This window comes from Arachis ipaensis, chromosome B5 (genome assembly GCF_059453495.1).
Source record: "Arachis ipaensis isolate K30076 ecotype BB chromosome B5, ASM5945349v1, whole genome shotgun sequence".
NCBI classification, from domain to species: Eukaryota; Viridiplantae; Streptophyta; class Magnoliopsida; order Fabales; family Fabaceae; genus Arachis; species Arachis ipaensis.
This window is the reverse complement of record NC_142440.1, coordinates 28,222,641-28,294,533: the sequence shown is the minus strand read 5'-3', so window position 1 is coordinate 28,294,533 and position 71,893 is coordinate 28,222,641. Positions and strand designations below refer to the sequence as shown.

General features: G+C 34.0%; 1 non-coding gene and 1 pseudogene across 1 annotated transcript; one reads left to right on the top strand and one right to left on the bottom strand.

The window, feature by feature from the left end:
- Positions 1 to 11,709: 11,709 nt before the first annotated feature.
- LOC148563695 (small nucleolar RNA R71) lies at positions 11,710 to 11,818 on the bottom strand. The gene has a single exon (XR_015884413.1). It is a non-coding gene; the product is annotated as a small nucleolar RNA R71 (small nucleolar RNA).
- A 3,479-nt stretch (positions 11,819 to 15,297) lies between these two features.
- LOC110271965 (uncharacterized) lies at positions 15,298 to 57,725 on the top strand (annotated as a pseudogene).
- Positions 57,726 to 71,893: the final 14,168 nt, after the last annotated feature.

Genomic DNA, 71,893 nt, shown 5'->3' with positions numbered 1-71,893 from the left:
TTAATTTGCTTGTTTATAGTACTATTCTTTTAGTTTGATAATACGATGAATTTGTTTATTTTTTGAAATATTATAAATATTCGAATACAAAATAGATAAAAAATTGTATTTATTAAATTTATATTTATTTTGTATGAAAATAGGTTTATTTTTGTAATAGAAAAATTAAAAAATATATATTTTACCTTACCGACGGATTTACAGACGGATTTTCTGTCTTTAATCAGAGTGCAGATGATTTTCTAAAGTTCAAATTACAGACGGAAAATCCGTCTGAAAATCCGTCTGTAATTACAGACGAAAAATCCATCTGAAAATTCGTCTGTAATTACAGACGAAAAATCCGTCGGAATGTTCGTCGCCTTCGAAAAAATGGATGCAGAATTTACAGAAGAAAAATCCGTCGGTAATTAGTAAAAATCCGTCTGTAATTTTTCGACGGAAAAAAAATCCATCGGTAAATAATTTCCGATGGGATTTTTACAGAGGGACAAAATCCATCGGTAATTTCGTCGGTAACCAAAAATCCGTCTGTAATAAAGACTAAATCCGTCTGTAAATCTGTCTGTATTAATCAATTTTCTAGTTGTGTATATAGTCATTAAATTAAAATTCATAGTGTATACATTATTATGTTAAAATTAATTCATTTTTATTATATAACTGTTTAATATATATGTATTATGTTTCCTTCATTGCATTGATTAAATTAAAAAAAATTAACATAAAAGTGTATTTAATTAAAGATGTGTATTTTAGTAATTTTTATGTCTCTCACATCAGCTCAAACAATGAGTTTCGGTCTTCTATATAACTATAATTTTTGTTGTGATAAGGATGTATGAAGTGAATGTCCATTAATATTTGGGTGGCTAATTATTTATATTTGAAACTTCAACTTTTGTACGTTGATGATTGAATTTTTGCCGGTATAGAAATTATTAAGTAATCAATCGTAGCATAGTCTAAACCGACTCAAAATCTATCACCAAACAAATCAAATCAATAACTGAGAGTATTAATCTCCCGAGTCGTTCTTCCCTAGGAATGCTACAAGGATGCAGGTTATTGGTTAAATGGTTTTTTTTATGGTTTCAAGAATGTGGCATAAAAGTGCTAACAAAGGTGAACAACAATCAATTAATCTTGAAGGCCTTGGCCAAGGTTGGACATTGGAAGTTCTATCACTATAGTTTCCTTCAATGATGATAACAATTAAGTCTTGCTCCACTTAGTCAACCTCTAATTATAGAGGAAATTCAAGTGAGAATGACTAGCTTGAGTCACAAGTCCTAGCTTCACCCTAAGGGATTCTAGCTTTAGTGCACTCCAAACCAATGGCAATTCTTAATCCTCAATCAACAATTGACATCCATTATTCAAGTGTCTCCAATGAATCAACCACTAGGCCAAGTGAGAGAATGCTACTCCATATCTAAAGTTGGTATTTTCTCAAATATTTGGAAGGCAAGAATGAAAGACATAGTAGAATGGAGAAGAGACTTAGAATCAAAGTATTTCAATACAAGAAATTAACAACAATAAGAACAATGAACAACAATGAAAATGAGATCTCCAATGCATTAATAGAATCCAAAACAACAAAATCAAATCTAAGATCTATGGGAGTTGAACAATTACAAACACTAGTTGAGATTAGAGAAGAGGATCTATAACATGAACAAAGTAAATTGAGAGTTGCAATGGATCTCACCAAAGAATGGTTGAAAATGGAGAAGAAATGAAGATGAACCCTAGAGAGAGGTTAGAGTCTCTCTCTCTAACAATGTAACTAACTAAAAAAATCTAAAAAGTGTAAAATGAGACTATGGATGTGAATGTGTGTTAATCTTCTTCAATCCTTGGTTCTTATATGCAGTTTGGCGTCAAAGTTGGTTGCTGAAACCCTCCAAAATCGCCAGGCACGTGTTGCAATAACAGAATCACGTTCAGACTACGACGCGTGCGCGCACGGTACGCGTGCGCGCCCCTGGCTGATTCCGCAATGTGCGCGCGAGCGCCTTGTGTGCGTGCGCGTGCTTGGCCGAGATCAATTCTTTGGCTTTTGTGCTTCTCTCCACTTGCATGCTTCCTTCCTTGCTCCTTTGATCCATGCCTAGCCTATTTCAACCTGAGATTACTAGCAAACACATCAAGGCATCTTATGGAATCAAGGATGAATTAAAATTATCAAATTAAAGGTTTAAAAAGCATGTTTTTACACTTAAGCACAAATACGGGAGAGATTACAAAACTATGCTAATTCATAGGCTAAATGCGAAAAAAGGTCATCAAAATACTTTAAATTCAATACAAGATAAACCCTAAAAATGGGGTTTATCATACGTCTATAAATAGAGAATCTAATATGAAGAATAATATACACAGCAAAAACAATTTTCTTTCTTTCTTTATGTTTCAACTATTTTAAATATTCTTCTCTCACTCTTCATATATTAGTAAATATATTAATTATCTCTATTATATTGAGATAGTAATTGTGGTGGATATTACTACTAGAGTTATCTAATTATATTTCTTTATTTTATATTTATTACCTCTTTCTTATTTATTTATTTATTTATTTTACAACACGTTATCAGCACGAGATTCTGATCAAATTTTAGGAAGACTCAAGTAACAAGTTTTCATTACGTCGAAGCTCTCTCATCTTAAATTTAGTGCTCTTAATATATTTGAAAATAACTATTTCTCATGAATACTAGATGTTGAAATCCATCTTGATTCAATGGTTTACCAAATCTTATATACCAGCGGAAAATACCCCAATTCGAATTGATGTTCCAGTTGGACAAGTGGCTACTGAAACAAATTCACGCCAGAAGCATGGTAAATAGGTTGGTTCCAAAGACAAAAATCCTCGAAAAAGAAAAGAGGTAAATACTATTACTGTTGAAAAAGACATAACAAAGATACCTGTAGTTGTCCAAAATTTTGATATAGTTTTGATGCCAGAAGATGTTCAGGTACCTGAAAATTGTAAAAATGACGAGATCTCGATAAATTATGTCTTTACAGGAGAGAAATGAGACCGAAATAAGACAATTATCAATGAAATATTTACATATAATGTGACATTAAATATCATGCATGAAAGTCAGAATCTTGAGCCAAGAACAGTCGAAGAATGTCAATAAAGGAATGGTTGGCTAAAATGGAAAGAAGTCATGAAGGTTAAGTTAGACTCACTTGCAAAACGTGAAGGTTTTGGACCTGTAGTCCGTACACCAGAAGATATAAAACCTATTGGATACAGATGCGTATTTGTGAGAAAACGAAATGAGAAAAATAAAGTTATACACTACAAAGCTCGACTTGTGGCACAAGGTTTTTCACAAAGGCCCGGTATAGATTATGAAGAAACATATTCCCCTGTAGTGGATGCAATAACATTGCGTTATTTGGTCAGTTTATCCGCATATCATAAACTACATATGCATTTAATGGATGTGGTAACATCCTACTTATACGACTCATTAGATCGTGATATCTATATAAAAGTCCCTGGAGGATTAAAGATATCTAAACCATCCAATGAATATTCACAAGGGTTATACTCAGTCAAATTGCAAAGATATTTATATGGTGTAAAGTAATCTGGACGAATGTGGTATAATCGTCTTACTAAGTATCTGGTCAAAAACGGATTTAAGAATGATGATATCTGCCCATGTGTTTTCATAAAGAAATCTGCATCTGAATTCATTATAATTGCTGTGTACGTTGATGATTTAAATATCATTGGAACTCCTGAAGAGATTCCAACAACTATAAAAGCTCTAAAAGAAGAGTTTGAGATGAAAGATCTTAGAAAGACTACATTTTGTCTCAGCCTGCAGATCGAGCATACAAAAAATGGGATCTTTATTCATCAAACAACATACATAGAAAATATTTTGAAGAGATTTTATAAGGATAAGTCACATCCATTAAGTGGCCCAATGATCGTAAGGTCTTTGAATGTGGAAAAGGATCAATTTCGTCCTAAAGAAGAAAATGAAGATATCCTTGATCCTGAAGTACCATATCTTAGTGCCATTGGAGTGCTAATGTATCTTGCTAATAATACACGACCCGATATATCATTTGCTGTGAATTTACTAGCAAGGTATAGTTCCTCTCCAACTAGAAGACATTGGAATGAAATTAAACAAATCTTTCGATATCTTCATGGAATGGTTGATATGGGATTGCTTTATCTCTATGGCTCCAAGTCACAACTAGTTGGGTATGCAGATGTAGGATACTTGTCTGATCCATATAAAGAGAGATCTTAAACAGGATACCTGTTCACATATGGTGGTATAGCTATATCATGGAGGTCCACAAAACAGACGATTGCAGCAACCTTCTCTAATCATGCTGAAATACTAGCGATACATGAAGCAAGTTACGAGTATTTTTGGCTCAGGAATTTGATCCAATTTATTCTATCATCATGTGGACTGATTGATCATAAGATAGTTCCAATTGTCCTATTTGAAGATAACACAGCATGCATTGCTCAACTTAAGGGTGGCTACATCAAAGGTGACAGAACAAAGCATATTTCTCTCAAATTCTTCTTCACTCATGATCTTCAAAATCAAGGAACAGTTGATGTCCAACAGATCCGCTCAAGTGACAATCTGACAGATTTATTTACAAAGTCATTTCCAAAATCCTCCTTTGAAAAATTGGTACATCAGACTGGGATGCGCCGATTTCGAGACATTAAATAATGTCGACAAGAGGGGAGGCTGTACTCTTTTTTTTTGGTCAGGTTTTTTCCCATTGGATTTTTCTTGACAAGGTTTTTAATGAGGTAGTCCCCATCAAAGGATATTGTACTCTTTTTTCTTCGCAAAAGTTATTTTTTCCATTGGATTTTTCTTTAGTAAGATTTTAACGAGGCATAATCTTAAATGGTCATCCAAGGGAGAGTATTGTGAAAAGGATGTATGAGGCGGATGCCCATTAATGTTTGGGCGGATAACTTTTTCAAGTGAAAAAGTTCAAATTATCAAAGGAAGACTGAAGTTAATTATATTTGAAACTTTGACTTTTGTACGCCTATAAATAGAGAGTCTGATATGAAGAATAATACACACAGCAAAAATAATTCTCTCTCTTTCTTTATGTTGCACTATTCTAAATACTCTTCTCTCACTTTTTATATATTAGTAAATATATTAATCATCTCTATTATATTGATATAGTAATTGTGGTGAGTATTACTACTAGAGTTATCTAATTATACTTCTTTATTTTATATTTATTACCTCTTTCTTATTTATTTATTTATTTTACAACAATTTTATATTTTAACAACAATCATGATAAATGTATATCAAAATAAGCTATTAGTATAAAATATATAAAAAAACTACAAAATATATACGAAAAATAAGCTTATATAGACACACACAAATATATTGTTCGTCAGCTGACCTGAATGAGGTAACTGAGAGAATGAGACTAAATACTCCAACATCGAATGCAAAATTGAAGATGGGGGTGACACTTGCAATGATACTCCGATGCCGGAAATAGATTCTTTCAATTTTATTTTTTCACTTGAGAGGGTAAAGTGTGATCTTTCATCATTAATTTTATAAGTGGAATCAAGGGAAAATATGAGAGATAAAGTATTGAAGAGTTAGAGATCACACTTTACTTCCTCATTTAAAAAAAAATTAAGAGGATCCATTTCCTCCAACGCTTAAGTCAGAGAGTATTCAGAGAAATGAGGTAAAATTAGGATTGTGTTCATACCTTTGGGGGAGCCTCATGCTCCCTATTTGTAATAGTTATGAGAGTTTGCTGAGGATCCCTTGATTTACGGGGTTCTCGTCATTTTCTTCCTCTCATAATTTAAAGGAGATTAAATGTAGGATCAGGGAAAATATCAGACTGAATCTTGCCTTTCTCGGGTTCAGAGGGCCTTCCATCTCCAGGCCATTAGTGATGGGCCGATTTGGTGGGCCGTGGAAAAATATCGAGACTCATGGTCTGGAACAGTGACCCCAAACATGGGGTCGCTAACTTGCGACGTCTCGTGTTTTGTATCGACCGTTATTACTTTTGAATTTGTACCATCGCTGGTGTTTGGGTTCTCGAACTTTCTGGCCTTCTAAATTGACACAATGATTGCACTGTTCGAGGTGTTGTAACTGCTACAAGTGTAGTGGGTTTTAAATGAAGGTGAAAAAAGTCCATTTTCCCCACCTTTTTGTCACCCTTTATAAGGCATTTGAAAATTCTAACTGTTATCTCTGTTATTTCTTCTCTCTGACATCCTTATTCTCTACTACACTTCTACCACCTTTTTGTTCTTCGTTCGCCACAGTGATCCCTTGCCCATCGTCATCCTTTGGTGATGGTTTCTGCTGTTACTTCTTGTCGCACCGTGCAATCGCTGCATTCTTTCACTAGTATGTTCACCTTAAGAGCATAATATACTTGATTGACCATAGGATAGCAGTGCAGTAGGGGTACCATTCCACCTTTTAGCATGTAGGTAGAGTTTAGTATTTTATCCTAGGTTGACATTACAAGAAAATCATCGAATACCATCAGATTTATTGGTAAAATTATGAAAATAATTCGTTGGCAAACTTATTACCGATAAATTTACCATAAAAAATAAGTTGATGGTAATATCCTTGCTGATAACTATTTAACGTCAAAATTTTGTAATCAATGGGAGAATTCTGGCACTGCTGTGTCCATCACCGGTGGTGGTGTTGTCGAAGTAGTGGGCTGCTAAGTGGGTGGAGGAGGTGGAGGAGTCCACTTTGGTAAAGCAGCAGGATGACTACCTAGTGGAGTAGAACAGTAGGACTCACGTAGTTAGGGTTTGGGACCATGATAAATGGATGATCCTGTGACGACCCAGGGGCAGCCGAGGTAGAAGGCGAGGATCGAGTGGTCCCATGGGAGCCAGTATCTAAAATTCGAATTTTTAGGGGAGGTTATATTAGGGGAAAAGTGTTGAGATTTTGGGCTCTTTGCTGTTATAGGACCCAACTAGCTTGAAGGAGAAGAGAAATATTGTCTCCTTGATTCTTAGGTGTGGTAAGATTCTCAACCCTAGTGGAATTTGTTGGTTTATGATATTGGGTATTGAGTTGTTATGTTTGAATGTGATAATTGTGGCTTAGGTAGTGTGTATGTGAATATTGAAGCTTGATTGAGATTTTGAAAAGCTTGGAAGAGGGCTTTGGTGTGATAAAAATCAGTTCTTGGAGTTGTTGAAGCTTGGTGAGCTTGTGAAAGAGTGATTTGGAGGTGTTCCGGGTTAAGCGAAAAAGCGGCTAAGGTCTGGTCTTGGTTTCCTTATCTAAAATGTAATGTGGTATGAAAACCTAGGCTAGAGGCTCTAAGATAGGAATTGAATGGTTGATGTTGTTGAATAGTTGAGATCTATTGTGTGGTCATATATATGATTATGAATATTGGTGTTTTGATGATATGATGCATGAGAGGTATGCATGTTTTGACATATGATTAATAATTGGTTGAGGTTGAAATGTGGGTGAGACCATGTTGAGAGTGAGGATGGTGATGATTGTATGTATTGATGGTTGATTTGAAATGGTATTGTTGGAAATTGGAATGAGAAAAATATATATGGCATGATATTGTGTTGAAATTGGACTATTTGATTGATATGGGTTAAAATGGTGGGATGTTGGTTTGTGATTTTTGATGAAAATGTTATTGTATGAGTTGAGGAGGCTTGAGGTTAGTTTTTGGTATGTTTTGGTTGATTTCAAAAAGGGTTGGAATTGGTTTGTTTTGAAAATGGCACTTTGTAGTTTTGTATGAAATATGGTTTTTGGGCATACTTTGACGGAGCATAACTTAGACTCCCGATCCCCAATTTGTGCAAAATTTTTTAGAAATAAAATTAGATCCGGGATGTTTATGCCATTCAAAGAGCGGGTGAAAAATGATTTGAAACGGAGAAGTTATGCCCATCGGAAGATTGGGGTTTGAAACTGTGAATTCTGTAGCTTTTTAACTTAGTAAAATTTTTGGCAGAACGCACTCCCATGCGTAGGCGTGGCCGATGCGCACGCGTCGTTTTCAAACATTCACTACCCACGCGTACGCATCGATGAGTGAATTCAATTGGCGCAGCCAAATTCCAGAGAGGTGTGCTTGAGTTGTGCTGGTTTTGTGCCTAGGCACAAAACGCACCCACGCGTATGCGTGGCTGATGCGTCGGCGTCACTTGGTTTCTTTCCCATCCACGTGTGTGCATGGGGAAACGCGTATGCGTCGCTGTATCTTGATGCATTCCGCGCGTGCGCATAAGCATCGCGCACACGTGACCCTGTTTTTACCCCGAAGTTGATTTTTTGAGTTTTTAAAGCCAAATTTAAGACTTCTAAGCCTTCGATCTCACCCTTTATGTCTTAAAACTTGATGATATGCCTAGCAATGAGAAGGGCTAGCAAATGTGGTAACTTGTGGATGAAGAAAGGGGATAATTAATGATGAATAATGATCAAGGATCATTGTATGAGATATGGGGGATGAATGTGGAAGTGCTTGATATTCCATGAGTCGAAGGGCTATGATTGTTAATGAATTGGCTGGTTATGGATTGTATTATGAGCCGAATGGCTGAGATATTGCCGAGTTACGGCTGAGCTATTATTGAATTATGGTTGAGTATGATTGCATAAATGCGTATTGAATGAAATGTGAATGTTGCACTTTCACTATCTGAGATACGAGTTTTTCTGGGAGAAAGCAGTGGCTAGCCACCATGTGCTTGATGAGCGGATAATTTATACCCTTTTTGGCATTGTTTTTACATAGTTTTTAGTATGTTTTAATTACTTTTTATTATATTTTTATTAGTTTTTATTCAAAAATCACTTTTCTGGACTTTACTATGAGTTTGTGTGTTTTTCTGTAATTTCAGGTATTTTCTGACTGAAATTGAGGGACCTGAGCAAAAATCTGATTCAGAGGCTGAAAAAGGACTGCAGATGCTGTTGGATTCTGACCCTGCTGCATTCGAAATTGATTTTCTAGAGCTACAGAAGCCCAATTGGCGTGCTCTCAATTGTGTTGGAAAGTAGACATCCTGGACTTTCCAGAAATATATAATAGTCTATACTTTATCCAAGATTTGATGGCCCAAACTGGCATTTAAAGTTAGCCTAAAACTTTCTGGCGTAAAATGCCAGAACTGGTACATTTTTCGGCGTTAAACGCCCATTCTAGCACCTAGGGTGGCGTTTAACGCTAGCTTTGGGCATATGAACGTGAAGGCTTGAAAGCTCAGCCCAGGCACACACCAAGTGGGTCCCAGAAGTGAATTTCTGTACTATCTGCACTTAGTTACTCATTTTCTATAAATCTAAGTTACTAGTCAAGTATAAAAACTACTTTTAGAGATTCATTTTGGACCTTTTGATATTTTTACACTTCATATTGTAACTTTGACGGCATGAGTCTCTAAACCCCATAGGTGGGGGTGAGGAGCTCTGCTGTGTTTCAATGGATTAATGCAATTACTACTGTTTTCTATTCAATCACGCTTGATTCTGTTCTAAGATACTCACTCGTACTTCAATATAGAGAATATGATGATCTGTGACACTTATCATTATCCTCAACCCATGAACGCGTGCCTAACAACCACTCCCGTTCTAATCTGAGCTCAATGTAGTCATTGGACGACAGCTTGAGTGCATATCTCTTGGGTTTCTGATCCACGGACCGAGTCCGGAGGTTAGAACCTTCGTGGTATAGGCTAAAACCAAATGGGCAGCATTCCTGGGATCCGGAAAGTCTAAACCTTGTCTGTGGTATTCCGAGTAGGATCTGGAAAGGGATGACTGTGACGAGCTTCAAACCTGCGAATGTTGGGCGCAGTGACAGTGTGCAAAAGGACAAGGGTCCTATTCCGACGCTAGCGGGAACCGTCAGATGATTAGCCGTGCGGTAGCTGTACATGGTATTTTTCATCCGAGACGAGCAATCCGACAGTTGATTAGCCGTGCAGAGATCATACCTGATATTTTTCATCCGAGAGGATCATACAGCTTGCCGTTGAAGGAAGCCATGCGTGTTTGGAGAAGAAGACAGTAGGAAAGCAGAGATTCAGATGACAAAGCATCTCCAGAACCTTAGCCTGTTTCTCATTACTGAATCACAAGTACTATTTATTTTATGTTATTTATTTTTCGTAAATATAATCACTCTTATCATTAATCTCCTGACTAAGATTTGCAAAATAACCATAGCTTGCTTCAAGCCAACAATCTCCGTGGGATCGACCCCTACTCACGTAAGGTATTACTTGGACGACCCAGTGCACTTGCTGGTTAGTTGTGCGGAATTATGAAAAGTGTAATCACAATTTTGTGCACCAAGTTTTTGGCGTCGTTGCCGGGGATTGTTCGAGTTTGGACAACTGACGGTTTATTTTGTTACTTAGATTAGGAAAAATTTATCTTTTTTTGGTTCAGAGTCACTAAAATTGAGTTTTCTATTAATGTTTTTGGTCAAAATTTTAAAATCCTTATTTTCTTTTTCTAAATTATTTTCGAAAATTAAAAAAAAAACTAATAACTTCATAATTTAGTCTTCTATTTGAGTTTAGTTTTATGTTTTAAGTTTGGTGTCAATTGCATGATTTTATTTTTCTTTCAATTTTTCGAATTATATGTTCTTAGTTCTTTCTTAATCTTCAAGTTGTTCTTGTTTATTTTCCTTGTTTGATCTTTAGTTTTTCTTATTTTGTGTCTTTTCTTGTTTTTCTTGTGCATTTTCGAATTATTAGTGTCCAAAATATAAAAATTTTTAAGTTTGGTGTCCTTTGTATTTCTATTTTCTTAAAAAATTTTAAAATTTATTCTTGGCGTTCATCTTGACATTCAAAGTCTTCCTGTTTGCTTTCTTAGTTTTGATCTAAAAATTCTAAGTTTGGTGTCATTTTATTGTTTTTTTCTTTTCTCATTAAATTCAAAAATTCAAAAAAATATCTCTTCCTTTATTTGCTCATTATTTTCGAATTCCTTAGGTTGACTTAGTCAAAATTTTTAAAATTTGGTAGTTTCTTGTTAGGCAAGTTAAAATTTCAATTTTAAAAATTTATCTTCTTAAATCTTTTTCAAAACAAATTCTCTTTCAAATTTCCTTTATTATTTTTTCGAAAATCCTTTATAAAATTTTTCAAAATCTTGTTCTTTTTCACAATTTTTGAATTACTTGTACTACTTTATTATTTTGATTGAAAAATTTTAAGTTTAGTGTTTCCTTGTTGAGAAAGTTTCAATCTTCAAGTTTTAAAATCATATTCAAAATTTTTTCAAATCTTTTTAATTAATTAGCCATTTTAGTATTCGAATTTTTTATTTATTTTAATCTATTCTATTTTATTTTATTTTATTTCAAAATTTAAAATTTAAACCTCAGTTAGTCTCTCTCCTGCAGCAGAACTGCAAATTCCATGGACTTTCAATGGAAGATCCACATCAGTTCTTAGCTGAGTTCTTACAGATCTGTGATACTGTAAAGACTAATAGAGTTAATCCAGAAGTCTACAAGCTTATACTCTTTTTCTTTGCTGCAAGAGACAGATCTAAGATATGGTTGGATTCCCAACCAATAGAGATCCTAGACTCTTGGGAAAAGCTGGTTAATACTTTTCTAGCTAAATTCTTTTCCCCTCAAAGGATGAGCAAAATTAGAGTGGAAATTCAAACTTTCAGACGAAGAGAAGGTGAATCCCTCTATGAAGCTTGGGAAAGATACAAGCAATTGATCAAGAGATGTCCTCCTGACATGCTCTCAGAATGGTCCATCATAGGCGTGTTCTGTGATGGTCTATCTGAGATGTCTAAAATTTCATTGGACAGCTCTGCAAGTGGATCACTCCACTTGAAGAAAACACCTGCAGAAGCAAGAGAACTCATTGAGATGGTTGCAAACAACCAATTCATGTATACTTCTAAAAGGAATCTTGTAAACCATGGAATCCTTCAGAAGAAAGGAGTTCATGAAGTTGATACTCTGAATGCCTCAGAAGAGGATCTTGACCCAACAGGTCAATATGATCTCACAGCATCTAATTGGAATGCAAACTGCAATTGGCAGTACTCAGGAAGCTTCTTCTGAAATAGAAGCTTATGATCCTGATCAACCCACCATGGAGGAGGTGAATTACATGGAAGAACCCTATGGAAACACCTACAATCCTTCATGGAGGAACCATCCTAACCTCTCATGGAAGGATCAGCAGAAACCTCAGCAAGGTTTCAACAACAATCAAGGTGGTAGGAACCAGAATAGGTTCAATAACAGACCACCATTTTCATCTTCTCAAGGGAACATGGAAACCTCTAAGCAGAGCCTTTCTGACTTAGTTACTCTGGTTTCCAACCTCTCTAAGACCACTCATAGTTTCATGAATGAAACAAGGTCCTGTATTAGAAATTTGGAGGTGCAAGTTGGTCAACTGAGTAAGAGGATCCCTGAGACTCCTCCTGACACTCTTCCAAGTAACACTGAGGTGAATCCAAGAGAAGAGTTCAAGGCCATAATCATTGAGGTAGAGGCTGAATCTGAGGAGAATGGGAAGGCATTGAACGCTAGTGAAGAAGGTTTCACTGGGCGTTCAACTCCCATCCTGGCAGCAGAGCTGGCGTTGAACGCCAGCCAGTGAGGAACCCCTCACTGGGCATTCAATGCCCAACCTGGCAGGCATTCTGGCGCTGAACGCTAGTAAGGAACCCCTTACTGGGCGTTCAACACCCAAACATGCAGCCATTCTGGCGCTGAACGCCAGTGAGGAACCCCTCACTGGGTGTTCAACGCCCGTACACCCAGGGAAGCTGGCGTTGAATGCCAGCAAGGACATCCCTGCTGGGCGTTCAACATCCAAAAGCATAGAGGGACTGGCATTTAACGCCAGTAAGGGTGGACAGCAAAGGCGTTCAACGCCTAAAGAGCTATCAGAGCTGGCGTTGAACTCCAGTCAAAGCACACCCTTTGAGTGCTTAAATCCCACTCAAAAACCCTCTATCTCAGAACCAAAGGAAACCATAAAAACCATTGAGGTTACTTTACTTGCACTTCTGCAATGTATGAGTTCTGATGATGACTCATCCTCAGATGAGGATGAAGACACTAGGGAAGAGCAAGTTGTTCGGTATCTAGGAGCTCTCATAAAGCTGAATGCCAAGTTATTTGGTACAAAGCCTTTGGAGGAAGAACCTCCACTGCTTACCAAAGAACTCCATGCTTTGGTTCAGTAGAGGCTACCTCAGAAGCTTCCAGATCCTGGACACTTTCTGATTCCTTGCACCATAGGCACCATGACCTTGGAGAAGGCTCTGTGTGACCTAGGGTCAAGCATAATCCTCATGCCACTCTATGTAATGGAGAAGCTAGGAATCCTTGAGGTGCAAGCTGCAAATATCTCATTAGAGATGGCAGACAAGACAATGAAAAAGCCATATATGGCTTAGTAGAGGATATCTTGGTAAAAGTTGAAAACCACTACATCCTTGCAAACTTCATAGTCTTGGATATTGGAGAGGATGAGGACGACTCTGTCATCCTTGTAAGACCTTTCCTAGCCACTGCCAATGCTATCATTGATGTGGCCAAGGGAGAATTAACTCTACAACTAGGGGAGGACCACATCTTGTTCAAGATGCCTCATCCCAATTCTCCCTCAAATAAAGGAGAGATAATTGTGGAACACCTAATGTTCCAACCCTCTCTTTCTGTGTAGAGCTTTACAAAGCCCCCAGACACCAATTCTAAGTTTGGTGTTGGCCAGCCACCAATAAGCTCTAAGCACAAAGGTACTAAGAAGAAAGTACCTAAAGGCTGGAGGGACAAGAAAGTTCTAACTGAAGACCTCTCACCTGGCATGAGAGTTGTCTTCACTAAGAAGTCAGCCTTACCACATACAGTGAGTCGTATCCTGTCTCTAGAGCATGTGGAGCTCATTCATGAGAGGACATGAAGAAAGTTCACTGTAAGGGGTGAAAATCTGAGCCCATACTCACCTCCGTAAGGAGCTAACCGTCAAGCTAATGACGTTAAAGAAGCGCTTGTTGGGAGGCAACCCAACTTTAATTAATTATTTATTTCATGTTATTTTGTTTTGTTTTTTTTTAGGGTCATGATCATATGCAGCAATCAGAACAAGGACAGAATTTCACAGTAGTGAAAAAAGAACACCCTGGATGGAGTGTTATTAAAAGTTGAACACCAGCCAGGGAGCATACCCTGGGCGTTCAACGCCCCAAATGGGCAGCATTGCTGGCGTTAAACGCCAGCCTGCAGGGAGTAGCCCCTGGGCGTTCAAACGCCAGTGCAGAGAAGCAGGGAATCTGGATTCCCTAGCCTCTCAGGATCCGTGGGTCCCACAACATCTTTCACTTACCCCACTCCTATAAATACCCTCCTTCATAACCCTTCATACACACACCTTTCATACACCACAAAACACCACAAGGTCGAGCCCTCTCTCTCCCTCCATCTCCTTCTATTTTATCCTTTTTCTACTCCATTCTTATCTTCTCTTTATTTTTGCTCGAGGACGAGCAAAGTTTTAAGTTTGGTATGGGAAAAGCATAGCTTTTTTTCTTTCTATTACCATTCATGACACCCAAGGTTGGAGAATCCTCTAGAAAGAGAAAAGAAAAGGCAGTAGCCACCTCCTCTTAATCTTGGAAGATAGAGAGATTCATCACCATAGCCCACCAAAATCACGTATATGAAGTAGTGGCAGAGAAGAAAGTGATCCCTGAGGTCCATTTCATGCTCAAGAAGGATGAGTATCCGGAAATCCGAAGAGAGGTCCTGAGAAGAGGTTGGGAAGTCCTAACCAATCCCATTCAGGATGTTGGGATTCTTATGGTGCAAGAATTCTATGCTAATGCATGGGTTACTGAAAACCATGACACTAGTGTGAACCCAAATCCAAGGAATTGGATCACTATGGTCCGAGGAAAAATCTTAGATTTCAGCCCAGAAAGTGTGAGGTTAGCGTTCTACTTGCCTCTAATGCAAGGAGATCCTCATCCTTACACTAGGAGAGTCAACTTTGATCAGAGATTAGATGAAGTGCTCTCAGACATCTGTGTCGAAGGATCACAGTGAAAAGGGGATTCCCAAGGCAAGCCCATTCAACTAAGAAGGGTTGACCTAAAGCCTATAGCTAGAGAATGGTTGGAATTCATCCAACATTCCATTATTCCTACTAGTAACCGGTCAGAAGTAACTGTTGACAGAGCCATCATGATCCACTGCATCATGATTGGAAGTGAGGTGCAAGTACATGAGGTGGCTCCTCAAGAACTGTACAAGATATCTGAGAAGCCTTCAACCAATGCAAGGTTGGCATTCCCACACCTCATCTGTCATCTATGTAATTCAAATGGAATTGTCATAGAAGAAGATATCTCCGTTGGGGAGGATAAGCACATCACTAAGAAGATGATGGAGCAAACTAGAGAGCATGCACCAGAGCCCATGCAGCCACCTCAGTATGAGATTCTTGAGATGTCTCAAGGGATGTATTTTCCTTCTCAAAGCTATTGGGATCAATGGCAGACTTCTCTTGGAGAATTGAACACTAACATAGAGCAATTGAGGGTTGAGCATCAAGAGCATTCTACCACCCTCAATGAAATAAGAGAAGATCAAAGAGCCATAAGGGAAGAACAAAAGGCTATGAGGGAAGAACAACAAAGGCAAAGGAATGACATTGAAAAGATCAAGCATCACATTGGATCCTCAAGGAGGAGTACTATTCGCCACCATTAAAGGTGGATTCGTTCTCTTTTACTTCCTTTCCTATTTTATTTTTCTGTTTTCTGTTATGTTTTGTCTGTTCTCTTGTTCTAGTTGCATGATCATTTGCATTGATGTTTTAAAGTTGTAAAATATTCCATATATCTCTCACCTTGCTTAAAAGAAAATTTTATTTGAAAAGAATTGAGAGAACATGAATTTCAAATTTAAAATAAGAATAGTTTAATTATGTTGATATGGTGGCATTGCTTTTGTTTTCTGAATGTATGAAATAAACAATGCATATTTGAAGTTGAAATTTTAGAATGTTGGCTCTTGAAAGAATGATAAAAAAGGAAAAGTATTATTGGTAATCTGAAAAATCTGATTCTTGAAGCAAGAAAAAGCAGCAAAAAGAAAAAGAAAAAGCTTGCATTAAAAAAAAAGTGGCAAAAAAAAGGGGGAAAAATAAAAAGCAAGCAGAAAAAGTCAAAAGCTCTTTAAAGCAAAAGGTAAGAGCAGAAAGCCAATAACCCTTTAAACCAAAAGGCAAAGGTAAAAGGATCCAATGCTTTGAGCATCAGTGGATAGGAGGGCCTAAAGGAATAAAATCCTGGCCTAAGTGACTCAATCAAGTTGTCCCTAACCATGTGCTTGTGGCGTGAAGGTGTCAAGTGAAAAGTTTGAGACTGAGCGGTTAAAGTCGTGGTCCATAGCAAAAAGAGTGTGCTTAAGAACTCTGGACACCTCTATCTAGGGATTCTAGCAAAGCTGAATCACAATCTGAAAAGGTTCACCCAGTTAAAGTGTCTGTGGCATGAATTTATCTGGTGGTAATACTGGAAAACAAAGTGCTTAGGGTCATGGCCAAGACTCTGAAAGCTGTGTTCAAGAATAAAAAAGAACTGAACTAGGAGAGTCAATAATATCATCTGGATTCTAAGTTTCTAAAGATGCCAACCATTCTAAGTTTCAATGGATAGTGAGAAGCCAAAACTATTCAGAAGCAAAAAGCTACTAAGTCCCGCTCATTTGATTGTAACTGAGCTTCATTGAAAACTATGAAATTTATTTGTATCTTAATTTTCTTTTTTTATCCTACTGTGTTTTTAGTTGCTTGGGGACAAGCAACAGTTTAAGTTTGGTGTTGTGATGAGCAGCTATTTTATACGCTTTTTGGCATCATTTTCATATAGTTTTTAGTATGTTTTGTTTAGTTTTTATTAATTTTTTTAGGTTTTAGTGTTAAATTCACATTTTTGGATTCTACTATGAGTTTTTGTGTTTTTGTGCAATTTCAGATAATTTCTGGCTGAAATTGAGGAGCTGGAGCAGAAGTCTGATTCAGAGACAGAGAAAGCACTATAGATGCTGTCCAGATCTGACCTCCTTGCACTCGGAAGAGCTTTTCTAGAGCTATAGAAGTCTAAATGGAGCATTCTTAATAGCTATGGAAAGCCTACTTCTATATCTTTTCAGCAATGGATAATAGTCTACACTTTACTTCGGATTAGAAGACCCAAAACTGGCGTCTAACGAGCTTCTTGCCCCCTTCCAGGCGTCCAGTGCCCAAAGAGTAGAGCCCAGTGTCCAAACGCCCATAGAGGACCCCCTAGCTAGCGTTCAACGCCCTAGGAGCCTCATAGTACATGGATCTCACCAAATCTCAGCCCAAACACTCACCAAGTAGGTCCCAGAAGTGAATTTTAACACTAGATAGACTGTTTTACACTTACTAGTCATCTGTTTAGTATTTAAGACTTATTTTACATCTCTCGTAGGGGAGATGCCTATCATTTACCATTATTTGGAGTTTTACATTGTATTTTTCTTTCAGTATGAGTTTCTAAACCTCCAAGGTTGAGAGGAGGAGCCTTGCTGAGTCCTATGAATTAATAAAAGTATTACTGTTTTTTCTTTGATCGGTGTTTGATTAATTCTAAGATGTATATTCGTTCTTCATCAATAGGAATGTGTTGAACTGGCATAAGGTTATCACATTCTACATGGGTTCAGAGTGCGTCTTTCATTGGACAATGATGAACCACCAGCTTGATTATATATCTCTCAGACGGCTAATCCACGACTTCGTTGGGGACTTCTTGAGACATCCATTCAGCCGATTTACGGGAAGATTAGGGTCTCTGTGGTAGAGGCTAGAACCAAAGGTGCAGCATTCCTCTGATCCAGAATATTCAACCTTGTCTATGGCGCTTTGAGCAGGATCATTAAGGAGAATGGACTGTACGAGCTTCACCCTCAAGCAGAGATGGATCCGCACTAACCCTGGGGTTCAGATCCGGAGGAGTATTGGCGGCTGCTCAAACTAGCGTCAATCACATACAGCCTGCCATTGAAGAGATCACTCACAAGCAAAGAAGACAGTACTACCAGAGTTAATTCAAAAAGACAAAGCAACTCCAATCCTCAACTATATTCCTATTACTGCTTCCAATAATTCTAACACAATTCCGTATCCAACAATCTTCTGATTTTGCCTGACTAAGACCTGTAAGATAACCATTGGTTGCTTCAGACCAACAATCCTCGTGGAATCGACCCTGACTCGCTCAGGTATTACTTGGACGACCCAGTGCACTTGCTGATACAGCTGTACGAAAGTGTGGGATTCGTGCACCACTAGGGCTTATTGCCATCGTCGTTCTGCCATCGTCGTTCTGCCATCGTCGGGCTACTGTACCGCCACCGAGGAGTTCAAAGGGATGTCTCGCTGCCATCGTGCTCTGTCGCCGCGCTGCCATCGACTAGAACTCGCCGTTGAGCTGCTGCACCGTCTCCCAGCCATTGTGTCACCGCTCATCTCTTCTTTGCTGTCGCTGCTCATCACCATCGTCGTATCCTCTGTCACCAGGTAAGCATTCTCTGTTCTATATCCTCCCTTTCTCGCTTATTCTCTAACTCACTCTCACTTTTTCGTTCGAAGGTGTGTATAGTTTTGATAGTAGTTAATTGAGATAGAGAAGGTATGTATCAATTTTCAATTGGTTCTGTGAATTTTTGGGGGGGGGGTTTGGGTTCTAATTTTAGGTTTTCAATTAGTTTAGTATCTTAAGGAAAAATTAGTGAAAAGAACAGGTTTCACACTGAAATATTCTGATTTATGCCTTGGTTCATACGCATTCCTTGAACATAGTGGTTGCTTTCAATTTCTAGCTTCAAGCTATATTCCTCTTTGATGCTTTTTTTGGTTATGTTTTCTTTGCTTTGAGTGTTTTATATGGATAGCGAACATTGGGTATCTTTTTTATAAATTATTTTCTAATTTGTAATATAATATAATAGATGAAATGAGAGGTAAGATTGTTATGGTTGTGATAATCCGCTGCTGATTGTAAAGAGGATTATATAACTACAAGTATGCCAAATGAAGAATTTAAATATTAGTTTGACGTGTTAAATAAGAATACTTACAGAATATTCTCGTTGATTTTTCTTGTGTACTAGGTTCTCCAGCAAGATAAAGCAATGGAGAAAAAGAAAAAGAAAGAGTCATGGTTTCTTCTTACAAGGTACACAATTTAAAAAATTTTGCATTCATTTGGAACCCTCTTATGTATTAGTTTTAAATAGAAAGGCCTTTTGATTGGATTGGATTGGATCAAAAAATGAATGGAAGACCTATCACAAAACTATGAATATTCTCATAGTTCTGTATGCTAATAGAATCGACATGATATTCCTGCTTTTTGGATTGCATTCACAAGTTTTAATTCATTTATCTTTATGAAAATCTAAATTCATAATGGTAAAATTTCTCATCATATAATTAGTTCTTCTTATATGATGTTAGCTGTCATTTATAGATTGGTTTGCACTATTTTACAGTTGAAAAAAATTATTTTCATGTATTTTTTTATCCAAAGCCTTGTGTTTTCTTTCTCATTTGTTCTCCCATTTGATAGGTTGATGCTGAAAGAACCTGTCATCAAAATGCCCTTGTCATTCTAGAAAAACTATATATTGAAGTTAGCCCTTGTAGCTTGAACTATAAAAATGAGAGTCAAGATTCAAGAACTATGTATGAAGAAAGATTTTATACTTTTACCAGAACTTACCATTATATATATAGTTTTACTGTCTTTTTATTTAGTAGCTTTTGGGAATGGATGCATGAGTAGATATTACAAAATATGGTATGACGGTATGACCATCTTTTCCTTACTCCTTGTATTGCTAAGCACTAGAGAGATTGTAACTGAAACTGAGTAAAAGAAAGTACTGATCAGGTTAATGATCTCTGTTCCTATAGTTATAATATTGGCTACTGAATTGGATAGCTTAATTCTGTACAAATAGTTTTGTCAATTGTATCGTCTTTCTGAACCTGGATTAGTTTTTTGAATAGTAACTTCTACGGATTTTGGTTTGCATATGGCTGGAAAGCATTTGTTGCTGGCTCAACTCATCAGGTAGTGTTGCAGTTATTATTCCTGTTGAAGATTTTTCTGCTCAACTTATCAGGTAAAAAGTTTTAGAACTTGTTCATGGCTCCTACATGCACATGGCTCCTACTTTCCTCTAACTGACATTAAGTTCTCAATATTCATAGATTTTATGCTACTGAGGTCGTGGTTGCATTGGAGTATCTTCATTGTCAAGGTAGGTTATTAGGCATTCATATGGCCTGACAATTTTAATTATTATCTTCATTGTCAAGGTATTGCATGAAAGCTTGCCACCCTAACTTGAGTGGTAATGATTTCGAAAAATTTCTGCATGTTTACTATGGTAAGAAAAAGAGTTGTGTGTTGACTTTGTTTTTGGTTTCTAATCTTAATTTTGCAATGTTTATAGTGCTAAAAAAAGATGAGACACTTTTCTACTATATGTAAGAATGTAAAAAATGAAAAATCTTGTGCCATCAAATTTTGTCACAAGTGCCTTTTAAACAGGTTAGTTTCAGTTTGAAAAAATTATTCCATTTATAATTAGTTAAAAGTGTACAAAGCAGAAAGGTAGAGTAATAAATATCTTTTGTTGTGTTAAATTAGATATGGAGACTAGAGAGAAAGGAGAAGAAGTGATGCAACAAGAAGAATAGATTTGTATGTTGATATTGAATGAGAAGTGAATCAAGACATGTTGATAAATACATCTTTCAAGGATTAGTGTAAGGACCAAGTTTCTTATGTAATGTGTATCACTTTTTCTTTTCTTTTTTTATATGAAATGTCCATAGAGTTTATATAAGGTCCCACATCGATTGGGGAGGGGAATAAAGCATGCCTTATAAGGATGTGGATACCTCTCCCTAACATGACGCGTTTTGACGAGTGAGTGTGCGGGGTTTCGGCTATCATCCCTATCGTCAAAGGCAAAACTGTGAGGCCTTGTGTGGCAAAGCGGACAATATCATACTAGCGGGTGGTCTGGGCTGTTATAGATGGTATCAGAGCCGGAGCTCGGATCGATGTGACAGCGAGGGCGCTGAGCTCCCTTAGGGGGTGGATTGTAAGGTCCCACATCGATTGTGGAGGGGAATGAAACATGCCTTATAAGGGTGTGGATACCTCTCCCTAGCATGACGCGTTTTGACGAGTGAGTGTGGGAGGGAGGGTTTCGGTTATCATCCCTATCGTCAAAGACAAAACCGTGAGGCCTTGTGTGCCAAAGCGGACAATATCGTGCTAGCGGGTGGTCTGGGCTGTTACAGATAGTATCAGAGCCGGAGCTCGGATCGATGTGATAGCGAGGGCGTTGGGCTCCCTTAGGGGGTGGATTATAAGGTCCCACATCGGTTGGGGAGGGGAACGATGCATGCCTTATAAGGGTGTGGATACCTCTCCCTAGCATGACGCGTTTTGACGAGTGGGTGTAGGGGGTTTCGGCTATCATCCCTATTGTCAAAGGCAAAACCGTGAGGCCTTATGTGCCAAAGCGGACAATATCATGCTAGCGAGTGGTCTGGGCTGTTATAGTTTAAGTGTTATAAGTATTATTTTTTTCTTTTCTCATAGTATGATCTCATTTTATTTGCATCACAAAGCAAACTTGTACAATGATTATTGATTAATGAAAGAGGCCATGAAGATTTCTTTTTATGAATTTGTGAATTTAATAAAATATTTCATGTTGTAGTAATTAATTTTAGTGATAATATATTTTAATGAATTTTATGAAATATATTTTGTTGAAAGATCATTTTTATTATTTTAAAAAATTATTTATTATTATTATGTATTTATTTTTATTTTATAATATTTAACTCATTTAATTAAAAATACAGAATTATATATGTAATTATATTACTAAATATTATGTTGTACAAAAAATTATTAATATATATATAAAACGATGAGGGACTTAAGGCTACACTTATATAGAGTAGCTATGGTGTACAATGTGGCTACGTTTTAACGGTGATGCAGTAGTAAAGATAAGTGTAGCCTATTCTGCTAAATATGGAAGCTGAAAAGCGTAGCCTTTGTTCTTGAACAGGATCACTTGAAAAACGCACCCTATTCCCAAATGCCAAAAGTATAGCCTTAGGTACAAAAAAGCGTAGCCTTTGAAAATACGCAACGGCCAAATAAGTATCCCCCACTAAAGCGTCTCCATAGTCCAATTTTTTTTTTCAATTTTGGCCACACTTTTCAAGTGTACTTAAATGGGTGTTTTTCTTGTATTGTCTTCATCTTTTTATTTCTCGTAATTTTTCTTAGGAGGAAAAAATCAAACAAAGAAAAAAAAATACATAATATTGCAAATTCAATAGAAAGAAGAGGAGGGAAAAAATGCAACAATAACAACAGTAATGAAAAAACGACGATGATGATGAAACACGCGAAAAAAAAAAGAAAAAATGTAAAGAAAAAGGAGAAGAAGAAAAAAGAGGAGGAGGAGGAGGAGGAGGAGGAGGAGGAGGAGGAGGAGGAGGAGGAGGAGGAGGAACACGAGATATAAAGAGGAACAAAGTAATTTTCACGCGCGCTTTATGTAAGTAAATTTTGTTGAGTTAGAGTTAACTTGTATGACTTATATACCAAAAAGACTTGTATATATAACCATACTCTTTTAATTTTAAGTCTTTTGAGAACTAAAATTTTTTGAGAACTAATTTAAATCTTTATTCTATATTAATTAAATTGGTTCAACTAGGTATCCTTTAAATATGGTACAATTTTCAGCCTTTTCTTACAGTGATTCAAAAAAAAAAATAAATAAAACTAACACATCTAAAAATTGTAAATAGATTTAGTGTCTTTAAGAATTAAATTTATATTTAAAATTCAAATTAAATCAAACTAACATTTAAAATTTAAATCTTAAATTTCTGTTTTAAATTTAATATATTTAATATAATAATATTTTATAATTTAAATACACATCTAAAATTTAAATTACTCAAAATTTAAAATTTAACTTTTAAAATTCTAAAGGTTTTTTATTTTTTAGAATGGATTAACTCTGACGGGTGCAAGGAAATTATGATTAAGTTCTATTTAGTAGTATGTTAATGATCGAAAGATGTTATTTTTGTTGCATAGCTTTCATAGTCAATTAGCTTGCTGGGTTGGTTGCATGGGCTGGTTACACTGAAATTAAAAGAAATACATCTATTTGTTGAGATGAGAATAAAGATAAAAACTTGTACAAGTAATTAGCGTGGATTATTACGATTCAGGACGTGTACTTAATTAGTTTGAGTAAAAAAGTAAAAAGTAAAAAGTAATCTAGAGTTTACAAGAGAAGATGTAGCTGATATAGTCATAAAAAATTGTGTTTTTATTTTTCAATTATAACACATCTAATAGTATGATATTATATACAAAATATTCTTAAAACACATCTAAAATGATAAAAATCTAGTTTTTAGATATAAACGTTTTCAAAATCGTTAAATTCTAGTTTTTAAATAAAAATGTACATAATACAATTAATCTTTTGATTTTTGATTCGATAAAATGCATCTAATATTTATTATTTAAATTATTGGTTGGATTTTTTCGTTACTTTTCAATGATAACACATCTAATAGTATGATATTATATACAAAATATTTTAAAACACATCTAAAATCGTAAAAATCTATCAGATGTGTTATAATCGAAAAATAACAACACAATTTTAAATTAATTGTTGATTATAATAATTTTGAAAACTAATAAGTATCGAAAAAAATTCAACTAATAATTTAAATAATAAATATTATATTCATTTGATCGAATAAAAAATTAAAAGATTAATTGTATTATTAACGTTTAAATTTAAATATTTAAAGTTAGCCTGATTTTGGATGTGTTTTAAAAATATTTTGAATAAAATATCATACTATCATATGTATTATAATTGATAAATAACAACAAAATTTTTATGACCATATCAACTACATCTTCTCTCTTAAACTCCAGATTTTTTTTTTGCTTCTTTGTTCAAATTACTTACGTGAAAAGTACTTTATTTGTAACAACTTTATTAATAAAATTAAATAAGATCAACTTTGTTCCAATTAAATTAGCAGAGTGTTTTTATGTTTAAATTAAAATATAATTAAAAATATTGAATATGATATTTCTCAACAAATTACATAAATACATGTGTGAAAAATAATGATACCTTTCACCACTGCAAAATAAGAGAGTACTTCAGCTGGAAGGTGGTAATAGTCTTCACGAATAAAGACAAGATGGAGAATTCAGCTGGCAGCATCCTTTTTGGTTTGGGATTTACTAATGCGTGTGAATGTCCCGTAGAATAAGGAATTTAAAAAACTGTATCTGTTACGTGAAGTTACGAAAGTAAAGCAAAGTCATAGTAACTATCAATGAAGTGGGTGGATTTTAAAATTTAAATTTAAATTAAAATCTAATTATAGATATGTATCTATAAAATAGGAATATGTTACACTAAAAAAATAATTAAATATTATTTAAATCTGATTAAAGGCTGATTAATATTGTACGAATAGTATTTTCCTAATTAAATAATATATCCATGTTTTCTTGATCGATCAACAACTTGATTAACAACTACATTAACATATGGGTAATTTACTTAAACATAAACTAACTGAAATAAGAAACTACGTACTAGATTATTCTATAAAAGGACAACATTTTTATCCTCAAATATTTTATATTACTCGTTGTCATCTAGAGGTTTCAATAAAAATATATAAAACTCGAAGAAAAACAACAATTTATGCTTAAATAAAAGAGTAAATCGTTGTTGAATTACAGGTTCGCTTTTTACGCATAAAACAAAGTCACAAACCACGATTTATAATTAATCATTGAAGCATTAATAAAATTATATCCCATGCCAAGATTTATGTTGTAAGGACATGAAACTCTTATATATATACATACAACGATTTAATCATTAATGGAATAAAACCACGTGGACTTAATCGCAAAATAGCATTTCCTTGATTTTGTTTCATGAAAAAAAAATAATAAGTTGATTAGTTAACCTCATATAAATATTTATACTATATGAAAAAAAAAATCAGACTTTGATGCAATTTTTTGTAAGTATTATTAAAAAAAATCTTTTTAATTTAATGTGAATGATCAAATTTAAAAAAAAAAATCTAAAAATCAAATTTTATTCTAATTTTTTTTATACCTTTTAAATATTTATTAGTTATTTTTTATGTATGTTTAAATTATTCAAGAACTGTTTGTCAATAATATTTTTTAAAGACTTTTTTGTTGCTAAATCTTTTAGATATCAAATGAATAGTTATCTCATAAATATAATTACCAAAATAATACGTATACTTACTAATAATCTAATTATTGCTTCATATTTATGTCAAGTAATTGTATTATTGACTTTTTTTATTATTAATAAATATTATATTTTATATAAATAACAAATTTTTTTTTATAAAAGACTTATTTATTATGACAATATTTGAATAAATATTAAAAAAGTACATAAAAAATTTGGAATAAAATTTAAGTTTTAGATTTTTTATTTTTTTAAAAAATTGATCATTTACAATAATTTTTTTAAAATTTACTTAATATAAAATTACCAAATTTTAAAATTAAAAAGATTTTATTTTTTAATAATGCTTATAAAAAATAGCATCAAAATCTGATTTATTTTTTTAATGGTATAAATGATTCCGTGGACTTAATTAATGAACTTGTTTTTTCTTTTTCATTAAACAAAATCAAGGAAATGCTATTTGCTATCAAGGAACTTTTTATTTTCGAATTTTATATATTTTTATTGAAACTTCTAGAATAACAATGATTTATATAAAATGTTTAAGGACAAAAATATTATCTTTTTACAATTAAAATAATCTAATAATTTTTTATTTATTTAATTTATTTAAGTAAATTACCCTAAAACATATACATAACTTAAAAGATAAAACGACAACAAAAAATGTATGTAAAGGATATACTAGAAATGATGTATATCAAAATATGTATATTTTCCCTCTTTTCGTTTTATAGATGCTGATTATTAAAGTTGTTAATATATAGCGGTTTCCCAACTTTTGATATATACTTGATTTATTAAACATTTTTATGGTAATATTAAATAAATTCTGTCACATATACATAATTTGAGTTTTATTGTTAGATGCGCTCACAGTTATGCTGATATTTAGTAGATATTTATGTTTCCATGACTTTTTGAATAGTAAATATTAAATCAAATTTTACAATGGATTACATATTTGAATGTCTACAATATTTTTTGCACGAGATTTATACAAATTAAATTAACGACTAAAAAAAGAAGTAATGAGTATAGAAAATCGAATATATTTATTGAGGTAAGATAATTTTAAAAGTTCAGGGTTAGTATCTGTGGATGATAATGAAAAATAATTTTTCACTTTTAACTAATTAACTTAAATTTAAGGATTTCTTGTTACATAAAAAAATAATTTAGGAATTAATCTATCAAATGGTTATTTAAATAGTGAACAAGAAAAAACTGGCCAACGAACTATAGTTCAAATAGTATAGTCTTTTCATATTTATTGAGGTCGCATGTTCGAATAATCATACTATTACTCTCATAATTTATTTAAAAGTTCAATTTTTATAAATTCTTAAGCTCTAAACTTATCCATTTTTTTTTATCGATTTATTGACAACTAATTTTTGACCGATTTGATAGTTGATTTCGATTAATCTAATCGAATTGATCGGTTTAATATGATTCTCAGAACCATGTTAATAATGGATGAGAGAGTTTTATAAATAATAATAATCATAATTGATGAGAGAAAACATTGCTATTTTTTAATTTCTAGTCATCAACAAGACAAAAACCTAAGCACTTTAGTATAAAGTGGTGTTCCCCCTTTGATGTGTATTCGACAAATTCATGCATGCACGAATGGAAAAAGATTCATCAATTTCCTTTTTCCTTTTTCATTCACTTTTCCCATCCAGATGATGATGATTTTTAATTTAACTAATGTCTGTTTGCTTCCTCGCACGTTGGCCTCACATGGAAAGAGATGGGCACAAGACGGAGGAATAGTAGTAGTAAACTTTGATTATTGGAACACAGAATTATTGGTTATGAACAAAAATAAAAATAAAAATAAAATAAAATTATAAAAGGTTACGTTGTGCTAGCAACAATTTGTAGAGAGGATGAGAAAATTGACACTACATTGTTGTGGTGGTCACCTTGTCTCCCACATAATTTTGGTTTAATCAAATCAGAAAATAGGAGTGCCTTAGATTTTGGGGACATTTATAAGATCATAATGGGATAATTATATGCATTAAGAAGAACATTTCTTGTTTGGGTGTCAATTTTTTGTCAAACGGGGGTGACAACTTTTGTCTTTTCTTTATTCTCACTTTTCTATGGGATTTGACTTGAGGAATAATATGCAAAATAAATAGCATTGTACTAATATAATAATAATGCACATGCATGATCAAAATTATTTACTAAAACAAAATAAAGTACATCATAAATATCAAGTGATGCGAGGCCTAATTACCACTTGAATAATAATATCATCGTAAAAATAAAATAAGAATGAGACGTGTATATATATATATATATATATGTGTGTGTGTGTGTGTGTGAGAAAATAAAATTTTTATATGAGAATGTGAAAATGTATTTATTATAGTTATTAGATTAATTTAAATGATTAAAATTAAACCTACTCATATATAGTATATAAATAATGTATTTATTATAGTCATTAAATTCATGTATGAATGTATTTATAGCCTTATATTTATAGCTATGGTTTTTAATTTCTATTAAAATATAACTAATAAATAAATTTAAATAATCATATTTTTTATCCAAATAAAATTAAAAGTATTTTTGAAAATAGAATGTATTTTTTTAAAAATTTATACAAATACGAAATAGAACTTCTTAAAAAACATTTTCTTAAAAAATAAAAAATAAATATTTTTTAAAACTAAGCGAAAGTAATCCTATATTATATTGTTGATAATTTTTAAAAAATAATTTAGTAATCTATGATTTATTGGGAGAAATAATTTTTTTAATTATTATTTTAAGAATTTTTTTAATATATGAAGAAGTTACAGTACTATATGAAAGTTAGTTTTTAAATATAATATTAAAAAAATAAAATATTTTGGTGCATAAATAAAATAATTTATTTTTATTAATAAAAGAAGTTAAAATTAATTAAATTTCCGACGGCCTAATTTATCAACCATAGTAAAATTAATTAAATAATGCTACCAACAAAGTATTAGATTATTCCTGCTGAATTATTTTTTCCCACCATGGAGATAAAAGTCACGTGAAGATTTTCTAGAACAAAAGATAAAAATATGGCTTTTGTTTAGTTAAAAATTATAATTATTTTAATTTATTTATTAGTTATATTTTAATAAAATTAAAAATAATAATTATAAATATAATGATTATAAATACATTCATATATAAATTTTATAACTATAATAAATACATTATTTATATACTATTTATTAAATTTAATCTTAATTATTTGAATTAATTCAATAACTATAAATATAATTTTACATTTTTATATAAAAATTTCATTCTTACAAAATACATCCCATATATATATATATATATATATATATATATATATATATACGGCAGAGCCTGCAGGTTCTAGTAACCATGACAATTGAATTAGTCCTTTGTTAAGGAAATTAATTAAAAATTGATAGCTACATGCCTACTACACAGTAACATCGAGATATTCTGTGCATGTCTATGATATATAACATAAAAAGAATTTACATCGTCGGTTGATTAAATTTATGCTTTAAATGGTTGTTTAAATAATAAATGTGAAGAGGAGTAATAGGGGACAGCAGAATTTGTAATATTTAACCATCAATTAGTTATCATTAATATTTTTAATGGTATAAGATGAAATCTAATGGTATAAGATTAATCATTTTTTCTTTGATGGTTAAGTGTTGGCCAAATTTCAATAAAAGTGTTGCCTCCTAAACTTTCTCTTAAAAATTTTTATTGTTCTCCTAGCACTCCCCTTATTTTTATTAGCGTTAAGTATTATTTTTGTCTTTAAAATTTGAGGCCAAACTCAAAATCGTCCTCGATTTTTTTTGTTATTAAAATTATCCTCAATGTTACAAAATATTATAAAATCGTTCTTTTGAACATAATAATTTTTGAAATGACACAAATATCACTTTCCTATTATTACTAATTACCCCAGTCTCACCCATCCATTACCCCCACCCCTTTTCACTGCACCTAAAACAGACAAACTGAAACGAACAAAAAGAACAAAAGAAGAAGAAAAAAGAAAAGGAAAAGAAGAAGAGGGAGACGACGGCGGAGAAGAGAGCGGCCTTCTACGGCGGGGAGACGTCAGCAGTTGCTTCGTCAAGAGGATGGCAACAAGTCGGAGTCAGACGCTTGGATTGCACGGGGCTCCTTTCTCTGTGTTCCTCCCTTCGCTGAAGGTGCTGCACGTTGTGAATAGGGTTCTGTTTGGGTGCCATGAGTATATAGTGATGCTTTTCGCTGTCTTGTTCTTGAGAAATTGGTGTTGGAATCAACCTACAGCGACGCATGTGGAGGATCCGTTTGTGTCCAGGGAAGTTCGATTTGAATTTGAATCATTTGGTGAAGGCTAGGATTGGGTTCTCTTGGTACAAGACCTACACTAAGTTCATGTTCTTGATAATCAATTTCCTCTCTGATGTTTGATGCCTTTCAATTTTGTTCTCGACGGTTGAGGTATGGTATTTTTTGTTTCTGAACTTGGATTTCTTCAATTCACTCTATTGAAGTTTGATTATTTTAGAATGGTAAAGTAAAGTTTTATGTGATGTGTAGGGCTTGAGGGTGACTGTTGAAAAATCACCTTAATTTAAAATTTTTATGAATTTATTGTGATTGTTGTTGTTAAATTGTTGCACAAAAAAAAACAGTTCAGGTGAAAAAAATGGTCGGGAGTAGTAGGTGGACGGTAGTGATTTAGAATGATAAATTGAAAATAAAGAGAAAGAAGATGTGCTGGTTATAGTGGAAGTGGTGATGATTATGGTGATTGTAGTGATGAGGATAAAGAAAGAAAGAAAAAGATGTACAGCAATGATGATGATGATAGAGGTTAGTGGTGAGAGTAGGGAGGATTTTTCTATTTTTTTAAAAATAAAATTGTCAAAAAAATATTGTTTATGAACAAAAGAACGATGTTATAACATTTTGTAATGTTAAAGATAATTTTAATAATAAAAAAAAATCGGAGACGATTTTAATTTCGGTCTCAGACTTTAAAAACGAAAAAATTACTTAACTTTTTTATTAATATGGCAATGTGATCTCATTGATATAGAATCTTATTAGCAGGCACAAATATATCTCATATGATGTCTTTGGTACGGTGTTAGAGACAAAAAGGTTTTCCATTGAAATACATTATATCATATATGCAGACATATCAAGTAGTGACATCCAGATCAAACACCCAGGCCATGATATAATCGACCCACACAAATATATATACATATTTTTTGTGACATAGATAGATTCATATATATATATATATATATTAGAAATCCAGTTTTTTAAAAATATACAATAAAATATGTACAGTAAATGAAATATATATCAACGAGGTTAATTAATGAGCGAAAGAAATAGATAGATGATTAGATGTAGACGTAGTTGTATTTTGGCTACGCGATAAATATAATTTTCTTTCAAAAAAATTACAACTTGTTTTGAATAAAAATGACTAAATACTAAATAAGTTTATTTATAGTTATATCTTAAAATTTAGTCTTTAACAACTGATTTGACAACCTCTTCATTTTTTTTTGAGTTTTTTATGCTCTTTTTTTTTTACTGATATTTTCAATTTTTTTTATTTCATTCTGCCCATCAGCCCATGTTTTCAATGCATATTTTGCTGAAAATTGATATTTTTAATCTTTTTACTTTTATTTAATATATCTAAGTATATTCAGTTTGTCAATACATATGCTATTGATCATTATTGTTTTTGATTGATTTTACTCATTATCCATAGCATTCATTTAAGTTTAACACTATCATCCCCAATTTTGTGAAAGGCTTGTTGCTCCTGATTGAATTAGGCCGAGTTCTCCTCAAAATCTTCTTCCACCATCAAAAGCACTCTCCTTGCTGACTTCTGCATGCCTTTTTTCATCGGTTGTGAATTTGTGCTATTATTCCACGGTCTTCCACTTTATCTTTTTCTTTCAGGTCTTTCTGGGTGCACTGAACTCTTTTATTAATCTCCTTACAATTTCTTCTTCCTTAACCTTTCATTACATCCCCTTCTCACTGCTTCTAATTTCCTCTTTCTTTTTCTTTCTTTTTTTTTCTTTCCTTATTACTTTTTTAAACTCACTTTTTAAATTTCGATTTTTAATCGTTTTTTTAGTCGTTTATTATGTTTGATTGTTTTAGACATTTTTGTTTTAGAAAAAAAAAGAATTTTTCTTCTTTTTCCTTTTGGTTTAGTATTAAAATCATGGAAAGTTGGAATAAAATAGGAGCATGATCGAAGCAATATGGTGTGACAAAGTCAATTTTAAAGATTGGCTCAACAGTTGCTGATATCTAAAGGACTAAGAAATTAGAGAAAATTTGTGTTTAAATTCACTGTTTATGCTATAGTTTATATTTGTTAATTAAATCAAATCAAATTAATTTTTTGAGAATTGTTTTGGTGGGTGTTTCTTCATGCAAGTTTCTAGTTGATTCTAAAATATAATAAAATTCGACAATAGATGAGAATCCAAAGATTTTTCGTAGGATAATAATTTCAAATAGAGATGATGTAAAATCATACGAACGCACTAGGCAATCCTAAACTCCGACAAACAAGATCCAAACCTAGAGTTATACTAATCCAAAATGGGTAAACATACTACATACTTTTCTATGTCAATGATCCATGATCTCAAATTCTCTCCTATGCTCCCCTCAGCCCTTTTCTTTTTAAATTTAATACCACAGAATTTTGGTATTGAGTTTAGTAAATATTCAGTAGGAACAAACACAAGTAATAGGGTGCTATCTATTTATTCTCAGTTTTTCACAAACTTTCAATCAGCACATTCACATCAAGAACAACTCTCAACATCACCATCGCCAACATAAAAGATCTCTCAGTTGTTTAAACACATACAAAACAATAAAAAGAATACACAAAAAGAGAGAGTAGATAAAGTAATTAGTTCAAATAGCATATAGATACAATTATTCAACAAAGCAAGCCAAAAACAAGATGCACACCCAATCAATACACACAAATGCATATGATGCATGCTTATCCTACTGGCCATGAGCTCATGTGTCAGTTATAATGCCAAAACCTGACACATTCGATAGCTAATCCGGACATTTTCTCTCTGTTGCGCACTAATATCTCAGCACACTGGCTAGTTATTAGAGGGAATATGTGCCATGTCACCATTAGAGGGAATATGTGCCCTGTCACCATTAGAGAGACTATGTGCCCTGTCACCATGCAACCAGAGAGAACCACGAACAAGCAGGAATAACCACCGTCCTTGTCCTGACCTGACTTAGTTCAGTGTGCAAGCGGGATTCACCACCGTCCTTGCCAGTACAATGAATCAGATCGCAATATGTATTATCAATGTCTTTTAATCAGTTTTTGAAATCATTAGGTTCACTAACCACATTCTCATTCATTTTACCAATTCTTCCATCTTGTGAGCGAGATAACACCACCGTCTTCACAGGGAGCGGGACGAACTATAAGAACCAAAAGTTATTAACCGTTTAATTAAAATAAAATAATAATTTAATTGTCTGAAATAGGTTCGAAAATTTAGAAATACTAATTAGAAAATTTAAAGGTGAGATTTGAATTCAGTATATTTTTTCGAGTGGAAAAATGTAATTTTCTATGAAAAATTACGTAAAATGCGTACCGGTAAATTAGCCAGCAGTACTGGCTTAATTCTGTCTGATACTGCGAGAGAGAAAATAAAACCTTAGAAAAACTTAAAAAAAAATATTTAAAGTTAAAAATCGGGTGCTAATTCTAAAGATTTTGGCCCAAAGTTGGGCCGAAAGAACCAAAAATACTAAACGGTTGGACCGGATTCAAGTTGGACCCAAGCCCAACATATATAAGAGTGTAAATGAAGGTCATTCAGCCTCGTAACAAACCAAACATAGCAGCTGGGAATTGGGAGTAAAGGGAGAAGAGAAGAGGGATTACAATATTTATTTCCTTCTTCATTTACTTGTAACTTGAGCTACAGTGCTCCGATTTACGTGCCATTTGTGGCCACGCGTAGCTCTCGCCGAGTCTGTCATTTCTACTAAAACAAAGTGGTAATGAACTCACACTTGCTTGCCTAGTTCTCATCCCTAACAGTTTCAAAATTTTGGGTATAGTTATTGAATAGATTTTGTGATTTTGGTTATTTAGGGGTGATCTAGCATTGGATTATTGTTGAATTTTGCCTCGAATACCATCAGATAAGGTAAATTACTTCAAAATCCTTGTGGTTTGGTATATTTGTGAGTCCTAGATATTAATTATGGCAAATTGAATATGTATAGCTTGAATTTGATGATTTTTGGAGTTGATTTGGCTGCTTGGAGCATTGGAATTAAGTTTGGAGACTTGTTTGGACTTGGAAACTTGTTTAAAAGTCAATTTTGGTATTTGGTGCGAATTGGCCAAGGTATAATTTCGATTTGTTTAGTTAATATGTAATGTTTTGTAAAATTTAGGCTAGTAGACCTTAGGATAGGATTGAATTGATATTGGTTGTTGATGATTGATGATAAAAAATGATGTTATTGATAATTAATAATAAAAATTAATTTTTGTTGATAAATGATACGGATTAAGGGTTTTGACAATGATAAAATTGATGAATAATGACTTGTGATAGTTTGGATTGGTAATTGTTGAGAGTGATGGTGTACGAGTGGAAATTGTAGAGGTAGTTGTTGATTTTGGAACTAAATGGTTAAGGGTTGTAGGGTTGAACAGTGATATCATTGTAATTGGTAATGTGTAAGAAAGTGTAGGATTGGAATTTATTATGTATGGATTTGGTTTGGTTAGCTAGAGAACTTTGCAAGTTTTGATAAAACCTTATTTTTAATGAACTTTGACAAGACATAACTTGTGCTTCGGACCCTCAATTTTGATGAAACTTATATTAAATGAAATTTGGGTCCAAGAACTTTAAGACGTTTGAAAAATGGATGGAAAATATTTTAAAATAAAAAGTTATGCGCGTTTGAAATTTGATACAAAAATATGAAATCTGCAAGTTTTAAAAATTTTCTAAGATTTTCAAGGCATGCGTACGCGGACAGTGCATGCGACACGGGAATTGGCTGCTGCCAAGCACTCTCGCATACACGACACTGGCATGCGTACGTGATAATGTCATTTTTACAAGCATGCGTACGCGACTTGTAACATGCGACGCGGAAACCCCTTGCTGTTTCTAAGTGTTCACGTACGCGGACATAGCTTGTGTACGCGACTTGGGCAATTTGACACCCATGTGTAAGCGAGAGGGAGGATGCATACGCATGACCCCCTTTTGCTAAAAACTTTTTTTTTGACATTTTAAGGGTTCTTCTAGCTTTCTAAACTTCTCTAATCTCTATTTAAGACTCTTAACTTGTGATTAGGCTTTAAGACTAGTGAGGATGGGTTAGGTAACTTAATTTAGATATTTTTTGTTAATGATTTTAGAAGACGAAGATTTAGGCTTGGAAAGTTCTCTGGATGGAATGACTTGAGTGAATTGGCAGAGAGTTGAAATGATAATATATTAAGAACTGATGATGATTTTGGAACTTGGAAATGAATGACTTTGGTTGATGAGATTAATGAGTTAAGTATTAATGGACTTGTGCTATATGAGCACTGATCACTAAGATTTATTATATACTATTTATATACTGAGATTAATGAGTCGCTATGCGCCTAGCAAGGACGGTAGTTAATCTCATTTGTCGAGGTTGCGGCGCTAGCGTAAGGACGGTGGTTAATCCTGCTTACGTTGAGATGTGAGGTCTGAGGCAGAATATCCCGCTCGCATCCTTTCGAGTTGCAAGAGTGGACTGGACACTATATCCCTGGGGTAACAATTATTCGTGACCGAAAGGCGACATCCTAAAGGGATGTGTTGGGTTGACAATTGAACCGACAAGTGATATTACGGCCAATAGGATAGGCATTCATCATATGCATCTTCTATGTGTTTGTTTGCTTTGCGTACTTGCATTTAGTGCCTAAATGTATAACATGCTTACTTACTTCTTGAATTAGCTACTGTATATGTATATTACCTGTGTTTTACTTACTTGCATTACTTGTGTTTTCTGCTGGGATTGAGGAGGCTCGGTAGGCAGTGACGATGGGATCGCATGGATGATAGGTTGGTAAAGGCTGTGGAACAGCGGTATTTTTATTAGACTTAGAAATCCTTTAAGATAGATAACCCTTTTATGGTTTAAGTTTTTATTATAAGTTGAATATCTTTATATCGGTATGAAATTTTAGGATTGCCTTTGGCACCCCGAAATCTTATATCTTATCTATTGGGCACTGTTACCATACTAAGAACCTCCGGTTCTCATACCATATGTAGTTTTTGTTTTTCAGATGTAGGTTGCAACCCATCTCGGTGAGTTTGCGGGATAGTGACAGAGCGGAGGATCTCTTTTATCTTTGTATTTTGGTTATTTTGATGTAGTATCTCTCTTACTTTTGTATAGTATACTTGTTGCCTTAGAGGCTTACTTTGAGAGACAGAATATTGCTGTTTTATTTCAAAAACTCTGTTGTATTCTGTTTGAGCTAGCTAGCCGGTCTAAACTCCGCAGGCTGTGTCTAGTTCTCTTTTATATATATATATATATATATATATATATATATATATATATATATATATATATATATATATATATATGTCTACTCTTGTTTATCTTGTATCTATGATCCTTTTCTTACCTTTACGCATTTAGTTTTCTCGTGTGAACGTTTCACGCTTTTGTATCTCTGTTTTCTAAGTCCTTGAGCTTTATTCCTTCATCGGCATTATGGTATTATTACTTCCTTCCATATATATTATTGTATGAGCTTTAGAACTGTCGTGGTGCTCTGTTATCCTTTGCTTTATGGCTAGAGGTAAGGTTTAGAGTGATAGGATATTACACAAACTACCATCCCCGCAACCAAGTCATCCAATTTAACAAGCATTTATTTGGGAATATCTTAAATCAATGCCTTCAATATGCTCTCACTTATTCTAGAGCCTAAAACTGGTTAGCAAATTTTAAATAGGAGTTACAGAGGTGAAAAATCATAGTGAATAGACAAAAATAGTTAAAATTGACATTTTCTAAAAAATAGGACAGTCGTGGATATGCATGCCTCGTGTGTAGTCCCCTTTTAGCTCGTACGCGCGGAACACGCACAAAAACATTCAATTTTGTAACTTAGGTTTTGTGTACGCATGACTTGAATTTTGTGCATGTGCACGGTATGCGCACGGAACTCTTTCAGTTCTGTAACACCTCTCATGCGTACGCATAGGCTGCGCGGACGCATGACCTCATTTTCTGCAATTTTTGCAGAATTCAATTTTTAATCATAAACTTCAAACGTGCATATCTTTTTCGTTAAAAATTATTTTTCATCCGTTCTTCAAATGTCATAAACTAAACAGACCCAATTTTTATTTAAGATAAGTTTCACAAAATTTAAAGATCCAACAACCAAGTTATGACCCGTCAAAGTTGGTTAAAAATCTATTTTTACACAAAATTCTGCATATTCATAATTAACCATTTCTTCAAATCTTTCCTTTTGAAACCAAAAATCCTTTTTCTCTATTTCAGTGCCAACACTCAATCATATTCAATCTATTCAACACCCTTTCATTCATTACTCATCAATCTCAACAATTATCCAAATCAAACACCTTTCACATATTAAATACCAAATTCAATATTACCATGACAACCACAAATCGCACCAAATTCACTTATTCCACTCCATCACCTTTACCTGAACTTACCCGATCACAGCCTCCGTCCCAAATTTTCACTAATATAAATCCCTCATCCATTCCCACAATTAATTCTGATCTAATAACATCAACGGTATCATTATGCATCACAATTTCAAGCAACATACAATATACTCATCATATCTTCATAAATTTAACTAAACAATCACAATTCAACCACATCAACATTTGATCATGCATACACATACATATATCCATTTAAATAATTACAACAATAACCAAATTTTATTCAATCTTATGCTAGAGACAGTTAACCTAGGCATTCACATAATCTTACATAATGCCAACTCAAAACCAAAACTCGTATCTTATTGACGGTGCTTTTCTCCAACACTTGGATTTTCGCTCTGGATAGACCCAAGCCTCCATCGACACCACCAAGCCTCCATTGAGTGCTCCAAAAGCAAGTCCAACTCCAATTCCACAACAACTCAAATCAAGCAATCCAACTTGCACCAAAATCACCGAGCAACTCTACCCAAAATTAATTAAACCAACATTACATACTTTTCAAGCTAGGGTTTTATACATAATTAGGAAAAATAAATTGATTAGGCTTTCCTACCTTAACCTACTAAATTTAGTGACGAAAATCACCAAGAACACAAGTTAGAGAACTCCGATAACATTAAAATCACTAAAAATCCTCAATAACCAAGATCAAAACGTAAAATTAGCTTTGAATGAGAAAATAGAGCTGAAATTTCAATTTGCTTACCAAATTAATCGGATAGAATTGAAGAAGAGGAGATAAGTTTCGTGTGGCCGCAAACGGTGCGGCGATCGGAGTTCCATAGAAAAAGTTATCGTGGATTGAAGGTGTATGGAGCTAGAGTTTCTTCTCCCTTTTCTCTCTTCTCTCTCAACGTGCTTCCTCAAAGAAGGGGGAGAATATATAAGTGCTGAATTCACTAAGTTATGAGCTTATATATGTGTGAGCTTGGGCCTAACATGGATCCGTTTCGTGATTTTTATCCGTTGGTCTAACCTAGGGTCAAAATCTTTAAGATAAGCGTTCGGATTTTTATTCTAAATCTTTTTCTTGTCATATCAACAGTTTTAAGTTCCTCACACGCAGTACCGGATAGATTTAAGTTGGCACCACTAATCCTAACGCCGGTATACATTTCTTCGCAATAATTATATATACTATTTATCTTTTTTCAACCTTATAGTAATAACACCGTAAAGACCTTAGAAACATATAATAGAACAGCGACTAAAAGAGTTTTTGGAGTAGAGACACTTACTGTACCAAGAAGGAACCATGAACAGAGCAGTCGCAGTTCCAACGACGAACTCCGGCGGCATCAACACTGCTCCTAGCAACCATGCATGGCGGCAACAAGCACGGCAGCAGTAGCAATGGAACTCCTGTTGCTGCAGAAGTAAAATGGAATTGTAGTTGTGGCTGCCACTATTGCAGGCCAGGAGAAAGAAAGAAGGGTTCTGATGCATTTTATAGCTTTTGGATTTCGACTATTTGACGTAGGGTTTGTTCTTAAAATCGTTTTTATTATCAAGGATATTGTTACAAGTCGATATGGATATGAAAAATATATTTTTATGATTATGTGAGCCTTATGGATTGAATGGATTGAACTGGATTGCTTTGGATGAACATAATTGTTTGCCTGATTGATTTATTAACTGTTTGAGAAGGCTGAGTATTCTGGTTTGTTGGTTGTTGTTGAAGTGGTCGTTTGATGGTTGTATTGGTGTCTTGATTGTGTTGGAGTCACTGAGAATTTCGGATTTACTTGATTGATTGAGTTGGCGTTGTGGCAGTTAATGAAAGCTGAATTTGAAATCTGATTTATATGTTTATATCGAAAAACGGTTTTATGTTGGAAAATCTAATTTATATGTTCATATCAAGAAACAGTTTTATGATGGAAAAATCTAATTTATATGATTGTATCAAGAAATGGTTTTATATTGGAAATCTCATTAATATGTTTATATCGAGGAATGGTTTGGTTTTGAAATTGTTGAGAAGGGTTGGGAATTGTGGTTTGGATAGAACTCTTGAAAGGTGGTAAAGTCCGAGTTTTACGGGAGGTGCTGCCAAAATTTTTATAAGTTTGAAATGAATTAAATTATAAGAAAAAATGAGATTGGTGGTTGCCTCCTAAAGTTTAGAAGACCTTGGCACCTTGCCGTGAAATTTAATTTAGTAAATCTTGATTTAAGGTAGTTTAAGCAGAATTTTGAATAATAAGAATTTAACTTATTTTGTTTTGATTTTGATTAAAGAATCACATTTAAGAAGTTTTAATGAGTTTGATTTAGTGAAAATAATGTTGAACGGAAATTCACAGATGTTTATGAGTATATGAATATATGGTAACAAGATAAAAGAAAAGAGAGGTAGTCTAAGAAAGGATGTTTATGATATTGCAGGGTTGAGCTATGACTACGGACAGAATGAACAACAAAGATAAGATGCCACCTTCAATTTAATTTTTGCAAAGGAGAATTCGAAACTTGAAATTCTACTTGGAGTTTGGTGAGTTGCACGTTCTTTCTCTGTTTATCTTTTTTTTTTTGTGTTTTACACTTAATAATTAGTATTAATCCTTTTATGCGTATAGTAAGGCTGTTGAAGTTATTGTCAAACATCTATCTGAAAGTTACTGAAATTCATCATGTATCATCACAACAATGAAGAAATTCCAGGACATATGTGGAGGGCCTGATGAAGCTAGCATCTGCAATCTTGAGGTATTTGTCAGGATGTGGAACAACAAAGTATCTTAAAGTCCATAAGAAAGAATTTGTAGAGGTACGAAAACTTGGATATCTTATTATTCTATCTTAGACATGTTTTTCTTTAACTAAGTTATTGACATTTTTGATAAGCTAATGGAAGCTATTCTAAGTTTTGGCTTGTTTTCCTGGGTATTATTAATACCGATTTACTTTTTATGGTTGAAACTCTTGTTTTATTTCAAGTTTGTATTTAACAAGGTGTAAAAATTTCTTCTTCGACTTTCACATTATCTAGCATATCTAATTTAGACTATGATATATTGTACTTGATCTGGACAACTGAGAAGCTTCAGCAGCAACTAGACGTGATTGACGGACGTTATGAGTCGTAAGTTTTTGTTTACAAGTCTTTATTATACTTGTATGTAACCTTAGGGGTGTGTGTGGTTGGAGAAATTATAAATAATTTTTAGGAATTTTAAGATGGAAATATCATATTCCCATGTTTGGTTCAAAGTTTGAAAAGCTATTTCTAAGCAAGTTTGATTCCAGGGAATCAGAATACCATCATTTCAATTTCCATCTTTCCTTTGGGTATCTTTAATTCCCATGGAAATAGAATCTTTGTAACAAAGTAATACTTGAACCACACACACCCTAAGATGCTTCTAAGTATACCAATCAAAATTGGAGTAAATAAAAGAAAATCTTCATATATTTTTGCCTTTCTTATTCCAAAGTCAATTATTGCTATGTTATCTTAGTGGATATACAAAGTAACATTCTCGCTGTAAAGGATATGATAAATTATCTTCATATGATTATCAGGTTATACTTTTGTGGTACTTTCACTTGACCTGATAACCAAATCACATATAAAGTTTCAATCAACTCAAATTGATTTACTAAAAAATAATTTAAAAATATTTATGCACAAGACAAAAGGTGTTTACAAAATTACAATAAAAATTCAACAACACTCTTGGTTTTCATAATACACATTGTCTTTTCAGTTTATAGATGTTGTGCATGAATATTTGCTCAAGATTAATTAGTTATCTCACATAATGTGCAACAATCCGAATTTTTAAAACTTCTCTTATAAATTATTTATGATTTATTTTATTAAATTGAACTATTTATTTAAAAATTATTTTATTAGATATAATTAAATCAATTTTATAATTATTGAAGCTTAAATTGACTAGGATTATTATATATAATTTTATGTGATATTTTACATAATTAAAACTAGAATTTCAGTAATTTATGAATGGTAAATATTACATAATTTAAATTAAGTGATTGATATTTTGTTAAACATCATATTTTAAATTGTTGATTATGAATAATTTATGACTTATTCTATTGGAGCTTTCATTTTTAAAATTTATTTTGTTAAAGGTATTTAAATTAATTTTTTTATACCTTGAGTTTATATTAATTAAGATTATTATATAATTTTGTTATAATAAGATATTTTACATAATTAATTTTATGATAACTAGAGGTTAATTAAATTAATTAGAATTTTTATATTATTTTTTTATTATAACGAACTATTTTGAGAAAAGATAAAATTATTATTATTATTATTATTATTATTATTATTATTATTATTATTATTATTATTATTATTATTATTATTATATTCTATTTTTATCCGCTTTAATTAAAATAAGGATTTGTTTAATAATATTATTATTGAGTTCAAAATCTGCCGATCGATATGAGTAAATATCGATACTTTTCGGTGAACTTAGTTTTGCTAATGTTTTATCATATATCTTTTATCATTATGTTACTAATGTCATTTATATTAGTAATTTATATATATTTATCCTATATATATATATATATATATATATATATATATTTATTATTACTTGTGTTTTAATATATCCGGCTTTTATAGTTATCCGTTTAAAATATTTATAACTTGAATATTTAACTCAATAGCTTATATGCTTGCATTGACACCTGTAAGGTTCCATATCGGTTGGGGAGGGGAACAACGCATGCCTTATAAGGGTGTGGATACCTCTCCCTAGCATGACGCGTTTTGACGAGTGAGTGTGGGGGAGGGGGTTTCGGCTATCATCCCTATCGTCAAAGGCAAAACCGTGAGGCCTTGTGTGCCAAAGCAAACAATATCGTGCTAGCGGGTGGTCTGTGCTATTACAGTTGGTATCAGAGCCGGAGTCCGGATCGATGTGCCAGCAAGGGCGCTGGGCTCCCTTAGGGGAGTGGATTGTAAGGTCCCATATCGGTTGGGGAGGGAAACGAAGCATGCTTTATAAGGGTGTGGATACCTCTCCCTAGCATAACGCGTTTTGACGAGTGAGTGTGGGGGGGCTTCGGCTATCATCCCTATCGTCAAAGACAAAACCGTGAGGCCTTGTGTGCCAAAGCGGACAATATCATGCTAACGGGTGGTCTAGGCTGTTACAACACCCAACTCCTTACGTGTCACAAAACTATTCAAAATCATCATTTGTCACTTAATCATCAGTTAATCTCATCATTCTCTCTTCATCACCGAAGAGAAAAAGAAAAGAAAGAACCAAAGAGAGAAAGAGAACGTGAAACCATGGCCAACCTCCTTTTGAGTTCAATTTTTTTAGTTCTGTAACTCCGATAAAAATATTTAATCTGATTAAAGTGTTCGTATCTTTCTCCTCTTCACGTTGACGTCACTATTGTTCGGAAGAAATCAACAGTGGCATTGCTGATCTTTCATGCATGGTTCGGCCAAGTGAGAACCTTGGAGATGGAGTAACTGATTTTTACGTTTTTTTTCTTCGATTTCTCATTCATAAATCTTTCTTGGTATTTGGTTTGGTGGCTGCCATACAAAGGTAAGGTTTGGTAATTTTGTGATAATTAAATGTGTTTTTGATGTGTGATTGTTGATTGGATGATTAATTATTAAATCTGTCGGTAAATTATCGATGGAAAAAAATCTGTTGGTAAATAATTTTCGACGAGGCTTTTACAGAAGGGCAAAATCTGTCGGTAACCAAAAATTTGTCTGTAATAAAGATCAAATCTGTTTGTAAATCTGTCTGTATATAGCAATTTTCTAGTTGTGATTGTGGCTTGAAATTAAATGATTTTGTGTTTGAATTCGATGAAATATTGTTGATTTAGTGTTTTATGTTCGGTTTTGATGAAGTTGCCAAAATGGATCTATTGTGGATATTTTTGGGCTATTTTTTAAGTTTGGAACATTGATAAATTTTATGTGGTTTGGTTGTTGTAAGATTAAATTAAGAGCTGCAAAAAATTTGGTAACCGAAAAGCTCAAAAACAGATTTAAAATCAAGTATATATTTTGAAAGATCACAAAAAAAGATTTCGGTTTTGAAAGAGTGTTTGTCACCAACACAAATATTATTTTTGATAAAAAATAGTAATTATATAAGTTTTGAGGGTATTTATATAGTAATTAAAAATAGTAATTATATAGTAATTGATAAACCGTTATTTTACGGTTGATTTTGTATTGAATTGAGTGGATTTTATCCATTATTCTCACACTTATACATATAAATCGCATGTTTTACATTTTCCTTCCTGATTTTGTGCTATGATTGAAAACATACTTCTTTGGCCTTAAATTTGCTAATTTTAATCCTCTCTTATTACCATTTGATGCCGTGATATGTATGTTAAGTGTTTTCAGGGTTTATAGGGCAGGAATGGCTTAGAGGATGGAAAGGAAGCATGCAAAAATGGAAGGAACACAAGAAATTGTTGTTTTGAGAAGCTGACAGCGACGCGTATGCATAGACGACGCATGCGTACGTGTGACTGGTGCAGCAGCCAAATGACGCGCACGCATGGATGACGCGTACGCATAACTAGGAATTCTTTCAGCGAGGTGTACGCATAGCCGACGTGTACGCGTGACAAAGCGTCACGTGCTGCAGATATCAGAATTCGCTGGGGGCGATTTCTGGGCTGCTTTGGACCCAGTTTCAGGCTCGAAAATACTAATTAGAGGCCGCAGAGTGGAGCTAGAAAGGGGAAATCAATCATTCATACATTCATACACAATTTTAGGTTTAGATGTAGAATTCTAGAGAGAGAGGCTCTCTCCTTTCTCTAGGTTTAGGGTTCTTAGGTTTAGCTCTTCTCAAATTCAGATTTCTACTTTACTTTAATTTAGTTTCTCTTCTACTTTTATTTGTTCTAGCACCTTAGTTATCTATTTCTCTTGTTGATTACTTTATGTTGCCAATTTATTTTATGAGTTCATGTGTTACTCTCAATTTTAATTAATGCAATTTATGTTTCACGTTCCTTATTGTTCAATTGCCTTGTTATTGTTGTTTTCTTGCTTTGGTTAGTTTTAGATTTTGCTATGTCTTGTTAGCTTTCTCTGTTTTATTTTATGCCTTCCAAATATTTGATAAAATGTTTGGTTGGATTTTAAATTAGATTTTTATGTTCTTAACTTGGATTGATCAATTAGAGACTCTTGAGTTATCAAAATTCTTTTGTCGATTGATGATTGAGACTTGCTGGTTGGCTTAGGCTTCACTAAATCTAGTCTTTGATTAGGACTTGTGAACTTAAGTTGATTTTGCTCACTTGACTTTCCTTCATTGTTAGAGATTAACTAAGTGAAAGCAAAAGGTAATTACTATTACAATTGATGATGAGGATAGGAATTCCAATTCTCAATCCTTACTAGGACTTTTCTTAGTTGTTATTTTATTTCCTTGTTATTTACGTTACTTGTCTCTTATCACAAAAACCCCAAAAATACTTTTCCATAACCAATTATAAGTACACTTCTCTGTAATTCCTTGAGAGATGACCCGATGTTTAATACTTTAGTTAATTTTATTGGGTTTGCTTAAGTGACAAACAATTTAAATATTGATTGAGGTTTAATTGTCGATTTAGAACTATACTTGCAACCCGAAAATTTTTGTGAAAATTTTTACCGATATTTTACCTCCGTCAGTAATTAAAAATAGTAATTATATAAGTTTTAGGGGTATTTTGAGTAAAAAGTAAAAGTTCCAGATAAATCGAATATTTAATAAGAATTCAGGGTTATTTCTAGAAATATAAAGTTAAATTAGTAATTTTATAAATATGAAGTTAAATTATAAATTTTATAAAATATTGGGTTAAAAATTAAAATATTTAAAAAGTTTTAGATTTAAAACGGAATTTTCTAAAAATTAAGAATAAAGTCCTAAGAACTAGATTTTGATATCAAAATAAAAATATTAATATTAATACTCTTTTATTATTATTATTATTATTATTATTATTATTATTATTATTTATTTATTTATTTATTTTTTTGAAGATATTATTTTATAAGAAAAGAGAGCTAAAACAGTTATAATTCCTAAAAATTTTAGAAAGACAAAGTTAAGTTAAGAATCTTATGATTCTTCTTTCATAAGACATTTAGGAAAAGGCGAGAAAAGAGTATGAAAATAATTTGAGATATTGAAAGCAAGAAAGTAAAAGAATAGAAGAAAGAAAAGTAAATGATTAAAAGGGATCTTTGCCACAGGAGAGCAGAGAGTAAAGACTAAAAAAATCTAACGAATCTTTGCCACAGAAGAGTAGAGCACAAAAAATGTATTAATTAAAGGGATATCTGCCACATGAGAGTAGATTTCTGCCATAGGAGAGCAGACAATAAAGATAAAAAGATTCTAAAGACTGTCTGCCACATGAGAGCAGATGAAATATGATTGTTGTTTGGACCTTAGTGCCAAATGTATAGTGGAGACGTACCACACATTATGAACTGTTTTCCAGATATAAGCATATTGCGACAGATTTAAAAGTCACATTGTGTGCGGCCTGGCCGTAAGACTTATATGCACACTGTATGCATCTAGAAAGTCATATCTGGGACTTGTACCTGGATAATGTCGGGAGCGGGTAGGCAACCGACACACGAGCTTATGGCTTGTGTAGGGCTAGAAATGCATCATACTTGTTTGTGCATATTTCTCTATGATGTGTTTTTTGTGTATATGTGTAGGTGCTTTGTATGTACTTTATGATTGTTTGACTTATGTGTTCTTTATTTTTTAAGTTGAATGTATTCTGTTGATTGTTGTTGCTGGCTGAGTAGTATATTAAAATAAATTTAACTAACTACCCCGACCTACTAAGGACTTTCCAGTTCTTACCCCCTCTTTCCGACCCTTTCAACTACATGTGTGAAAGCTTATTGTGGAGCTGTGGAAGCATAGAAGAGTTTGTTCAAGAGTCAAGTTATTGTTAGGATTTATTTTTCCCTCGCCTTGTTAGTTGGAGTTTTATTAAGACGGTAGGTTTTGATAATTATTTTTGTATGTATTATTATAATGTATTATTAATATTAAGTATGTGAATTTGTATTATTTGTTCTTGATGGAAAAGTTTTAAACTTTTAGTAAAATTGTCGATGGATTAACACGTAAAGGCTTAATATTAAATAGATAATAAAGAAATTAGGTTAGTAATATCTTACTTTTAGTACGATCATAGCATACTGAAAGTTGGGTCGTTACAAGATGGTATCAGAGCTGTTCGTTCCTGATAGAGCCTTCGGAATTGATTGACTATGCTTCACTGCATACTCTGAGTGTCTGTCATGTAGTAGGACTTGTGCTAATGACAAGAGTTTGAGTTTCAAATGTATGATTGTCTATTAATTAATATTGTTTGTCGATTATTGCATCTCTCATGGTATTAGATCTGGCCAACTTGATACTGATGATTTGTATACACGGAAACACTAATAGGTTATCATAGATGAAATAGAAGTAATAGGTAATGTAAATCACTGATTTGGAAAATTAGAAATTAAGTTTTAGAAATTAGTTCCGTTTTGACGTATAATCTTTATTCGTGCCAATATGACTTGGTGTCATCTCTTCCTTGATTACTTGCAGTGGAATTCTTTGTTTCAAAATTTTTTGTTGGAATATATTTCAAAAATTTTCCAACCATACTTATCGTTCATGCATATTCTTGCTTGGTTATGTTCTTAGTTGTTTCTTGAATCCTTTGGAACATTTAGTTTTGTCATTGTTTATAAATTTTCTACTCCTTGATTTGATCTTGGGATTTGTTCTGACGCAACAAGCGATTCTTGAATCTTTGGAAACATTGCCGTTGATTTTGGTTGTCTATAATTGTGAACCTTTTGTCCCTTTGATTCAACATAAATTTGTTTCGACTTATTATGCTACCTTTTTTTATTGCTCCTATCCAAGTTTCTTGCCTCATATTTCTTTCTTAAGGTACGATTTAACTCTTTTTCTGATGGATTTCGTATTTTGTGCACTCTTGTTTGATTTTGATTCTACTCATCCTTTCGAATTCTTGTAACTATTATCTGTGATGTTTGACCTTTTCTTTCTAAATTTTGAATTCCTTTGTTCAAATTTGATTTTATTTGTTAAAATTCTAAGTTCTCGGATTCTAAGTTTTAATTTACATTAAATCTATCATACAACTTCTCCACCACACTACACTTTTTCATTCATTTTCACACGATATGATTTTTCTCATGTTTGAAAACTGAACAGTCAAATCTTTATGTTTTTCTTTGACTTGTTTAAAAATATCAATTTTTGAAGACGAAAATTTTTGTAAGGTAGGTAGATTATAACAACCCATATTTTTAAAACTTCACTTATAAATTAGTTATGACATATTTTATTAAATTGTACTATTTATTTGGAAACTATTTTATTAGATATAATCAAATTGATTTTATGATTATTGAAGTTTAAATTGACTAGGATTATTATATATAGTTTTATTAAATGTGATATTTTGCATAATTAAAACAAGAATTTCGATAATTTTTAAAAGGTAAAAATTATATGATTTAAATTAAGTGATCAATATTTTGCTAAACATCATATTTTGAATTGTTAATTATGAATAATTTATGGCTTATTTTATTGGAGCTTTCATTTTTAGAAATTATTTTGTTAAAGGTATTTAAATTAATTTTTATGATACTTTGAGTTTATATTAATAAAGATTATTATATAATTTTATTACAATAAGATATCTTACATAGTTAATTTTATGATAATTAGAGATTAAATTAATTAGAATTTTTATATAATTTTTTATTATAATGAGATATTTTGATAAAAGATAAAATTATTATTATTATTATTATTATTATTATTATTATTATTATTATTATATTGATATTTTATTTTTACCTGCTTTAATTAAAATAAGAATTTGTTTAATAATATCATTATTGAGTTCAAAATCTGCTGGTATGAATAAATATCGATATTTATCGATAAACTTAGCTTTACTAATTAATGCTTTATCGTATATCTTTTATCATTATGTTACTAATGTCATTTATATTAGTAACTCATATATATTTATCCCTATATATATTATTACTTGTTTTTTAATATATCCAACTTTTATAGTTATCTGTTTAAGATATTTATAACTTGAATCGCTAACTCAGCAGCTTATATACTTGACCCCTAATCACCTACGTGTCAACAAACCATTCAAAATCATCATTTGTCACTAATATAAATAGTAATTATATATGTTTTGTGGATATTTTGAGTAAAAAGTAAAAATTTCGGATAAACAAGATATTTTATAAGAGTTCAGGGTTATTTCTAAAAATTTGAAGTTAAATTAGTAATTTATAAAATATGGTGTTAAAAAGTAAAATATTTAAAAAGCTTAATATTTAAAACGAAATTTTCTAAAAATTAAGAATAAAGCCATACAAACTAGTTTTTTTATATCAAAATAAAAACATTAATATTAATACTCTTTTTATTATTATTATTATTATTATTATTATTATTATTATTATTATTATTATTATTATTATTATTATTCGTTTTATTAAAGATATTATTTTATAAGAAAAAAAAGGTAAATCAGTTATAATTTCCAAAAATTTTAGAAAGACAAAGTTAAATTAAGAATCTTATAATTCTCCTTTCATAAGATATTTAGAGAAAGGCAAGAGAAGAATGTGAAAATAATTTGAGATATTAAAAGCAAAAAAGTAAAAGAATGAAGAAAGAAAAGCAAATGATTTAAAGGGATATCTGCCACAGGAGAGGAGAGAGTAAAGACTAAAAGAGAGCAGAGCACAGAAAAAAAGAATATATTAACTAAAGAAATATCTGCCACATGAGAGCTGATCTCTGCCACAAGAGAGCAGAGGCCAAAGATAAAAAGACTCTAAAAGACTGTCTACCACATGAGAGCAGATAAAATGTGATTGTTGTTTGGGTCTTAGTACAAAATTTATAGTGGAGACACCCACACATTGTGAACTATTTTTCAGATGTAAGCATATTATAATACATTTAAAAGTCACATTGTTTGAAGCTTGGCTGTAAGACTTATATGCACACTGTATGCATCTAGAAAATTGTATCTAGGACTTGTACTCGGGTAATGTCGGGAGCGAGTAGACAACCGACACGTGAGCTCATGGCTTGCGTAGGGCTAGACATATATCATACTTGTTTGCGCATATTTTTCTGTGATTTGTTTTTTGGTATATGTGTAGGTGCTTTGTATATACTTTATGATTATTTGACTTCTGTATTCTTTATTTGTTAAGTTGAATGTATTATATTGATTGTTGTTGCTAGCTGAGTATATAATAAAATGAATTTAACTTACTACCCCGACCCTACTAAGAACTCCCCAATTCTTACTCCTCTTTTCAACTCTTTCAGCTACAGGTGTGAAGGCTTATTGTGAAGCTGTGGAAACATAGAAAGAGTTTGTTCAAGAGTCGAGTTGTTGTTAGGATTTATTTTTCCCTCGCCTTGTTAGTTGGAGTTTTATTCAGAGGGTTGGTCTTAGTAATTGATTTTGTATATATTATTATAATGAATTATTAATATTAAGTATGTGAATATGTGTTATTTGTTCTTGACGGAAAAGTTTTAACTTTTTAGTAAAACAATCGATAGATTAATGCATAAAGACTCAATATAAAATAGATAATAAAAGAATTAGATTAGTAACGCCTTACTTTTGGTACGATCATGACGTATTGAAAGTTGAGTCGTTACAGATTGATTCTTTTAGGCCAAGAAAGTCAGCATTGGCTTCTTTACATTCGGGGAACAAAAAACTTGTCCCTTAGATATACAAGAGAGCTTAAGCTGGCCACTCAGAGGGGAGATAAGTGTTCATCACTTTTGAGCAAAATAGAGAAAGTACTTCGTGTTATTGCAGATGCCGAGTCTACCAAAAAGGTACAACTTCAAATATTCTTTTGGAGTAATCAGTTTATACTAGATTCTAAAGATTGTATTCAGCTGTTGATGCATCATTTGCTACCAGATATTTGAAGCTATGCATATTGGGGCCAATGTAATTAAAGAAAATAAGATTAGTGTGGAAGAGGTTGATCTCTGTTTTACGAGATCTCCAAGAGAGCATTGATTCACAAAAGAAAGTGAAAAATATGCTAGGTATATTTTTCATATCTTCTGTAGCAATCATTTAAATTGTGCCTTTCAATTTTCTTTAATGATGAGTTTTGTAATAGATATAGAACCCAAGGATTTTCAAGATTTTTGTAATGTTAAGTCCAATGTCTATTTTTTAACATTCGTGTTTTTATTGGTTGTTACTTTGTGCCAACTGCAGAACAAACTCCATCTTACACGAATATCGAAGATGAAGATATCCAAGACGAATTGGAGAAGCTAGAGTTGGCTATTGAGAAGGAGGCTCTAGTGTAACACCCTTACTACCAGAATGTTATGCTTCTGATTGCGTCACTTTAGTAGCGAGAAAACTATAACAACATCCATATATTTGATAATATAATAGGAGCCTTTAATTCGAAACCGAACAGACTTTTCTTTGAAAAATCAGAAATTCTTTTTATTTCTTTTCACCAACAAACATACTTACAAACCAATCACAACACTGCATATATACATACATACATACATACATATATACACGCACACCTAATAATAAGAGTCTTTATACAAGTAATTTGCAAACAGTGCATATCATTATAAATCTCGGCTCCTATCCCTCTTTATAAAAATATAATAATAATGGAGAAGGAAAACTAATAGCTAAACTAATACAACCATATTGCATAACTAAAAGTACAATAAGCTCTTTATAAGCCTCTTCGTTCGTTTTCTGAAAAGATAAAGTTGTAGGGGGTGAGAACCTAACCACATGATTTCATGAGAGGAGTTGCAAAATTGTCATAAAAGGAGATATATATATATATAAAATCAAAGTTTGTTCACAGCAGTGATTTATGTTTGCCTTATGAATCCTTTTCTCTTATTCAAATTATTTTATTCTCAATCCCGTTCAATTCTTATTCATTAATTTACCAAATCTCAATCTCTATTTCAAAATCATACGAATATTCTTTTAAAACCAAAATCATCGATCACGTCACCACAAGTCAATATTTATATCAGTTTCCACCGACTTACCAATTCACGGCCTCTGACCCAAAACATAACCAAATCACGGCCTCTGACCCAACATATAATCAAATCACGGCCTATGACTCAAAATATAATTAGATAATAGCCTTCGCCTCAACATATAATCAATTAACACTCAAACCACCGTAATTCTAAGTTCAAACACAACTAAGAGCAATTACGCCAAGTTTGGCAATTAGCAGATAAACAGAAGTATTCATATAGGCAAACCAAATACAATATGCACACCCAAACAATGTCACATAGATACATATTATGCATGCTTGTCCTATTGACCATGAGCTCACATGTCGGTTATTATGCCAAACCCGACACAAAATCTACTTGGCGTCTCATGGATCAGTCTCTCGATGCACATCCCCAGGAGGAAAAATCAATAAGTCATGATACCAGTATCTCAACAGAGAGTGTCATCTCAACTTCTTCTGGAGGTACAAATCATGCCAAGAAAACAGAGAATACCGTCTCATTTCAATAAAGAGTGCCATCTCACCTTTCATCCGAGAGAATGTGGGTGATATGCATCGACGTCCTCGTACCACACTACATCCATGGAGTGGATCACATCACATCGCATCCACGGAGTGGATCACATCACACCGCATCCACAGAGTGCGTTAAAATGATTATCAATTCAACACACAAATGGGATAATACCCAGACCTTACCAATCCAGACATTTAGGCCACAATCAATCAAACTTAAATTCACAATCAAAATCGAACCATAAGTCTTTAAACTCATATTCATCACGATTCAAAATCATACTTGGCCCATTCACTTTCAAAAATAAAACGTATTCAGTTCACATCTCGCCAAGAATCACTTCCATATCTCATTTAATCTAAAATTCACGGTCCGGTTTGCAAACCATTTAGAAACTCAATTCATCGAATTTTTCTACACTCATTTCAGAGTTTAAAAATCAATTATCAAACATCATATGGTTTTACAGGGATCACAAGCTTGTCGAGAAAGCTAAACGGTTAAAAACAGAGTTTTTTCAAGAAAATAGGATGTCTGCTACAAAATTTCTAGGTTTCAGTTTTAAAGCCCAGTTTTCAAACCTTCATAACTTTGTTTCAAAAATTCATTTTTCGTCCATTCTTCGAACATCATAAACTCGTTATACTCAGTTTTAATTTAAATCAAGTTTCACAAATTTTTGAGATTTGAGGACCAAGTTATGATCTATCAAATTTAGTCAAAAATCACTTTTTACCCAAAAGCTCAGCATATTCAAAATGAACCTTTTTCCAAATTCATTCTTTTAAAAACAAGTTAAATATTCATTTCATCCTTTCCAAAATCCCATTTTTCATACATCATACCATTCAAAACACTTTTTTTCTAAAAAGAACATTTTTCTTCAAAACCAATGCCACCTTCCATAACATCTTCCGAAACCTCTAAAGCAACTTCACTTAAAACCATTTTCTTTTTTATAAAACTCCTTTTCATTCAACCAAAATCATCAAACTAACTTCAAAACCATTTTAAATTTAAGCCTCTTTCAAAAGACTCAAAAATAATTTATTCTTAAATCAATCACTTAATTAAGTCCAAACTAATAAAAATTTCATCAGCACTTCCCCTAAAACTCGGACTTTATTACCCTTCAAGGGTTCCATCCAAACCACTTTTCTCAATCCTTTTGAACAGTTTCAAAACCAAACAATTTCTCAATATAAACGTATAGATCAGATTTCTAATACAAAATCATTTCTCCATATATATATATATATATATCAGATTTCCAACAGAAAACCATTTCTCAATATAATATATAAATTAAATTTCCATCATAAAACCATTTCTCAATATAAATATATAAATCAAATTTCCATCACAAAACCATTTCTCAATATAAATATATAAATCAGATTATCAAACTTTCGTTAACTATCACAACGCCAACTCAATTAATCAAGAATTCAATCAAGTAAACAATCATATTCATCCAAAATAACTCGGTCAATCCATAATACTCACATAATCACCAAAAATGTATTACACACATCAATATCAATCTACAACAATTCCATAATATAAAATATATTTTAAAAAAAAAAGTCCCTACCTTAAATAGTCGAAACCCATAAAACCAAACACATCTAAGAACTTCTTTTCTCTTGGCCTGAAATCAGCGGCATCAAATCTGACTATTTTCTGCAACAGCAACAGCCACAAACACACCATACAACAACAGTAACTCAATTCTGAGATATTAACATCGTGTAAAACTCAATAATATATAATGAAACAACGACTATAGAGGTTCAGAATAAGGAACAACTTACTGTAATTACGAATAAGTGAAAGAATGGAGTAGCGGTAGCTCCAGCGACAACGCAGCAGCTTGGTGTTGCATGCAACAACCATTAAAATCAGCATGCAAGAACTAAAACTCGACCCTACATTACCAACACCTCAGAATTTCTAACAGATTATAACAGAATACTTATTTTAAGGGTTCCGAAACGAAAACGCTTACTGTAACTGAAGAGGAATAGCTGAACCGAACAGTAGTAGCTTTGGGGAGGTTCCAGCGACAACAGAGCCATACTCGATACCCAGAAACTTTGCCAGTGGCAGTGACAGAGGAACGATTTCTTTCCCACTGTGTTCTCCTCCATGGCAGACCGAATGGCAGCGGCGAAGGAAGCTCCGGCAGTGACGGCAATGTGGCTGGCCATGGTTCTCCCTCTCTCCTCGCGCGTCTTCTCTCTCCTTGCACGTCTTCTCTCTCCTGGCGAACCTCCATTGGTGGTGTTGATGGAACGGCGATGGCAGCCATGGAAGCTCGGCGACGAAGCTGGCAGTGACGGGAGGCACGAACGGCAGTGACGGTGGTGGCGATGCCCACCGGCGTCGTCTTCCTCTTTCCCCTTTCTTCCTCGGTTCCCCCCTTATCTCTTTCCTTTTCTTTCTTTTTTTCTTTTTTTCTTTTTCTTTTTCTTTTTCTTTTCTGACGCAGGGGGTTGACAGCTAGAGTTTGGTGAGGTGAGGGTGTGTTGTGTTAGATTTTAGGGTAGTGTAAATTAGAGTTTGTTTTGGTAACTTTGGTAAAGTAAGTATTTCAATAAAAATTAAGGGGTAGAGTAATAATTTAAAACCAAATTAAATACAAACTAATTATCTTTGAAATGCTATTTAATTATCAACTTGTAAATTATTTTTAAATAAATATTAATTCAATAAAAATTGGAGATAATTAAATTAATTTTTTTTATTCATAAAATAAAGTTAAAAGTCTAAATATTCAAATAAAACATATAAAATTCTCATAATTTAATTTCTAAAAATCAGGGGTCTTACATCTAATTCCTGCAGTCGAAAAGGCATTTGGCACCATAGAAGAAGGAAGAGCAACTACAAAAGTGATAAATTCACATTTTATAATTATTTTTGGCTTGAAAATAGTGGATTTTATTAACTTACTTTGCATTTATTCTTTGAAATTATATGTTTTTGTGAATCTCTTCCCAATTGTGTTTAATTGTAAAAAACATGTTTTTTATGCTTAGAATTGCCAATTTTAATTCACTTTTCTTCCATTTGATGCCTTGATATGTTTGTTTGAGTGATTTAAGATTTTGAAGGCAACGATGGCTTGAAGAAGTGAAAAAAAAAATATGCAAAGTGGAAGAATTCAAGAAATGAAGGATTTGCAAAGTTGTCAATCCTGACATTTTCGTACTAAATTGATCACAACTTGATATAGAGGTCCAAATAAAACGATTCCAGTGGCACTAGAAAGATAACATCTAGGGCTTCAAAATGATATCCATATGTCTATAGTGGACATTAAGTTGAGTGTGCATACGCACACACGCGTCTGAGCACGTGTCTCATTTAATGCAGCACATGATCTACAATTTCTAGCCCATTTTGGACCAAATCCAACTCATTTCTGATGATATTGAACCAAGGATTGAAGAGGGATGAATCAAGTAGTGATAGTTTAGGTTTTTATTATGTTTTAGGACAATTCTAGAGAGAGATTTCTTAGTTTCATTCCTCCTTAGATTTAGGCTTTAATCTTGTTTTAGTTTATTTTTGGTTTAATTACTCTGTTCGTCCCTATAGTTTCACAAATTTTCAATTAGGTCCCTATACTTTTTTTTCTTTTAATTGATTTACTGTACCAATTTTTTTTAATTAGGTCCCTCTTAGCAGTAATTGGCTTAATTTTATAGGGACCCAACTGAAAAAAAAATTGGTGGAGGGATCCAAATAAAAGAAAAAAAAAGTGTAGGGACCCAATTAAAAAAAATTAGTGCAAGAACTCAATTAAAAGGAAAAAAAGTATAGTGACCTAATTAAAAATTTTGTAAAACTATAGGGATCAACAGAGTAATTAAACCTTTACTTTTTTTTTTATATTTCCTTATTCTATCCTCTTAATTCACTTAGCTTTTCTTGTTAATTTTTCTATTTTGCTACTCTTTAGTTTCATGAACTCTTGAGAATTTTGGTTTTCTATTAATATAATTTTGATGTTTTTCATGTTATTGATGCTTATTTGAGTTATCTTTATTGTTTTTCTGAGTTTGATAGTTATAACTTTTATAATTTATGCAATTTAAGATGTTTTGTTTATATGCCCTCAAAGTGTTTGATAAAATATCCTTTTTAGTTATTGAGTAGTTTTTCACACTCTTGTCTTGAGATTGAGGACTTAGGTGACCTTGAGTCATTGATGTCCAATATTGATTGGTTATTTAGGGTTGTTGGTTGATTTTGTTTCCACTAACACTAGTCTTTTATTAAGCTAATTAGTGAGTTGACTAGGATTTGTAGATTAAGATTAATTATATCTATTTGACTTACCCTTGATGTTAGGGTTGACTAAATAGGATTTACTCTTCATAATTTTCATGTTTGTGGTCAATGACTAGGATAGGAAACCTTGACTCTCAACCCTTGCCAAGACCCTTTATAGTATTTGATTTTTCTTTATTTTATTAGTTAATTGTCACTTACTTTCTTGCTATTTAATTTTATTAGGGACCTGTGGATCTGCTGGGGCTCCTCATGCTGGGGCGCTGCCTGCTCGGGTTCTGCCTGCTCAGCCTTTGCTCGTGCATCCTCCTCATGCTCATCCGCCTCCTCCTCAGATGGCTCTGATGGTGTGTCAGGCTCGGAGGGGATGTCAGGGTGTCCCGATCTGATCATCAGCTTTAAATGCTCATAGCATCGCTTACTGCGACGCTCAGTCCGCTCATATCGCTGCTGGTTGTGATGCTCCATCTGATCTAGGCGCTCAAATAGGCAGTGCACAAGGTGGTAAATGGGCTGGGAGGCAGGTGAGGGTGCTGTGGGTGTGGGTGGTGCGGCAGGTGCTAAAGGGGCATCAGAGGATGTGGCTGCATCAGTGGAGGTAGTGAGAGAGGGCGGTCTGTAGCCCAGAGCCACGAACTTCCTGCCATATGGGATGATCTTCCTGTAGTCTGCGGCTGGTGGCTTCTCATCCTTAGGCTCCTAGGGTACCTCAGCTCGGCGGCCCAACTGGGTAATCAAATATGGGAAAGGTAGAGTGCCTCGAACATGGACTTTAGCCATGGAGTGACGGATGAATCGAGGAAGGTACAGGTCCTTGCCTTCTATCACGCACCAGATAAGAGTAATCATGGCAGCTGGCACCTCAGTCTCGCGAGTGCTCGGCATCACATAGTTGCTCAGAATTTGTTGCCATAGCCGAGCCTCATCATTAAGATAAATAATTTTTATGTCTTTTGGGTGCACTGTTGACTTACCCATAACCCATGGGATAGTAGGGTCAATAGCTATGGTGCGCTTCATTGCTTCCCAATCAAAACGCATAAACCTCATATCTTTCTCAGCCTTCTGGTAACCATCTGGTTCATTTGACTTAGGCTGAAAATGGAGGATATCTTCAATTACCTCCTCAGTAACTAAAACTTGTTTTCCTCTGAGCTGGACTGCATCCAGGGTCGTTTTAAAATAGTTGCAGTAAAATTTCCTGACCCAAGATGCATTAACCTCAGTCAAATTCCTCTCCAGAAAGAACAGCCTCTCTATTTTATCTGTTCTGTAGTGTACTGTTGTAATTCAGCTGGAATTCTGAGGGTCTTTTCTAGATATAGGTTCCTTGCAGTTGCAAAGATCGGATACTTCAGTTCACAATATTAATTTGCAAACTTGACTGGATCAGTTGCAGGCACTAACTGATCAGCTTTTTCCTGCGGAGTAAAGTTCTTCTCACGCCCGGAATCATCATGTAGTATATCTAAAATAGTGGTAGATGATTCTCCTCTTTTTCTTTTGCATGTGCCTGCTTTAGCTTTTTCTTTTCCTTTTGGATCTGACATCCTGAAAAGTAGAGGTTCCAGGATACAATTTATTAAACTAAAGTAGGAAAACAGGAAGGCAAATAGTATTCAAGTAATATAAGCATAGATGATTAAAAGAGGAATGAAAGCCAATGCATGAAGTGAGTCAGAATTATATAGGATGTTGGACTGAATGCAAGGTACAGTTCAAAGAAATTAATTCACAACCAAAAACTATGAGATGCAGAATGCTTGTTTGTCAAGAAATAATAATAAACATGCCATGAAAGTGGTTAATAGTCAGTTAAGTTATAAGCCAAAGAAGTAGGTTAGAATTAGTGGCATGGTAATGTAGTTCCTAGAAGTGCAAAAGGTTTAGAAACAAGCATGATCACATTCAAGCATACAATGCAGATTATTAATGATAAATCGTGTGATAAAAGAAGCACAAAAATGAATAAAATCATCAATAATGCGATTTAACTAAGAAGGGAACCAGAAAGAATAGGAATGCTAGCCCATTCGTCCATAAATTGGCTTGGTTGAAACCCATTAGTGCAGAATTCAAAAGTACCAAAGCCAATTCATGAATGGGATTTGAGTGAAACAATTTGCAAAAAAATCGGGCAGCATTCCGGCAGTTAAAGGAACGTTCCTGAAAAAACAAATAGTGGAATCAACAGCCAGATGAATGTTGTGAGTGGCAGATAGCATGAAGAACAAGAAATCAATGAATCAAGAAGCATAAAGCAAGGCGAAGCAGTTGGCGCATAAAGCATATAGCATAAAGCATATAGCAAGAAGCAATGATTCTTAAATGTAGCCAGCTTTCTCTTATGGTAAATCCAGCAATTGATAATGAGCAAAGAATATGCATTCAAAGAATTAATGGTCACTGATAAAATAGCAATGAAAGGTCAATTGTAATTCATATTTGAATTTCATTAAAATCATATATTAAGAATCTAAAATTAAGGAACCAAGTTAGCGCAGGTAAGATCACAACAGCATCAACAAATCAAGTCAGGCTCATATAAACCGCAACATTTGTCAATTATCATGAAGAACAAGGTGATTCACATGATGCAGGTAACATTAAGCAGAACAAAGTAGCTGGTTAATCCCTAAACGCAACCAATTCCTTGGTATGAGTAGGAGAAGTCTCAAGTTCAAAAGTGTCAAGTTCAATAAAACTAAATTTTTCAAAAATTTTGGCAGCATGCCGGCTATAAATTGGACGTTCCCCAGCAACAGAAATTCAGTTCATATGACATTAAAGTAGTACATAAAAGAGTAGCAAATAGCAAGTCATATGAGTTCAGAAAAGAAACAAATTCAATTTGTAGCAAGAAATGCCATTTAGGTGGAATAATGTCAAAACAGCATTTAAACAGTAATGAACAGCATATTAGCAGCATCAACAGCACAGCAATTTCAAAATTGCAAAACAGATAAAGCAAGCAGCAAGAACGGCGCAATTATCAGACCTAAATCCACTAACCATATCCTAACTACCTAACCACCTAAAATCCACTACGAACAGGCATCTCTAACTATCCTAATTCTAACAAAATGTAACTAAGCTAATTAATCTAACTTAACAGAAGTAGAATTTGAGTTTGCAGAGATAGAGGCAGTGAAACCTGGGAGGTGTTGTGACTCTAGAATTGGGAAAAGAAGAAAGAGGGTTGGTATCGTCGGAAGTGGTAACGGCGCGGCGGCTCTACGGCGGCGCAAGGAGGTGCGGTGGTGGCGGACTTGGGGTTGGCAATGGGGCAGGGGTGAGAAGAGGAAGAGAAGGGAGAGAAGAAAAGGAAGTAGGGGGAGGGGGTGATGGTGGTGGCGTGGTCGTCGACGGTGGCGGCGGGGGCTGGTTCGGTCGCGGCGGAGGCAGGGGAGGGATGAGGGAGGAAGAAGTAGGAGAAGAAGAGAAGAGGGAGGGGTGAGGGTGGAGAGCGGTGGCAGTGGTGGTGGGCGGCGCTCTGGGTGCGGCGGTGGTGGTGAGCTCGGCTGTTATGGAGGAAGGGGGAAGGGAGAGTGGAGAGGGAACGTTGGGGAAGGAGGGGGAAAAAAGTGACGTTGGGGCTAGGGTTTCCGCATCAGTGGGGGGTTAGTGAATTCAAATCCACGCGTACGCGTGGATCATGCGTGCGCGTGGATGAGGTAAAATTGAAACGACGCGAAAGCGTCATTGACGCGAACGCGTGAAGAGGGGTAGGTGAAGATGACGCGTACGCGTGAAGCACGCGTATGCGTCGACCAGAATCGTGCTAAACGCACGATTCCAGCGTCGTTTTGGCGCAACTCTCTGTTTCAATTTGGGGGGGGGGCAAAAATTTTTCAGGCGACGCGTGCGCGTCGCCCACGCTTACGCGTGGTGTGAGTAAATGAAAATGACGCGTACGCGTCATTGACGCGCACACGTGGGCCAATTTGTGCCTAACGCACACCAGCCGCACGATTCCAGCCCAACTTTATGGGCGTTGGATATTGACGCTGATTGGGATACGACGCCCACGCGTGGCCTATGCGCACGCGTGGTGTGAGCTGCTTTTTTTTTATCGAATATGCAGAATGCAAGATGCAGATGCTGATGCGGATGTTTTGAATGATTCTAGGGAAAATAAAATAATAAAAAAATAAACTAAAAACAAATAGAACAAAATAAAATTAAGATTGAAAAGGAATGATCATACCACGGTGGGTTGTCTCTCACCTAGCACTTTTAGTTAAAGTCCTTAAGTTGGACATTTGATGAGCTTCTTGTTATGGTAGCTTGTGCTTGAACTCATCCAGAAATCTCCACCAACGTTTGCAATTCCAATAGCCTCCGGGGTCCCAAACTAGGCACGTAAAGCCTTCGAGCAAGTTATAGCAGGTTTTCAGGCTCCATGGGTGTTGATTATCAGAATGAATTCCAGGATCCCAAACTTTACTTTTGTACCCATCTTCACTTTTATCTACATTATTCCAACCGGGCGGTACACAATCTGAATCTCCACTGAGATACCCAAACTTCTTCCGAAACCCATCCAATCGAGCTCTATACCAATCCCTGCACTTCCACTTGGAGTGTGGAACCGTATTGAACTTTGGGTGCCAACTCCTATTACTAACCATCTCCCTCTTACTCTTAAAGCCACAAAGATCTCTAAGCTGGCCATCGGTTTCAAGCAAACCATATTCAAGTGGAAAGGTAAAGATAAAGGCTAATGATTTTACCCACTTGAAGTTTGTATTGGGTGGTAATGGCCTTGGGAGAGGTATTTCCAGTGGTCTTTCAAGCTCCACTCCCTTGTACTCTTCTGTGAATAATTCCACTTCCTTACAAACCTCTTCAACTGCAACCACGTCTTGATCAAAGTCTTTGATTTCTTCCTCATCACTCAAGTCATAAGTTGGAGGTTGAGAAAAATCTACCTCTACATCATCTTCATATTCACTTGAGGAAGATTCTTCAATCTCAAAAAATTCAATTGCGGATGCAAGTTCATCACTAGGAGAGCTTGCTTCATGATGATCATTACCAAGGAAACTTGCTTCCTGATCTGTTCCGTCCAGTTCTTCATAAGATACACACCTTGGGGGTTGTGCACTATCTTCCTTAGCATCAATTGCAAATTTCTGGGCAGAATTCTCCACAACTCTTGATTCCCATGGAGGTTCAGCGTCTCCTAAGTCTTCAACCAATTCTTCTTCCTTGATAATTTCAGCTTCCTCTACTTGTTCCAGTACAAAGTCATGCTCCGTACTGTCAACCGGAGCTTCTAGTGTCTCCTTCATGCTACGTTCTTTATTAGATTCTCTACATGAAGCCATGGGAGTCCCTTGAGTGCCCAAACGTCGGAAAGCTAATTGATTTATCGCTTGCTCTAGTTGATGAAGGGTTGCATGAAATTGATCTACTGTTTCCTTGAGGCGAGCCTGTGATTCTTGGGTCGATGGATATGGACATGGTGCATATGGAAGTGGTGGTTCTTGGGAGTAATTGAATTGGAATTGGGGTGGATAAGGGTTAGGGTCATATGGAGGCGAATGGTTGTAGGTGGCTTGTGAATATGGTGGTTCGAAGCTATGTTGAGGAGGTGGTTCATTGGCATATGATGGGGCTTGTTGGTAACTACAAGGAGGTCCACCATATCTATCATCTTGGTACGCACCTCGGAATGGCTCTTGACCATAGTAATTTGGTGGAGGTAGTTTGTCATGAAGGGGTCCACCATAACTATTGTCTTGGCATGCATTGTAGAATGGTCGTTGTCCATGGTATCTTGGAAGGTGTTGTTGTCGAAAGGGTTGATCAGATCCTCGGGGCTCCTTCCATCTTTGATTGTTTTGACCTTGATGCATGTTTCTATTATAGCTTCCATTCCTTACAACAACGTTGGAACCAAACTTAAAGCCAGAGGGGTGAGAACTCATAGTAGCTAATAAAAGTATAAATTAAAAACAAAAACAAAAATAAAATAACAAGCAACAGAAAATATTTACAATAACCAATAATAAGGCACACAATTGTAATTCCCCGGCAACGGCGCCATTTTGATGATCGGATTTAATGTCAGTAAAGAATTTTCACAATAAATTCCCGTTGTAGGTATAGTTTCTAAACCAACAGAGAATCCTTTCGTACAAAAGTTTTAGTTGTCACTTAAGCAAATCCAATAAAATTTATAACCGAAGTATTTAAACCTCGGGTCGTCTCTCAAGGAATTGCAGGGAGGTGTGATTTATTACTGGTTATGGAAGATTATCTTTTTTTGGGGTTTTTAAATAGCGAACAGGAAAAATAATCTGGCAAGAAAGTAAATTAATTATCATGAAAACTATTGCAAGGTATAAGAACTGGAAATCCCATCCTAGTTATCCTTATCAGGTGTGATGAGAATTGTTTATTGCTCCCACTTAGTTAACCCTTACTAAATAAAGAAAAGTCAAGTGGACTAATCAATTTGATTCCTCAAGTCCTAGTCAACTCCTATGGAAAGACTAGCTTTAGAGGGATCCAAATCAATCAGCAAATTCTAATTTTCAATCAACAGCTGAGTTTGATAACTCAAGTGTCACCAATTACTCAACCAAAGCAAAGGGAAAAAATCTAAATTATTTATATCATAAATAGAAGAAAGCAATCATAAATCTGAAATACCTCGAATTGTATTAAATAGAAAATCAAATTAAACATAGGAATCCATAAACCAATTTGGCAACATAAGTAATCAATAAGAAAAAATAGATAAAGTAGAATACTAAGACAATTAAAAATAGAAAAGAAACTAAATTAAGAAATATTGAACCTGGAATTGAAAATGAATGAACCATAAACTAAGAGAAATCCTAAATCCTAAAACCTAAGAGAGAGGAGAGAGTCTCTCTCTCTAGAAAACTACATATAAAACCTAAAATTGTCAATGTGAATGAATGATTGATCCAATCAATGAATTGATTTCCTCATTCTCCAGCCTCTATTCTGTGTTTCTGGGCTTGGATTTGGGCCGAAAAAGGGCCCAGAAATCGCTAGGGGCGAATTCTGCAACTTTCTGCACGTGGCATCTGTCACGCGTACGCGTAGGTTACGCGTGCGCGTCATTTGGAAGTTTTTCTTGTCACGCGTACGCGTCAGTCACGCGTACGCGTCGCTCGTGCTTTGCGCTAGGCACGCGTCCGCGTCGTCCATGCGCGCGCGTCGTTGCCATTTCCTTCAAAACTTCATTTTGCGCGTTCCTTCTACTTTTGCATGTTTCCTTTCTGTCCTCTAAGCCATTCCTGCCCTATAAAGCCTGAAAATACTCAACACACAGATCACGACATCAAATGGTAATAAAGGATAATTAAAATTAACAGTTTTAAGGTCTAGGAAACATGTTTTCACATATATCACAGAATAAGGAAGGAATTGTAAAACCATACAATTTATATGAATAAGTGGATGAAAAATTGATAAAAACACTCAATTAAACCCAAGATAAATCATAAAATAGTGGTTTATCAAGCAAGGTATCGCTAAGGAGGGATCAGAGGGTGACAGAGAATCAAAAAATTAGAAATGGAGGCTGTGTAAACTGTGTAGTCTTAAAGTGAAAATTATGGTGTTATGCACTTGTGGTTCACTGCTTCGTGTATGTCAAAAGTACCCATATTTTGGGGGACTTCACACATGGCTTTATAACTTATAAGTAGTTAATTTTTTATTTACATGTGTTGACTAGATTCATTTTCGGATAGTTGTACAGTAGTTGTGCATAAATCTTGAATTATATATGTCTCTAAACAAAATAAAACACTTAATTTGTTTTGTATGGCATGCCATTTATTATTCAAAAAGAAACTCGTGTATTTGGAGAAGGTCCAATATTATAAATAAATGCATAAAAAAAAAATATAATATTTCTTGCTTTTTTTTTCTTTATGGGGTTTTCGTTATTATTATGCTCTAAGTTTGTTGCTCTCTATTTTCCTGTGTAGCATATAGTGATAGTATGGCTTTTGATGAAGCTCTGTTTGTGTCTCTTTGATGATGGTGATTATCTATTGAATTAGTATTATTGAGTTTTTCCTTTCATTCCGTTGATACAATTTCTTCCCATTCTATTCATTTTTTCGATACATGGTTTTGACTATGTTTCCTTGACTTGAATAATTTCCATTCAACTTTCTTTGTCATTTTGATTCCTATTTTTTCTTTTCTTTAACATATTGAATGACATGTTGAATAACACTTTAGTGTATTGTCAATGCATGTGTTTTTGACTATTTTTTTCTGAGCCCAATGAATTGATTCATTGAATTTGAGGTTGTATTATCCAAAAGTGCAATTGTGTTCTCCTAATTTTGTTGGGTCTTATTATTCTGATTTGATTACTTAGTTTTCGTTACACTGAAAAATAAATACAAAATTTATTTTTTTTGTATTTTTTTCCTTTTATTCATTTTTTGTTTTATTTAGTAGTGTCATGGTTTTATTGTTTTTTTTCCTTTAACTTGATATGTAAGTTTGTGTATTGTATTTTTTATAGTTATCATAACCGAACCGACAATCAACTCGATCAGACTACTGGATCATTGGGTCACAGTGGATCACAGATTGAACCGGTTAATTCGGTTATAATTAAATAATTATATAAAATTTAATTTCTTTTATAATAAATTTTTTGTACTAAATTAACTTATTTTAATATTTTAATAATTTATTAGTTAATTATATTAATTAAATATATGTTGAAAAAGAGTTAATATTAATAAATATTATATAATTATTAATAAAAAAATGGTATGATTAATAAAAATATTTTTGTTTATCTTTTTTAATTTAGAGATATTTAACAACGTTTAATGTTTTTTAATAATGATGTAAAATTATAAAATAATTAATTTAAGTGAGTAAATATAAAATAAAAAAATCAATTAAATTAAGTATAAAAATTACTCATTAGAATAAAAAGATAAAAGGATATGAAAATTTTAAATTCTGCATAATAAGATGAAGTTATTAATTAAGATATGTCTAATAAGTTATAATATATTTATAAAAAGGCCTCCATAATGTAAAAGAGCATTTTACCCTGGTGGTTGGAAAGGTCTTTTGTGTTTCAGCAGTCCCAGGTTTGAATCCCCCAATTTTTTGTAATCGGTACGTGATGACGTCATTTTGCGAGTTGACCGATCCAGTTTGGTCCGCAATTTATACCGAATTTGACCGGTTCATTTGTTTGTATGGTTTAAAGGTTAGCCTAGACTGGTTAATGGTCCGGTTCACTAAATTTTTTGTCGAATCAGTCGGTTCGTTCCGGATTTGATAACTATGGTATTTTTTCTATTTATCTTTTTTTGCTTTTTTCTTTTGGTGTTTTACACTTAATATTATTATAAATCCTTTGAATTTGAGGTTGTATTATCCAAAAGTACAATTGTGCTCTCCTAATTTTGTTGGATTTTATTATTTTGGTTTGATTACTTAGTTTTTGTTAAATTTTTTTTTATTTCTCTTTGTTGTTCGTTATGGTTTACTATTAAACTTTGTTTTCTTTTTATGTTGTTGGGTTCTATTTGTATCTGATTATTTAGTTTCCTTTATATTTGTTTGTGGTTCTTCTTTGTCAATTTAGGTCTCTTTATATTTGCATCATCATCTTCTTATTCTCTTTCATCGTTTTACCAATAACGGAATCTTTGCTGGCTATCTCGATCACGTTCTTTATCACCTTCAGAGTTCATAGGAAGAATCCCTCGGCGCTTCTGGAGCCTTCGCTGGATTCTGCGTTATGGTGCTTCACATTTTTGTAGGAAGCAGGTTCGTTGTTATTACTACAGTTATGATGATTTTGATTTCTTGGTTGTGGTGCAACAAAAGATTGAATCACACTTCGCGCTTTTGCTTTGATCTCAATCTCTCTCAATTTCAATATCAATCTCGCTCTTGATCGATCTCGATTTTGCTTGATTCTCGATCTCGATCTCGATCTTGATCTTGCTCGATTCTAGATCTCGCTTTTACTCGATCTGGATCTCGCTTTTACTCGATCTGGATCTCGCTCGATTCTTGATCTTGCTCTTGCTTAAACTTCACTTCGCGCTAAGTGAACCGGCACTCCTTTGCTTCTAGAAGCTGGGTACGTTCTCCTTTTATTGCAGAAATAAATGCTTTCATTGCTCCTTTTCTCATTTTGCGTGTGCCTTGTGAATAGTGAATTGTTATAGAAAGAAGACCAACGACTTTTCTGGGACTTTATTGAGGTTTGTCTTAATGCTGATGAGGATGCAGGTGGTTCTCATTCGGTGAAAGATTGTCTTAAGAATATTCTAGAACATGGGCGCCCTCTTTTGAGGGAACCCTTGGCTTCATTCTTTGATTTCTCTCTTATGCTGAGATTAGCATCCCCTAGAGTAGGAATCCCTCTCTTTGTTTTCTCTTAGTGACGATGATAGTTTCTCGGAAAAACTGATGTGTGATATATGTTGTGGATATTCTATTAGTCTTATTTATATTTTTGTTGTTGATTAATTCCTGTCTGGCTTGCTATTCAATAAATGTTTTAAAAAAAATTTCTCCAAAATTATGCTCATGTTCTTTAACGACGAGTCAAGCTCATATATTATTTAATAAAGGGTTAGAGTTGTAAGGACATATGTAGTAACACCTTGCTTTTAGTACGCTCATGAGATGCTAGAAGTTGGGTCGTTACAGAGTACAAGGAAAAACCGATCTCTCAAACCGGCTCCAGAAGGGAGCACAAAACGAGAACCCCAGATTGACATCACGAGAGGTGTAGAAATTGTAGTCGATCCCGAGATTCTGATAGGAGGGCCATGGAGAAAGACACCAGAGAGATTCCGAGCAAATGCAACATGAATGCGTGGTAATGGGAGCAACCCCATTCACCGAGAAAGTCTTGAGAGTAAGGTTACCAAAAGGGTTTGACAAGCCAATCGACATCAAGTACAATGGCCTTTGAGGCCATGATGAACCTGGAAGGAGCGGTCGATGTTGTCCAACACCGAGCCTTTCCGGTAACCCTAGCCAGCTCGGCTATCAAGTGGTTCAACACGCTCCTGAGCGACTCGATATCATGCTTCGGTAACATCTCCTAGATTAGTGAGAATGAATTGGGTTGATTCAAAATTAGTATTTTGTTAGTGAGTTTAGAAGACGGAGACTTAGTTTGGGAAGTACTATGGATGGAATTGTTGAATGAATTTGGAGGAGTACTATATTGATGCTGAATTTGAGAACTTGTGAATTAAGGATGGTTAAAGTGAACTTGGAACTTGGAAAAGATTAATGAACTTATGCTATGAGCAGTGATCAATGAGAATTTCTATTATATACTGTTATGTATTGAGATTGATGAGTCGCTATGCGCCTGACAAAGACGGTGGTTAATCCCGCTTGTCGAGATCGCAGCGCCAGCGTAAGAACGTTGGTTAGTCCCGCTTACGTTGAGATGTGAGGTTTGAGGCAGAGTATCCTGCTCGCATCCTTTCAAGTTGCAAGAGTGGGCCGAGCACTATATTCCTGGATAATGGGCCGAGCACTATATCCCTGGGGTACCAATTATTCGTGACAGAATAGCAACATCCCATGGGGATGTGTCAGATTGACAGTTGAACCAACAAGTGATATCACGACCAATAGGATAGGCATTCATCATGTGCATCTTCTGTGTATTTGCTTGCTTTGCCTATCTGCATATTTTGCCTAAGTGTATAACATGTTTACTTGCTTCCTGAATTACTTGCTATATATGCATATTACCTGTGGTTTACTTGTTTGCAGTTATTTGTGTTTTCTACTGCGATTGGGGAGGCTCGGTAGGCAGTGGCACTGGGATCGTATGGAGGATAGGCTAGTGAAGACTGTGGGACAGCGGTGTTTACAGTTAGTTAGAAAACCCTTAGGATTTAGATAACCCTTTATGGTTTTTACTTAAATGTTTCTAAGTTTGAATCTAATGCTCGATGTCAAGTTCTAGAATTGCCTTTGGCGTCCTAAAACCTTATATCTTATATATTGCTCACTGTTACCATACTGAGAACCTCCGGTTCTCATACCATATGTGTTGTTATTTTTCAGATGCAAGTCGCAACCCACCTCGGTGAGTTTGCGGGATGGTGACAGAGCGGAGGATTCGCTTTTATCCTTGAATTTTGGATTATTTTGATGTAGATTCTCTCACTTTTGTTATTATACTTTGTTGCCTTAGAGGCTTACTTTGAGAGTTAGGATGTTGCTATTTTATTTTAAAAACTCTGTTTTGTCTGTATTAACTAGTCGGTCTAAACTCTACGGGCTGCGGCTAGTATTCTTTTGGATATTATACCTATATCTTTATCTTGTATATCCTATCCGTTGCGTTTGGTTATCGTGTGTCAATGTTTCACGCTTTTGTATCTCTGTTTGAGCTTTATTTCTTTATCGGGCTTCTAGTATTATTATTTCCTTCTATGTATATTATTGTACGAGCTTTAAAACTATCGTGGCCCTTTGTTATCCTTTGCTTTACAGCATGAGTTAAGGCTTAGTGTAATAGGGTGTTACATTTAGTGGTATCAGAGCGGTTCATCCTCGTAAGCCTGAAGGATGGACCGATTGTTCTTCATTGCATACTCTGGGTCGTTTTTCTTTCGTGCTATTTAAGTAATCTGCTTGATATGTATAGCATGCTTGTTTGTGAGTGCCTTTTTGAGATAATTGAAGCACTAAGCTTGAGATATTGAGGCTAATCACCTTGATATCAATCATTTGGTGTAGACAGGACCTTGAACGGCAACTCGCGGACGAGGTCAACCGCGTGTATGGAGAGATAATGAGGATGACCAACCGGCCGATAACCATGTCGAGTTCATGGAGGCGATGAGAAATTTAGCTAACTCGATGCAAGCGAGTGCGGCTGTGATGGCTCAAGAAAGGTTTTGAAAACCGGACCGGATCGGTCGGTCTGACCGGTTTAACTGCGAACCGGTGACTTTAACGGTTTGGTTCAACATAAAAAACCGCCAGAATCAAAACCGTTTTTAAACCACTAAACCAGCTGAGAACCGGTCGGTTGGACCGAACCAGGACCCAGCCGGTTTTCTTATTTTGCCCAAAAACGCCAAAACGCAGCCGTTTAGCATTCAGTGAAACACCCCCAACCTACCAACCCTAACTCCCTCCAACTCTTTAACAGCGCAGCACACACTCCCTCTCTCGTCCCTCCGATCACCCTCGAACTGGCCATTCCTCTCAACACTGGCGAGCTCAATCCCTCCCTTTCGTTCAGCCGCCAGACTGCTCCTGACGCCATCGCCGGTTGGAGCTTCGAAGCTCAGTCGGTCTTTCACTTAGCTAACGTATCAGACTCTCAGTAGTGGAAGCACAGTCGTCGGGGCTCGCCTCCTTCCTCCGTCGCGCAGCTCTGTTCCTCCGTCACAAGCTCTGTTCCTACCTCTGTCGCCAGTTCTGTTCATGCCTCCGTCGCCAGCTCTGTTCTTCTAGGCATTTTACTATTTTTTTAACAATAATTGTTGAATAATCTCTGAACTTGTTATGGCCTTATTGGTTGAATAATTTTTAATTAATCTATGAATTCCTAGGTTGAATAATAGGTTGAATAATGGTTGAATATTGTTAATTAATAATTTTGAATTTGTGATTTACTGATTTTTCATTTTTCTTCTTCAATTATTGTTGTCTGTGGTTTACTATTGATAATTTATAGTTCTATTATCTTTAATTTCTATTTTGAATTTTAGTTTTTACAGTGATTGACTGATTTTGTTTGATTCTGTTATGGTTATGCTTTTGTCTTTCGTTGTTAATTTTTTTTGGTTGTATACCTGTTGCTGTCCTGAGAGTTGAGAACATGAGATTATTGAGTTGTTGTATTTGGATATTTGGATACTGTAAAGTGCATTTGTGCATATTCCAGATGAATTAGAAGAGAAGCTGGTAAATAAGGTTTTAAAATGTGAAATCATGTGTTGTTGCTTGAATTTGAGAAGAAAGAGCATGTAATGTATTCCTATTTATGATTCCATAAGACCAAGGTTAAATTAACAATTCAGGTGGAGTTGAGTTTTGTTTATGAGTAATTAAATGCACGAAACAAGAATAGGATTGTTAATTAAATTTGGAATTTCTGATTAGTGACTTGTTAAGGTGTTGTTGTTGTTATGCTGCTTTGTTATGGCACTGTTGTTGTTATGTTGCTGTTTTGTAATGGTTGTTGCTGAATGCTACTCTGTTTTGCTGAAAACTTACTCTATTTTGCAATATTGTTGAATGCTGTAGGTAGAATTTAGGTTAAGAAAACTTACTCTGTGTTGCTGTTTTGTTAATGCTGAAAACTTATTCTGTTTTGCTGTTTTGTTAATGGTGAAAACTTACTCTTCTTGGGTCTTGGCTCCTGTTTTTAATTGCTGATGGCTCCTGCTTTAGGTTAAGAACATGGTTAATCATTGTGTTGTGGCTCCTGTTTTTAATTGCTGATGGCTCCTAACTTGTTATTTTTCATTGTGTTGTGGGCTGTTTTAAATTTTATATCTGTTTTTCATTGTGTTTTGTAATTGCTGGCTTTGTTTATTGTTTTGTAATTGCTGGCTTTGTTTTCTCATTTGATTATCCATTAACTACCTCATTTTCTGGTACCATTTCTTTTGTTATGGCTTTAGCTGAAGAAATTGGAGGGGATGGATGATGAGACATTGATGCCTTAGAAGACACCACCACCATCAACATATCCTTGTTACTTGAAGGTTTCTTTAGCACAATAGTTGAAATCACAATGATAATTACATAATATGTTTAAATAATTATCCCAAAAAAATAGAAACTCACAAGAACATCTTGAGGTTTTGATGATTGATAAATCTTTATGTTGACATTTAATATTTGAAATTTCTTTATACTATTTAACTTGAGTTTGTATATTAACAAGATTATATGAATTTGATTGATGACATTTAATATAGTTTTTTAAATTTGAAAACTATTTTAATATTTATATTATACTATAATTATATTTTAGGATGTTTATTTATAATTTATTTATTATTTTATTTTAAAACAGTTTTTTCGGTTGAACCATTGGTTAGACCGATTGGACCAATGAATCAGTGAACCAGTAGCTAGAGCGGTTTGATGACCGGTCCGATTTTTCGAACCTTGGGCTCAAGTATGGAGAGGTTGGGTCAACCAACTGGAAATGGAAATGGAAACAGGAAAGTGTAACACCCTCACTATCAAAATATCACGCCTCCAGCTGCGGCACTCTTATAGTAAGAAGTATTATGACTACTTCCTATACTTAATAATAAAATAGGAGCCTTTGACTCGAAACTGTATCGCTGATTTCTTTGAAAACCAGAAAAACTACTTTATCTTCAAAAAAAACATATATTTATATACACGACATCTTACATAAGTAGCTAATAAATATAATATACGTATAAAACATACAACTCCTATCCCTCTTACAACATTTTAATAATAAGGGTGAGGGATAAATCTTCAGTGATTATCGTTATCTTATGAATATTTTTTAAAAAAACCCGACGTTTACTTATCCAAATTCAAAGTTCTTTTATTTAAAATATAAAAAAATTCAATAAT